Here is a 64,149-nt window from a genome sequence, read left to right as displayed (position 1 = left end):
CGTCAACTAACGTTACCATTACTAAACCGAACACCGTGCGTAACGTCTGTAACTTCTTAATTAAAACCCATTAATCGATTTATAATTTGTAATGCATTACCAATGTAACAAGAAATATCATATTATATAACGAAACACTTCAGGCAAAAACAAGTAAGTCTTAGAAATCATGTTTAATCCTACAAAATTTCATGTAATGGTGTATTGTAAATTATATAATAGAATCAATTAATGTTACACTATAAATTATATTATTACATGTATTCCATTTAGCAACAAGTTCTAATTAATTTGGGTGACTTTTTACATAACCATGCTATTTATATTTACTGATGTGTTTTATTTACATGTCTAGTTGTCTGCAGAGTGGTCGGTTAAAAGGATATACTATAGACTTACAGACGAAATCATTTCATCTCAAGCCTTAATTAAGAATACGTAATCGGGTGAATCACGATAGATTTCGCGACATTTTTGTTAAATGGAGTTAAGTTAAACGATGTTTGTATGTATGCATGTACATACTATTGGTTAAGCGACACGTTGAATATTCATAATGTTAGTTTGGCACACGCTAGTGCGGAAAGGTTGAAACAGAAATAATTATACAAACAGATATAAAAAGATGTGGTATTAGTGCCAATGAGACAACTCTCCATCCATGTCAAAGATGAGATACAAGGGGTTGGGAGGGAGCATAACACAACTCGAGAAAATAAAGACAACTGCATGGTCGTAAGATAATACCCATTTTTCTTGACATGATTCTATTAATGGTTATAATATTGATATTTTATCAATGTGATTTCACCTTTGCTTTAATTGTAGTCATTGGAAACTCTATTTCTGTCAGGCGCGTAGCTGCCTTTACGCAAAAAATCATTTGCTTGCACATGTTTTTCACAAAAAAAAAAAAAAAAAAAAAAAATCCTGAAATTGAATTTCGGATAGTCTTTAGTCTTTCCGGATTATCGTGTCTGGCGGTGTCTGTACTTGCAACTACAATCACGACACAAAGTTTAACCCCGGTAGAAATCAAAATAAAAATGAAGAAGCTAGATTTTTATTTTAGCAAGAAGGCAGCGGATAACAGAGAAATGGATATTGACACCGAGAGAGTTCTGAGATCATTTGCCTTGGCAAAAAATAGATATATGGACTTTGGATATTAACTAGTCTATACTTTAGTTTAAGTCTTACATGCAGTATTAACATTTAATTATACAGGCTCAATAAAATCACCTTTAAAACATCTTAGATTTATTTCCCTTACTTATAAGTCAAGACTTAAAAGTAGCCGTTCGATTTCGTATTCCCATGGTCATTTCGTCCAAAAGACTATTGATTCACCTAGGGTATCTGTGTTACAAATGACCTTCTACCGTTGTCGTAGAAACCTCTCATTTGATTTTAAAATGACCCTCGTGAGAAACACCACGGGTGTCTTGCAAGAAGCAGGACCTGCTTACCTTCGGAGCACCGGAGGTCGCCACATTTTTTCGGGGTCCGTGTTTTTCATCTGTAGTTAGTTTTCAATGTTGAAAGTTTTTGCTTGTCATTTTGTGTCTTATCTGTTCCCGGGTTTCCAAATTACGAAACCCACTAGGATGTTACTATCGTTTCTTGAAATATGGTATAGTAAGAAACAGATAGGGTATTTATCATTTTCATCATAAAATGGTCCAAAAAAATTTTCGCCTCGCTCCGCTCGGCGATATATGCTTGCACTTTATTTCAACTCAGCTACGCCCCTGTCTGTATTTTTTTATATTTGGATATATATTAAAGCAAATGATAATGTAGACTCTTGGCATTTAAAATATTAAGACGACATGTATGATAATTATTTCTCATTTGCTTCTTTGCTGTATAATGTTAGTTAGTTCATAGACATTTTTACAGTGTAATTAAAAAGGTGCCAAGACCTCAATAAAATAGGTAATTAAGCGATAATTATCCTAGAGCTCTTCACTTCAAAGAAATTATATCTCTACATGTATGTTCTTGCATAAGATTTGCCGTGAATTGTGTATTTTACATCATACGGCCACTCATAACATCTTTGTAGTGTATTGAATATATCAAAGTATATGTAACATATGTCCAAATGTCAACGAAGTGGACAGTCTGTTGTCCGTGTTGTGTAACATATAATAAATGTACAAGGAGGGCACCATGTCGTACATGCTATAAATGTTTGTTGTCTTATTACGGGTGTATTCAGTTAACAATTAAGGTTGTAACAACTTGTCCATAAATTTATTATCAAGTTATCAACATATATAGGAATCATTTATTTAATATTCCAACTCTGAATTTTTATTTATTTTCTAATTACATGTACTATTGTTTAGCTGTTGTTTTTTTTTTCTCTAAAATATAGTAGAATTACCTAACAAACAATGAATACAACTCATTCAGACAAATTTTACCTTTCGCTTAAAGTTTTGTTGGTTTTCAATGTACCTAACATTGTGTTCAAATTTTTATAATTGTTGGCCTTTGTCGATAACAACTGAGAATGTTAAGCATTTAGAAATGTGACTTTTATATTAAATATACGCATTTTGGTATGGTGAGTGCATTTTTTTTAATTTTTTTTTTGCTTAATCGATATGCTTCTAATAAAAAATATGGACATTTTGAAATATGTTTTATGTCGGGACAAACAGCAGACTATAATGAAAGGGTTTTTCTCATTGTTGAAGGCACAACAATTTCCTATAATTGTTTTCATCCACTTCTTTGAGCTATGATTGATTTTTGACTCATTTGCAGTCATACCACATATTTTATTTCTCATAAAGAATTATTTATCTTTATAAGATCATAAGCACATGCTTTTTACTTGTACGTTGTATCTCTCAAGTTCACTCTTATAATATATTTTTCGATCATTTTACATTTACCTTAAACCTTATCTTATCTCTCAAAAGTTTCTCTCTTACGTGACTCTGGTAAATATTCTGTCTCAACTTGTTTTTAATATACCTAAATATTGTAATGCAGAAGTAAGGCAGCAACCATTTGATTTTCTGGGGGGGGGGCTATGGTTTTTTTTGGAAAAAAAAGTTTGTTTCCAGGTTTTGGTGAAAAAAATAATTTGTTTTGGACCCTGAGAAAAAAAAAATGTTTGTTTCACCCTCAGCTGCCACTATATGTAATGCTAAAATTGAAAGAAAAAAATTGTTTTCGGTTTGTCGCTAAAAAAATAGATTGTTCTTCGCCGAAGGCGAAAAAAAAAGTTTGCACAGAAAAAAAAACCATAGCCCCCCCCCAGAAAATCAAATGGTTGCTGCCTAAGAACATTTGTTCTATTTGGATATATTCTGACATTTGAATGCAGTATGGATTTCATTCACCACTGAACACCTGGTCATGTAAAAATACACCCCTAGTTACAAATATGTACATGTAACTCATTATATCATATATTAATCGTAATAAATGCAACTTCATTGTAATGAAAAAAAGATATAAAAGTCATTGGTGTATTGTTTCATGTTCTTGTGTCATTTTCTTAATGTCAATCATAAAAAAGATATGTCAGAAAATATCTCCGTTTCCACATGTATTCCGACTGAGGTCAAGTAATTCTCTAAGGTCAAATTCGGTCATTTATTATTTTATCACCGGACCGTGCAGTTGCCGTTTTCCTTGTCATTCCATCTATAACTGTACTGCCCCGAAGCAAACACCTTGAAATACTTGTGTCTTCATCATTTTCTGCCATAATAATCTTGAATAGCATACAAACATGTACTACGAAGTTTGGATAGTATTATTAAGTTTCATTCATGTGATTCTTGGATATCCAGATGGCGCACCTGAACGTGCATGTTTTTACATGACACCAAGACATACACATCCACATACAGGCCAGCCGTGTTTAAAACAAATGGGTCCAGCCCCATATAGAATTACTGTGTCTAATACAACTTTTACTGCTGGAAATCCCATACATGGTAAGTTTTTTTAATTTAGTATCACCTCATTGAAAAGCTTTTAATAATTTTGGTCTAGGCTTATTGTTAAAGTGTGAATATTCCGTTAAATTTTCGTATACTAGTATCATAAAGGTTTCAAAAGCATGATACTATCTATTGAGTACTATAGTCTCTAAATTTCAAAAGCAATAGAGACTTTTTACATAATTTAGTTTTCCCGCTTGAATTGTTTTACATTCTCATTTCGGGCCTTTTATAGCTGACTATGCGGAATAGGCTGTGCTCATTGTTGAAAGCCACATGGTGACCTAGTGTTGATAATATCTGTGTGATTTGTCTTCTTGTGGAGAGTTGGCTCAATGGCAATCATACCGCATCTTTTTTATATTTGCTTATACCTATTGATAGTAGGTGGCTTAAAAACAGTTGTACGATTTATGATACTAGTATTTATTTCTTATTTCTATTCAAGTTCAATGACCAATTAAACAAAAATAAAATTATTTAGTAGACCTTTGGTGATTTAGAGCTTCATCTTAAATATAGACATCTCTATATCTTTTGATATTGACCATGATAATATTATTTAACACTTGGTGTATTTTGTTGAGGGTAATTTTGTGTAGTTGGGTTGCTTTCGTAGGCATTCACGTGTACCTAACATTTCCTAATATACATTTTAACAGAATAGAAACAAAAGTTCATATACAAATGAAGAGTAATGACAATTTTTTAAACAGGATAAAATAATTCTTAAGTAAAGATGTACCTTAAATATAGCTACAGTGGAAGATTCAATTTAAGTTTCCCTCATTAGAAATGACTACTTGCAGTTTCAGTATATTAAAAACGTCGAAACCTTAATTACATAGTGTTTAGACAATGAACGGTCAAATTCGGTCTTCTTTCTATTGTTGAAACTATTTTTTATATAGAAATTGCAGAAAGATTAAACTTGATGAACCAAAAGTTTGAGATAGGAAATCAAGTGACTCGCCACCTTTCAATAACTAATTCTTGCATTTTTATAAAGCAGTATAAAGGGGTGTTACAGTGTATTAGTATTATATATTTTGTATAAAACACAAAAAAAAAACAATACTGTGTGATTATTCAACATGTGATTTTCTAAAGTGGTTCTATCCAAACAACAATGTATCACAATTTATAATTAATTGTTAAATAATATCTATGTAATCTTAAGTTATTTTTCGTGTTAGACGTTGACATAAAACCTTCATAAATCTTTCTGATTTGTTTTATCATTTCTATTATTTACTGGTCATAAAAGCAAAATCTAGCGTGACAATACTGATAGTATAATCGTACAAAACTATGGCAAAAAATGAGGCATGCTTTTGTTATACATATTTTGTTATAAGTGTCCGTGACGCTCGTCATAAGTCACTGTGATTTTTTATTCACTCTTGTCTTTTCCATTATTTGTCCAATAATTACTTATGACAGTCATTTTCCTGGTGCAGATATATTCCATATCAAACATAACCACAAGTTATAGTTCATTTCAATCAACGTCATTAAACTAATTGAATATCACAATCACTGTCCTATTTTCGTCGTTTGTGACATCATCGAATACAACTTACCGGAAGTGGTATTACTAGTAGAGTTTAAACTGATTCTCCTTTCAAAATTTCAGTGGGGTTCGTTCTGCTCAATCTTGTTTTTTTTGTTTGGTTTTTTTTTTTTTTTTTTGTAGGTTTTTTTGTAGTTTTTACAGTCTTCCTATCTTTTCGCCTTGTTTTCGTATTGGCAGCGGTATAGTCTGTTTTTCTTCAGCTTATGGTTCCTAATTATTCCTTTATTAAGATACCCTACATTTTCTTTCTTTATGTTCTACAGTGTGTTTTAAAGTACATAGTCTCGTAAACTATTATGGCTGTGGAATTGGAGTGCTCGCATTTCATTTAACATTATCGAGGATAGAGTCGTAGACAGAAAACTGTATCGTAAAATTTTACTTGTATTGTGTTGTGTTGTGTTGTGTTGTGTTGTGTTGTGTTGTGTTGTATTGTGTTGTGTTGTGTTGTGTTGTGTTGTATTGTGTTGTGTTGTGCTGTGTTGTGTTGTGTTATGTTGTTAAATGAGATGGGTCTAATATTGGGGGTTGAGTCTTATAATGCATCGTGTTGTAAAATGGGCTTGTGTTTAGATTTGTTTCATATATATATCATAAAACCAATTTCATAAAAGGCCTTGGGTCGTAAAAATCTTGATTTGTCGGATTATGTTGGCTGATGTTGGCTGATGTTAGCATACATGTATGTCTTGTTTCAAATATCATGACCTGTTTGATAGAGCACGATTATGTTCACAGATATATGCATGGGTGAATTTGCCAAAATACTCTAGTATTCACTGTAGTTTGTTTGTTAATATTCCTTACTTTTATTATGGTATATTGATTTTGCATCCGTCACAGTCCGTTTTCTTGTTCTGCGAGTTGCAACATGCGTCATTGACCTTTTACCTGTTTCGATAATCGCAATAGAAAATTTGTTGATCGTTAAATCGTCTTAAATCTCAACTAACCAATGAAACGTTCACTCTGCATATATTATTGTATGTGTCTCATTGTTATAAGATTTTGTTATGCGATGTGTTGTGATAAGGGCATGGGATATGGCTGTGTATTTTGTATGCATATTTTGTTTTTATTGTTTTGTAAACAAATCAAGACGTTTCTCTTTAGATTTGATTTGTTTTATAATTTTTCATTTCGGGGCCTTTAAAAGCTTACTATGCAGTTTGTTTTTGCACATTGTTGAAGGCTGGTGACCTGTTTATTTCTTTATTTGGTCTCTTGTAGAGAGTTATCTTAATGGCAATCATACCACATCCTCATTACCTATAAAATAGGTAACAATCCTGATTAACTAGTACATGTAGTATACCAATTCTGGTCTCACTATTGTGAGTCCATCTATGTTTGCAGCCTTGTAAGCTTGTACCTTTATTTGTGATATTTGAACTGCCATCGGTGTTATATATGTTTAGACCAGTTGTGTCGGTCTGATACTGTTGATCATAATTTCTTACACTGTCTAATTGAGTCGCTTGGCTAACATGGTAGAAATACAGGATGTTGCAGCACACGATATATATAGCTAGCGCATACAACGGTTAACACGTACTATATCTATAGCTAGCTAGCGCATACAACGGTTAACACGTACTATATCTATATTGTTTTCTTCATAAAGGAACTTGAAATAAGAAAGACATTTCCGAAAATATCAAGTTCTCCTTATCAATATTCAAACAAATTGAAAAGGGGGGGGGGGGCGAGATATACTAGTAATTTGATTATTATTACAAAAATATAGGTGTAGACAGATTCTACGTAATATATCCAGTATATTTGAATATTTTCCCCTAAAAACTTGTTTTTCTTATGATTATGACACACATTATGTTAATAGTCCAAACCTTTCATGTACAAACAAGCATTTATTGCAATTTTATTTCACTTGGAGCACATAAATATTTCTTATCTTACTTTACGTTTTTCTTATTAGATACAATTAGATAAACATGAGACACAAATACAAAATTCTGGACAGCAACTGGACTTTACAAAAAGCAGGTTATCAACGCTCTTAATCAAACAAAAAATCGAAAACAGTTATTGCTTAAGACTTGGTGCTGTTGGTGATACCCCAGACTTACATGTAAAATAAAGGTACCAAATGGTAGAGTCATAGACAAATTACGACTCTTCTCATGTATGTGTCGGATATTGCAAGAGGAATACGCAGGAGTAACATGCTAACTGCATTTAGTCTGACGTAAATTTGTCTGAAAACGATTGTCGACACCCGATGTAGCCGTTGCACCCTATTTATAATGTACTTTACCAAGAGTTACATATTACCTGATTTTTTCGGACGTTAGATTGTCTTTTATCGATTGTGGATAACCGTTCCTAACAAGTATAGTAGCCCTCGCATATCGTATTCATAATGTACTTAACTGATCATACATGTACGACTTTAAAGTCAGTTTAATGTATTGTTGAGACCTTTACATAAATAAGGTATTAATTCGATACATGACATATTAAGAACAACTATGGGTTATTGTCTACATAAGATCCATTAAAGCATCAGTCCAAAATTGCTTGTTTGTGAGTATTTTCGTCAATAATGCAAAAATCACTTTATAAATAGGTCAACATCTTTCATCTGAAATATACACTCCGATGATAAAAATAAGCAAACAAAGCAAAATTATATGAGTATTTTGAAAATGATTCTTATTAGATTGATCCATAAAGGAGTAAGCATTATTTACTCTTCAATTTTCCTTCATTATCCACAGGCCTTTTTTACCTCTTGGTATATTTTGGTCAAGTAAGAATTGGTATAAAGATACCATCGAAATGAAAGAGTATGCAATATTTGCCACTGGACTTAAAATTCTACCAATATCAATTTTAAGTATCACAGTTATTACATGTATGTATGCAATTGAGTTAACTCAATAAAAACAAAGAGTCTCGTTGGGTGAAATAAAACAAATATGCGTTCTCCTAAAATATTGTAATATGTTTTCTTGGTCGATGAACTTCTCATGTTTACATTAACTGTGTATAAAATAGCGATACTTTTTTTCAAAGGTTATGAATGTTTTTTCAAGCAGAAACAATACAGTGTTTTTCGTTTCAGTTAACAATTTTAGCCTATGACATTAAGTACATTTTTTATACATATAAGATTAATGCATGCCTTCATTGCTGCCACCTTAATGTTAACCATTCAATTCAACATCCGTAGGTTGTTTGTAGCCTGTACAAATGACCGTCACAAGTCAAAAGGCATTCTAGGTAATTTAAGGAATAAAAAGATAAACAATGCACTCTTTTTAGTCTTGTGGTAGCTACATGTATATGCTATTTTGTTTAGATAAGAAGTTAACATATTAGTCTAGTATGTCCTTATAAATTTGGTTCATTTATATATTTCTTAGTTTAGTGGGACGTCCATTTTCGCTGAACTATAAAACATTTTTGATTCGGGTTCCGGAATGTTCTTGCTGTGTTGATGGGCGTTGGTGGGCTTGGGCTGTTTTCTGGTCGTAGGCCGTGTTGTTGTCTCTTTGACACATTCCCCAATTCCATTCTAAGTTTTATCGAATAAATAATAATAAAATAATATCGATACACGAAGCTCAAACCAATAATTACCAATTGGACATCACCCACCAGACGGTCCAAAATGACGTGCATGTAAGAAAAAGAAAATAATTTCAGGATTCATATATCACTCAATTCTAATTGGAGATATTTTATATAAAGAATGTGAACTATTCCCGGTTACGGGTAAGTACAGGTTGTCCCATTTTTATATATAAAAAAACAGGTGTTCATTGTTGTAGCAAAGTCACTGTACAGTCAATGAACACTTATGACAGAAATAATCATTTTAAAGAAAAACTGTGTCGACATAACACATAAAGTAAATTGTAAAAAAAAACACTTTTTGAATTCTACTGTTGACCTGTTTGTAGATTTACATACCGGCACTAGGATACATTAATGTGTAAGTTATGAATTTAAATCTACCTTTTTTATAAGTTGGTTCAGATGAGGATATTCATCTAAAATCATTTTCTAGTGATACTAATTTGTTTATCTTTGAAGAATTTTTTTTTTTAATAAAAATTACACTGTTCGTATCAATACATAAAATAAAAATTTATATTTAATAGCATGTTTGATAAAAATATACCGTTATATTTTCCTAAACTCAGAGTACAAACATTGACATATGGTACTGCTGATTTTGTAGAAATAGTGAACTTTTGAAAATGTGAGTTCTTGTGAATTCTATAGGACAAGAACAAGGTGTTTTCCTTTGATTGTTATGGGCTCCAACTTATGGCTGCTAGATAAAGTCTTCTCCTTGTCCAATTCTTTAATACTCTTAGCAATTGTATAGCAGCAGCGACTAACGGCTTATAAAGGTTCGACTCATAACTTCGATCTGTTTTCGTAGTCTGCGAATACCACAATCATGTCCTCGTTATGAGGTGAATTGCAACAGTATAACGTTTTTATAATTTCTTATTCGCATAAGATATGGTTAAGAAGAATAAAAAAAAATTCACTAAGACCTTTTAGTTAAAAAAGAAATGAACCAAAACTTGTCCACATAAAAACATGTTTCCTGTTTTAAATATATTTGGTAATTGGAAGAGCTAACCTAAAATGTCTTTAATTATACAACACGGAGAATTAAACAAAATAGTAAAATACCTGACATAGTCTAGTTAGTATATGAAACACATTTATACACATAAGGAAATTTCTGGTACACTATTATATATATATTTTTTATCAGTTTTTCGTACCTGTCATCACAATAGCACATGACATTTGTTGATTAATCTACTTATATTATACAGTAATAATAAGTTGTCAGATCACATGATTAATATTTCTATTTGTGTCTTCTTCCTTCAGTGACCATTTCATTACAGGCATAAATCACATGATGAACATACAATCTTAAATGATCGTTTTATTGTTCGGACAAAGCATATAATGTGTATTACCTTTGGTGGGCAATTGTCCGGACAAAGTATATAATGTGTATTATCTTTGGTGGGCAATTGTCCGGACAAAGTATGTAATGTGTATTTCCTTTGGTGGTCATAAAGATGACCAAACCATGAAATACTAGATTCTAGAAGTCCATGTGTCATCCTTCTTTTTTTTTGGGGGGGGGAGGAGGGGGGAGGTACTGAAAATTGTCTGCTTTGCACAATCAACATTACTATAATCATTATTATTTTAGTCCTTTGATATTTGAAGATATGAAGCGACGATTTTTTTTTCATTATCAAATCAGGATACTTTGACAAAGAACGAGAAAGCATTTCAACGATAGATAAAATAGTAAAGTGGTTTTAACTAAAAATGGTCTTTTGGTTATTTGTTTCGCTATTGTGCTCATCTTTTCAAACATGTTTGCTGGCATTCTGGAATATCATGTTAACGAATATAACAATACTCAGATTCCTTATCAATCATTAACATATAATTATGTTCTATGAACTTGCAGTTCTTATTATAACCTTTAAAATCGCTATGGACCATAAACAGACGACCAGTGTTGTTGAATATGCATACAATTGCAATATGTCTGGGGCAGTTTTTCTGGGGAAAATCTATTTATTGTTCTAAGCGAAAAACAGCTGGTCGTTCATTTCTAAAAGCTCTGAATATGAATAGTCCCGAAAGAGAGTTGTATCTCAGAGTGCAATATATTTGTGTATTTTCGGTAAACATTTACCATCAAGTTTTTTATTTGCTTATATATTTCAGTTGTTGAAAAATTGTTATGTTTATTTATATAATGTCTCCAGATTTTGCCCAAGGTCTTACTTAAATATCAACTTTTTTATTTAGGTCTTTCCACTTTTCGCGGAAAGACCTTTTGTTTTTCTTCTGATTATTTTTTTTTTTCTTCTGCCGTCTGAGATGCTTTTTTGTTTTACAACATATCGAATGGATTTTTTTACCAATGATATTGTACAGTAATTGGGGTTTCAAAACTCACCCTGTGTGACCGAACACTAGTCTTATTCTTATAGGAGTTATTTCCCCGCGTCCCCTTTTTCTTGTTATCGCTATATCTCTAAAACTGTAAAAGATTTTAGCAAACTGTTTTCACCAAATTGTTCGTCATACTCGAGAATGATTTGGTTTATTTTGACTTGAGTGATCGGAAGACATCTTATATGGTAGTTATTTCCCTTTGAAAATTTAAGATAGGCGATGTGTTGGATAAATTCATACGTTTTAAGTCGTAGAGGCCTACAGTCTTTTGATATGAAGTCCTTGGTCCATTTGAAGGAAATTGAGGTCAGGTCAAAGGTCAAGGTCATGTTTTAAATTTTGAATTTTGCTTGTTATCGTTATTCCACAGAAACTGTGACAGTAAATGATATGATGTGTTTACCAAATAACTGTTTACAATTAGGCGCAACTTCAACCTATTTCAGTCAAAGTGTTTTGGTTAACCCTTATAGGAGTTTTCTCCCCTTATGTATTTCAAATCAGTATTATTCCACAACTATACAAGTGATTGACCCGGTCTTCCGTTTTAAGTTCACTGACCTATGACCTTGAAATTGAGATCAAGGTCGAGGGTCAAGGTCATGTTATTTTGAATTTTGCTTGTTATCGTTATAGAAAAGAAACTGTTACAGTTAATGATATGATTTGTTTGCCAACTTACTGTTTACAAAAAGGCGCAACTTCAACCTATTTCAGTCTAATTGTTTTGGTTAACCCTTATAGGAGTTTTCTCCCCTTATGTATTTGAAATCGGTATTACTTCACAACCATACAAATAATTGACCTGGGGTCTTTTGATTTGAGATCACTGTCCTATGGCCTTGAAATTGAGGTCAAGGTCAATGGTCAATTTGGATTTTGACCTTTGCTAAAAATGATTTTCTGTTCATAATAAAACAATTAAGTCTTCTGCATATACCTATTAATCTTATGTTTTTATATCAATTTGAAGAACCAAATTACATTAACAAGGAATGACATCGTTTTTTAAATTTCATTCTTATTATCGAAATGGAAAGAGCTTCAATTGTTCTCTGAAGAATTGGTTTTTAATTTATTATCTTTATTTATACATTGTTAGTAAACAAACAGTAATGCTTTTATTGCTCATTAATTTGTTTTTAAGATACAATAAAATATTGTTTCTTTCATACTTGATCATGCATGAAGCATAACAGCTAAAACGTGTTACATTTACGTAGTATCCTAGCAGACGTTTTCATTTATTCACCTAGAGTGAGAACATATAATTGTAACTTTTTGTTTTATGATTAAAGACTTTACGGATTCTTGAACATGTCATATTTGTTACATTCTGCAACAAATTTCAAGTAGAAAAAAATGTTATTTGTGTTTTTAAGAGATAAAATGCTTACTATTGTGAATATCAGTTTGACAAACTATGTTGTTCCTGTGCTGGGTACAACTATAGCCAAAATGGTTGAAACTGAATTCAATAACGAGTTGAAAGGTGAAAATATCATCTCCTAAAACCATACACATTTAAATTTGGTACCTCTTTAAGAAAATAAATCATAAACTCTATATTTATCTATAGTATTAATCTTCAATTGTAACCCATTTATTAATTGCATTTTAAATCCAAGATAAACGTTAATCAAGGAAGGTTAATGTTTCTGAAGGTTACTATAAAACATTATCTTAAGGGATATGACAAAACAAAAATAAACATTCATATTTTTTCCAAATGGTTAAAAAAATATAATTGTGCATTAAGATTGATTGAAGGCAATCTCCATAGTTTCGACAGTTACTGCAGTTTCAGGTAGAGTTGACCTTACTTGGACTGCCAATGAGACAACTGTCAACAAACGACAAAATGACACATACGTTACAATTATATGTATTCGTACGGTCTCAATCAATGAGAAAAACCAATGCAACATACCGAAAACACGCAAATATATGAGAGAACCCAGAAAAACAAATGTAAAATAATTCAAACGATGTCCTCGATGTCCATTGTTTGGGTTTAAAGGTTCTGATGCAAATTCAGATGACCCCTTTGGACGCAACAAATGTATGAGGTGTTATTTAAATGTTCTATGGTATGTAGTAAGCATTTTCATAGTATTACGTTTTCTCTTTCAGTAACAATAACTGGTGCTCCTTTTAAAGGATTTTTCATAATAGCAGCTGAAGAAGGTTCAAAAGACTGGCCAAGCGGTACATTTAGTTCACAAGACCCCCATAAAGGTAGAACAGTGTGGTGTTCTGTTCGAAATGATGCAGCCACACATTCAAACGACAGATGGAAGGATGCCGTCACGTTACAGTGGTGGGGACCAAGCTTTTCTCCAGCAGATATGATTAGATTTGTGTAAGTTATCAATACATACAACATGTAGGATTAAAGTCAATAAAGTAAATTTGAAAAGGTTACGTTAATTGCTTCTAGATAAAAAAAAAAGTTTCAAGTTGATCAATAGATATGTAAAAGAAAGTTAAAAAAAAAGTGTTACGGGCCAACAATCACTCTTAAACGCAGCGGGAAAATGCGGTGTTGAGCTTTAGTCGGGTGACCCCTAAATAATAATGTTTACTAGTTTAGCGAAATGAATGCCACACTAAACTCCGAAACATATAAATGAACCAAAATTTAAAAAAAAAACACACGAGAATTACAAAGACTAGAGGTTTCTGTCAATTGACAGGCTCAAAAATGTGGCGGGAGTAAACATGTTTGTGAGATTTTATTTAACACTCACCCTATTTCTCTGGACAATACGTATGGAGTAAACAAATTCACAACAATACGCACTATGAAACTCTCAAGAAGTCTGAGTCCAATGTTATAATACTCAAATATAGTAGTTAACAGAAGTACCTAAGGCAGCAACCATTTGATTTTCTGGGGGGGGCTATGGTTTTTTTTGGAAAAAAAAGTTTGTTTCCAGGTTTTGGTGAAAAAAATAATTTGTTTTGGACCCTGAGTAAAAAAAATTGTTTGTTTCACCCTCAGCTGCCACTATATGTAATGCTAAAATTGAAAGAAAAAAATTGTCTTCGGTTTGTTGCTAAAAAAATAGATTGCTCTTCGCCGAAGGCGAAAAAAAAAGTTTGCACAGAAAAAAAAACCATAGCCCCCCCCAGAAAATCAAATGGTTGCTGCCTAAGCAAAATGACAATGATTAACATAAATTATCAAAGGAATACTAGCAGTTACTGATATGTCAGCCCCAGACCTCAATTTACATTACTTTGTGAAAAATTCAAAATCATTAATTACCGAACTCAACCATGAGCTCAAGCTATCGTATGAGATTCCAAACTTTAAAGCATAACGTACAAAGGACCAAAGGAATGCTCAAAAGCATTGAACGGAGGAGTAGACCACACCAACGTCCGAAGCTCAAAAAATAGATACTAGTAGTATACAACTAAAAACAACATATAATTTTTTTTATGTCATATTTTTATAATTGTACTATTATAATAATTAAATATAAAATGTATACATTGCAGAGCTACAGTTGTTACAAACAGAACAACATACTGGACAGACATATTAGGACCAGTGATGACCCAAGGTCAAGCTGCAGGTAACAATACAAAATATGGGACAGTATTATACTCTCCTATCAAACATTTCATTTTAGATAAAGAAATAGTAGGAGCTTTGATTCTTAGGCAGCAACCATTTGATTTTCTGGGGGGGGCTATGGTTTTTTTTTCTGGACAAATTTTTTTTTTCGCCTGCGGCGAAAAACAATCTATTTTTTCCCCGACAATTCGAAAACAATTTTTTTCTTTCAATTTTAGCATTACATATAGTGGCAGCTGAGGGTGAAACAAACAATTTTTTTTTCTCAGAATCAAAAACAAATTATTTTTTTCTCGAAAAACTGGAAACAAACTTTTTTTTCCAAAAAAAACCATAGCCCCCCCCCCCCCCCCCAGAAAATCAAATGGTTGCTGCCTTATCACTAAATTAGCTGACAAAACAATGAAATATATACTAACTTACAACTGCATTTGTTCGCGAGTTTACTGCTTAAAATACTTATAATTCGAATGTTCAAGAGTCAGCTATGACTTATAATTCGATTGTTCGATAGTCAATAATGAATTATAATTCGATTGTTCGAGGGTTGGCAGTATAATTACTTACAATATGATTGTTCGAGAGGTATCTTTATTATTTAAAATTCAATTGTTCGAGAGTCGATTGGTATTAATTATAATTCGATTGTTCGAGAGTCAATTGTATGACTTGTGAATAACTTCTGTTGTTCGAGATTCCACTGTAGTGCCTTAGTTACATATTTATTACACAAATTAATATGCAAAATAACACACTAGTAGTTAAACTCCCTGCGAAAACCAGTTACAATGAATTACTTCATATTTTAAGGTTTAGTGAGAAACCTATATATTATATAACCAGTACTAATTGTTCATTTCTTTTAGATTCCATTTTAAAACCATATCAATTCTTAACTTAATATGTTCATGCTTTAGAGCATATAGTTTTAGCTTTAACTTGCTGTTAGAAGATCTAGAAATTTGAGAATCAGTGAAAATATTAAAGATTTGAATGTGAAATGCGCAAATGATTAAGTAGAGTTAATCATCTCGATTGCTTTTTATGCTTATGTTTTATGCGATAATTTTAATAATCTTCTAAAACAAAGTTGGATCCAGATAGACACGTAGGATTGGATAATTATTTGAATGCTCATTTACCGTCAGTTTCTTATTGGTTTAAAAAAATGCTATTTGTTGGCTTATAACCCACGAACATTTTTTTTTTTAAACTGAAATAGCTATGTGTTTTTGCAATTTATTAATTTTACATTTAAATCTTCATTGAGAAATAAGACATAATTCCAAAATACTTAAAAGAAAATATTTGTTTTCTCCTTGGGTAAAAGCTTTTATATTATCTTATTCGTTACACAATCTGAATTCAACGTTTTAAACAGCGCATGCGTGTATTCAAGAGATGTCGCTTCCTCTAACCGCTGTAACAACAATTGTTATTTCAGAATCAGAACAAGGTATATATGCATGATACTCATTTTGTCAAAGCAATGGCAAAGTCTTTGTCAAGGGTTAAAACATTCTAACATATCCAAAGGATTTTATTTTACTTCTCTTGGTTATTAATTTTAAATCCTTTCTATGCAAAATATTCATTTATGTATTTCTTTCTGTATTTTCTTTTTACACTTATAGAACATTATTTTTCTAAACTAGATAAGCCACTGTATGCATATTAACCACTTAAGATATGAAGACAAAAACACTCTTTTCATTATGATGAAAAGATGTTATATTGATGAAAACTTTGCTGTTGTTTTCTGAGCGGAACTGTTGCTTGGGCATGTAAAACAGGTATATTTTGGTCTGGTACGAATTGACAGTAACACTTTGACTTATCGTCCACAAGAATGTCCGAACTGCATTTTTGTGAGAAAGGCGAAACGTTTTTATATGTTTTAGTAATCGTTAGACGTATTGTAATCCAATAAAATGTTTTATTTATTTTTATGATTCGAGAAAAATTCAGAAAAGCAACCAAATTATTTTATCAAGACCGTGTTCAATGCGTTATCTTTTCATTTTATTTTATTGAGATAGATGTGCACGGTATGTCAGATCTGAATTACTATCTAAATAGAAGAAGGATGGATAATAAAACATAAAAATAAATAAAGTTAAGATCCTTATTGTTAAGTCATCATTCTTTTTTTTACCATTTCATACATATTCAAACATTGTCTGCTCTATGGTCGGGTTGTTGTCCCTTTGACACATTCCCCATTTCTTTTCCCAATTTTATGTAAAAGTGGTTGCTAAATGTTTTGTCAAGCACCAATTCATTTTTATACCTAAATTCAGCCTATCGAAATCATGTTAAAGGATTTAAAATTCACTTCCCCTCTTTTATTTCTTTCAGACTATGGTAAATATTAGTATTCTTTCTATTATACCCCAAAAAGGCTTTTGTATACATCTTCATAGTCCAATTAGCTTAAGAATGAATACTTATATGGAGCAGACCACTTTAATTGCAGGCTGACATTCATATGTGAATAGTTACTGTACATAAAATTTGCGTATATATTTATCAGATATAAGGGAAAACCTCGACAATGTATATATATACATATATATCAATTTAAAATGGTTCATGTAAGGAACTATATATACAGAGTACAATGTATGTATACATATATCCTCAGGTATACATAGAAATATTACTACACATAACGAGTGGTTTATGGAAGCTGGGCTTATAGTTGTAAAGTTTATCTAGAACTCTATACGGGTTTTTTTAATAAGAAATAATTTCCAAAGAAACGAATAAAGAACAAACCAGTAGTACAGGGAAACAATCATTGTATTAAAAACCGACCATTTTACAGCATTATTTGATTTAAAATACCTTTATTCGGTATTTATTTACTTTTTGTAGGAAGTTCGCTCGTCATAGATATTGAAATTTTCAATTTTATGCAAGTGATAGTCATTGCGAAAGAATTTTTTTCTCATCTTCCGAATGTTTTTTACTCGATCAGCTTGGTGTACATATACAAAAAATGGGATTCATAACTTTTAAAATGTTAAACTGCTCAATCTTTTAGGATTGATACGCTTATGCGTATGCGTTTTTCAAGGATTTGATGTGTGTGCATGTGCAAGTGCATGTAAAGCTGCTTTGTCGCTGGTATACTGCTGATTTAGATATTTCTATTTGCTTGCCCATGGTCACTCATATACATATTTTCTGACAATCTCATATAACCTTGAATTACGTTTGTCTATTGTTTGCAGTCCCCCATTCAGTTATATTAATTCAAATAATAGAACATTTTTAACATTATATCAACACTAAAAACTATCTATAAAAGTTATGAAATGTCTACAACATGTATATGTTTTAATAGATTTTTCTACAGCCAAGACAAGAGCTAGTGCATTAAGGATGTTTGCTCCTCTGTTAAAAAAATGACAAATGGCATTTTAAAGAAATGTTATAAAATTATGAGTGAAAATAAGTGGTTAAAAGTCAACAATTTTCTTGGCACAACATAAATAAACTAGAGAATTCTGATTATCTGACAAAAAAAAAACAACAAAAACAACAAAGTAAAGGAGATCCTTAAGGGATTGATGTACAGTCAAGAATTGAATAAATGTATTGATCATTATCACTGTACTAGCATACATATTTTTTTAAGGGGCCAGCTGAAGGACGCCTCCGGGTGCGGGAGTTTCTCGCTACATTAAAGACCCATTGGTGGCCTTCGGCTTTTGTCTGCTCTATGGTCGGGTTGTTGTGGCTTTGACAAATTCCCCATTTCCTTTCTCAATTTTATAAATATGATAAAAATCCTATTGCCATGATATTTTCGAATTTCATTTCAATTCTGACGGGCTTAGATTTAAAATGTCAAAATGATCGATACCTATTCAAATGCACTTCTTTCATAAGGAACATTAGGTATTGCTAATAAATATACTAACCTGTCAATTCACCATTAACTACGAAATAGTGAGGCAAAACAAAATAAAAACAGTGCTACATAAATATTTGCGTAAAATACTTAACAAGTATGCTACCGAAATAAAAGCGTTTCTCCGGACTCTGTCAAAAGCTTTTTCAGTCTAACTATAATAAACATATCTTATATTCTAGAGGGAGCAGTCGTAGAAGGAGCGGGAGGTTTATTCGCAGGAACAGGAAGAGATGCATGGGGATACCCAACAACTGCATCATGGATGAGCAACAACAACAACAGAGGAGGAGGTGGAGTGGGAGGCATGGGAGGAGCAGGAGGAGGAAGAGGTTTTTCACCCAATGTTGGAGGATTTAACAATAATAGAGGGTTTAACAGTTTTGCCCGTGGAGCAGGAGGAGAGGGTCCCACTAAACCAACACCGACAGAGGGCGGGTCAATATGGAATGAACAACCACGTCGGGGGAATTCGTTTCAAGGTCGTGGTGGAGGTAATGCAGGTAGAGGCTCTACGAATAATGCATTCCTTCAAATGGTGAAATCCTTATTTGGAATGAAGAAATGATTGAAACGTTTGTGATACAAATAAACACAATTTAATTATAAATCGAAAAATATTTGTCCACATATTTCCGAACAGGATATTCGGAAATAATTTTACATGAGCCTAGGTTAGCTGCGGTTTACTGAAAGGCGTCTTTTTCTCATTAAAGATGCTACATGAAGTCCCTCTATCATTTTAAATGTTATGTTTCTCCACGTTAGGAGGTCATCTGATATAGCAGCTTTTATTATAATTTGACAAGTGAATGGTCATGAATATTCGCGATTATTTTTTCCTATTAAAACTATATAAAATTGTGTTTGTTTTATTTCTTATATATACAACACATGAAACGCCGTTGCTTGTAGGATATAAGAAATATATAATAAGAATATAAGCACCATCCATCTAAGAGAATTCTACAGTTGCATAATTTTCCGCACATGGAAAGTGCGTTCGAGTACAATCTTAATTGCCTAGGATAGACAGGGGCATGCCAAAGTTCGATGGTTCTTCCAAGAAATTCTGTGTTCCTCCAATAATAAAATCTGGCTACCATTAAGTAGTCAATAATGCTGAAAGCGACGTTAAACACGAACACATAAATTAATACCTCAATATTTTTGGAAGAAATTTAAAAAAAAAAAAGTATCAACAATGTCAAAATGTTTATTTTGTGGTTTTTGTCATCAGAAGATTAAAACTCATACAGTACATATATACATGCAGTCGGCTATATAAGGCCCAGACTAATAATTCAATTACATAAATGTGTCTTATTCATCACTTTCTTCTTTCAAATCAGTGTTGGTCTTATTATATCTTCCTGTAGAACTATGTGTTACGACAGCCATAAGGATCGTACAGAAAAACAGCAGCACCCCACAGACTAAAGTCTGATGTAGAAACATACGATAAAAGCGATTGCCGTTCCTGTTAAATTGATAAAGAAGTTTCCCCATCCCATTCCACTTGGGTATAAAGGAGATACAAACATGCCCAGAAATATGCCCAAAATCCACAACGCCTGCTTACTGTGTCGAGCGAATATCTCTAACAGTACTGTAGTCACCAGTAATCCGAAGGATTCGAGTACGACTAAAATACGTACTGGTATATATCTACCGGTTATTAATCCTGCCAGCCTAGATAGTGTATAACTAATGGCAAAAGCAGTGTTAAGAATTGAACCATCATCTCCCGAAAAGTTCAGTTTATCTATGGAGTAACTTCTGAGAAACGTTTTAATGATTATCTCTCCACCAATAGTATTGAAGAAATAAAAGAATAACAGTCCCATTATTTGTACACTGTACAGACGATTTCCACCGGTACATTTCTTTGGATCAATAAATTTAGTTAATTCTTGGATTTTAATTTTTCCTTTTACTGTCTTGATGGACACATGTGTTATCTGTCTGTAACAAAATTGATAGAAAACAAAAATAGTAGCTACTGATGCAACAATTATTGCAACGACAAGGTAGCCGGTTTTAATTCTCGAGACTTTCAAATACTGACTACTAGTAACTGTTTCATTGTCATGTTGATCTGTGTAATTTAGATCCTGTCCAATAGACGATGTTTCATTTGTAATATCAGGTGACAAGACTGCTAAAAAGGGATTGAGTATCAATGGCACTATAATTGCTCCGACCCCATATCCAAAATGTAGAACATGTAACGGTCCTGTTGCCTTTTCTTTCCACAGCCCAATTAAAATGGTTTGACCAGCTATAAAAAATAATGAAGCAATTTTATAAAGTTATACTCGGTAATGATAAGAAAATTGTTTTCAAATATCGAAACAAGTAATAACAACTAATCGAAAACGTTGTAAAATCGTCTTCTCAGAATTAACATATTTAAGCCTCAAGTAATACTAAATATATCGTCACATAATTCGCTGATCGAGCACATCATTCACCTATCGGGATCATTATTCACCTATCGAGCACATCATTCACCTATCGGTCGCATAATTCGCATATCGGGCATGTAAGTTACCTATCTGTCACACAATTTGCTTAACAGAACATCATTCACCTATTGGTCACATCCTTCATCTATCGATCACATAATTCGCCTGTATGAATCACAATTCACCTATCGGTCACATAATTCGTCTATCGGGCACATCATTCACATATCCAGTACATAATTCGCCGATCGGGCATGATATTTACCTATCGGTCACATAATTCGCCCCTTGGGCATATCTTTTAATCGGTCACATACTTTGCCTATTTGTCAAATCATTTACCTAACAAGCACATAATTCGACGATCGATCACATCATTCACATATTGGTCACATCATTCACCTGTAGGACACATCAATCACCTATAGGGCACATCGCACAACTATCGGGCATAAAGTCACCTATCGAACACATTATTTACCTACATGTATCAGTCTGGATCACCTCATTTAATCCCCGGATGTTTGTTGGGTTCTTGTTGCTTATCTTTTAATTAGTTGAACTTGTAGAATAGCGTGTGTGTTTGTCTTTTTTCTTTTTCTGTCTTTGTTCGACATATCATTGTTTAGTTTTCCATATTAGTTTCCAACCTTTTATTAATTTAAATACTTAAAATCGTTTATTTATATTTAATTTTTTGAAACTTTTTGATACTAGGGATGTTAATTCTTAAACACTGTTACTTTACTTATCTACTCACCTATATTTTGTAAACCTGCGCACATTCCCCTGATACAAAATAATGCCCACAGTACCCCAAATAAGGGTGTATACGGAGTAAGTAGTGTAGCTAATGCAGACACAGATAAGCATAGAGCCACCATTAGATCACAGTATCTTCCAAATCTATCTACCAACGGCCCACCTAAAACAGCTAATATAATATAGCCCACACTAGACCCAACCATCGCACGTGCCATTACTTCATAGTTTGAATTAGTCAGGATTATCAGATCTTTTAGAGTTGTACCAGTTAGCTCTTGCTCTAGACCCTAAATGATTACAAATAAATATTCATTGCAATTATTCTTATCTTTCATTATCAAAGTTGCTGTCATCTTTTCTGTCATCAAATCTAAAAGAAAAAAAACGCACAAAAACTTCATTAAATGGCACGAATTTAGCTTTTTTACGTGTTTTTAGATTTAGATTCTTGATAATATTTGAAATTTTGATTTACTCTCAATCTCTTATAGGTCTTAAGGCAATATGCCAAATGATTTTGTATACATATGATACATGGTAAAGATAAACGCGAGTACAGATTTATTTTCAAATAAAGTCTACCTTCAGCATGCATTACCAAGTACTTATTGAAGTCAATACCAGTGCAATCAGATAAAACAGTTACTGCAAAATTAGAATTTGAACATTGTTGTAAATTCAGTGATAAAAATTGTAGTGATTCTATTCATTGATAAAGATTTTCAGTGATAATCTGTTCTATAATAAAAAGGCCTTTATCATGAATCACATCCTCGACATATACTGAATACTTTTACCTTAGATTTTCTCAGACTGACGAACTCCAGAACAAACTAACTAGATATTATGATCCTTACAATTCAGACACATCGGAGACAAGGGAAATCAAATATAGAATTTAGCTCATAACTCAATGTAGGGGATGCCATATCTGCTACAGGGAAATTGAAGTCTTTTTTAAGACTTTAAGAATTATACCAAGGTGTGTCAGAAGAAAAACAATAACTTCACTCTTCCGCCAGCGCTCTTACGAGCTATGTTCTTGTTGTGTGTGTCTATGGAAAAGATTCCCGCATCGCGTCTGAAGTTCATTTGTTAGTTAATTAAAGAAAAATCACAGAAAGGCGCTTCTGAACAGTATATTGTCTATAAAGATAACACAAATTCGTAAATGTATGGCTATTACAAAATAAATCGTTTCTGTAGCAACATTCTTCCTTTTACATATGGGATTGACCGTGCAGTTATATCATTAATTTAAATATGGGAATAAGGGTCACGAACATTGATAGAAACTTTGTACTCACATAGCTTTTGTGTTTCCTATGCAGAGGTAAGACTTTACCTGACAGGCATTGCCGTGTACGAGTTTGACCGAATCAAGACGTTATTTACGCTCCAGATGGCATTGTTTCAAAACACCAAGGGGGATGTTTGATACAGAAAGGTGCCGACAATATATTCACCAACACGGAGACAAACGATAGTTAGGAACGTTTCATTCCATGGCACGAGCAGAATTTCAAGTTTCTCGCTGCATTGAAGACCTACATGTATTGATGATCTTCGGCTGTTGTCTGCTCTATGGTCGGGTTGTTGTCTCTTTGGCACATTCCCCATTTCCATTCTTAATTTTATTTTTAATCCACAATTGATTCCAGAATGCGTCAGATGAAAGTGAAGAGGGGTCAAGATAACACTTTTCAATTGACTGAGAGTGCATCATCGTTGGCTTCAGTTTCATTATACCAAAGGTAAGATAGGTCCTGTTCGTGTTCCGAATTTGACCGGGATGACGAAAAATGGAAAAATCCCAACATTTTGCATTGGACAAATGCCATCAGATTACTTACATGATTAACTTTGTACCTGCAAAGGTAAATTTTTGTGCTCAAAAGCTGTGTTTGTTTTGATCAAACTCTGTCCTGCGCCGAACTTGTTCGTGTCAAAAAAGGGGAGGATGTTGTAAAGCTAAAATTTGTACAAAATCCGCATATGAGGACGAAAAGATTGATTCATAGCCCTATTTAATGAAGACTAGAGCTATTGTATGTCACTTTTAAAAGACAAGTTATATAAGGGTCGTGACTGATTTTGAATTACAACATAATCAAATTGGTATTACATTGTATGATTTTTCATCGCTTTTGTAAAAAAATGATGAGTCTACTCTTTTTTACCAGGATAATCCCATTAAGACAGTTTACTGCACTAAAGTGACTCTGTTTTACACTCAACCAAACGTTAAATTAATGCAAGTCACACTTATGATTTGTTTCAAACCTCGCATTCGCCTCGGTTGACTATGGTATGTTTTTTATTATAACTGATCTGTCCATACTTTGCAAATACACAACCTGTACATTGTATTTATCTATTATAACTAGATACTAATTTTCACAAAATACACAATCATTTAGATGCAAAATAAAAAACACTGTTTCAGTGCTTGAATTTTTTTTTTTTTCAAAGATAAAAAATATATTGAAATAATTTGATAAACAGATGTTTTATAGTTTAGAAAATAGTTATGTAATATACTGTCGCAGTAAATAAAAAGTATAAGTAGTATGAAAGTTTATGGATGTGAAAAGGTCAAGGCCACCTCTTCTTTTGCTACATATATGTCATAAATGGAAAAAACAGAAGGTTTCAGATCAACACCGTTTTGTGATAGCAGCTCTTCATATAAGTAGTCCAATATGTCGTTTTAACATCGTTTATAGAATATGTTTATGATTGAACCGTTGTTATGCATTCTATTAAAAAAATATCAGAAAAATTCTCCTTTTCGCCCTTGTGGTTGAAATATTGATATTTTTAGGTCTGACCTTTGACCACAAGTGTGACCATTCTGGATTTTTACGACCAAACCGTGTTCTTATTGTACTTATTGAACTCTGGTTGCAGTACTGTTACAGACAAAGTCCAAATTGTTGTACTTTCTCATGACATAATGTACATGTAGTCTATATATAATAGTTGGTTTATCAATGTCTATGCACATTTTTGTACACACGGTAACTTCGTCAAACATAGTTTACATGATTATGGTAAATGTTGGGAGAACATAAGAACCGTTTTATTCTGTAAAACATGTAAAACTGATGTTGGTTGTCATTTGTCTTAAATGAGATGTATAACAAGAGTTGCATCCCTTGCATCATGGATATAAATATTTCAGAACTCCAACTGAATTTGTAGTAGCAATGAATTTATCGAACTGCAAAATTAAAGGAAAAAACCGGCAAAACCCTCTTTTTTATGTGTGTAAATAGTACTGTTGATCATAATCATTATATTTTTATTTTTGACTTAATAAAACGTCACGACAGATATTTCAAATACGGTAACCTACCAGTGCAAACATTGAACATATCAGAAATAAAGTTTTGACGGTCTTTTCTCTTTTGGTATAGTCTTCTGACTCCAAATTGTCTTTTGTATGCCTCATCGCCATGTCATTCATCTAGATATAGATAAAAGCATTAGATAAGTTGAGTGCTAGTATTAAACAATCATACATTTTTTATTGAACCTTCAACGTAATTATTATGATAATTTTCAAGCAACATTGATCCTTACGACAATACGCATCCAAAGTAAAATGTGTATTGTCAAATTACTTATTGAACAACATTTGCATTGAGTTGATACATGCGATCCAAGTTTTCCGGTCTTCAAACATTAATTCAATATACTGTTGTTCGATACTCTTGTTTTTGATTTTTGCCAGATATTTGAAAGCGTCTGGTTTTATCCAAGTGTTGCTATTAACAAAATTTCCGCACTTACTCCTACTTTTCTTTTCATAAAGTTATTACTTCACACAGTTTTAAATGCAATATTTGAGAATCCTATAAAAACCTTGTTATTTTTCATAAATTTTGAAAGAAAAAGGATGCTAATGTCAATAGTATGAAAAGTCTATAATAGTTATTTCCCGCCAAATTTTTAAATGTCTTATATTTAACCCTTACGTTTTTCTGCTTTTTTAGTGTCTTTATTTATATTCTATATATATATTTATAAAAGTCTTTTAAAAAGATTGTAATTATGAAACAGAGCAGCGAACGTCTTTAAAAGTAAAATACTGAGGATTTAGTTTGAAATCGAAGATTATCCACAGAGTAGAAAAGGATACACTATTAAGGGACTGTCAATTGGCGGCAAAAAAATTAATTCACTGTCATCTCCTTTTCTACTTGTTACTTATGTCTTCTTTAATTTTTCGTAGAGTGTTTTCTAGAGGTAACCAGTAATTAAAACCCATTATTTTTTTTTCGTTTATTATTTTATTATCATCATATTAGCAATTGTAGAAATATCAAGCAGCCGATTTCCAAACTAGGAAATACGAAATCTAGAAAATAAACCTGAATCACATTTTTTCTGTAAAATTAATGTTTTCAAATGTTGAAATATTCGAAAAATAAGGTTTTTTTTTCTAAAAGTTTATAGATTTGCACAAGGCTTATTCGGAAAACATTGTTTGATCTGTCTGTTTTTAATGCTCTCTAATTTTGATATGACATTTAAAATATTCTTATTTGCGAGTAACTAATGAGTCGTATGAAGCCGAATCACGTTTATGGTGAACAACATAATAAGCCTGGTGTATTCGATAAATGTTTATTAACTAATAACTTTAAGCTAGACCAATACCTATTCCAGCTAACAAATACTGTATCTCTGTACATTATAAGTTATCTTTCAAATTGTACCAATCATTACACATCTATCGTATTTCGTTTCACGATGATTAAACTTTAGTTAATCAGGTACTATTTTCAGTAATGTATTATGTTGTCTGCTGACACATTATCAAAAATGTTTCCGAATTCCTCCTCGTCTATATTTTGCAACCTTTCTGCACTCTTTTAACTTTCTCATCTGTCATTTTGATGTTGTTGTCATTAACTGTTAACGAAGTTAAATGAAGTTGCGATTCTGATTTGCTGAATACATAAGAAGCCATTTTTTAAGTACTAACTGTTCAAACCAGTGTATTAGTGCCTTAATTAGTTAAAAACAAAGGTTTAAAAATAGTACTGTTTGTAAGACCCAGTGTATCAGTATCTTATTAAACAAACACCTTAAAGGAATTGATATATTACTGCTTTTGAGGCGAAGTTTGCACATCTTTACAAATGTAGATGCATTCAAAATAAAACAAAATATGCGTCTTTATGTACATGATTTATCCCCCTTTCTCTAGGAAATGACAAATGCACGCATAACTAAGAAATGATTTGGCCGATTTGTTCATGTGTTGTAACAAATTAAAACTTAAAAAGAAAGAATCAAATCGATGACATTAATGCGTTCATACCGCCACAGAGTTTAAACTAGTCTATAACATACCCCCACAGAGTTTAGACTAGTCTATAACATCTACCCCACAGAGTTTAGACTAGTCTGTAACATAACCCCCACAGAGTTTAGACTAGTCTATAACATCACCCCATAGAGTTTAGACTAGTCTATAACATCACCCCCACAGAGTTTAGACTAGTCTATAACATCCCCCCATAGAGTGTAGACTAGTCTATAACATCACCCCCACAGAGTGTAGACTAGTCTATAACATCACCACCACAGAGTTTAGACTAGTCTATAACATCACCCCCACAGAGTTTAGACTAGTCTATAACATCACCCCCACAGAGTGTAGACTAGTCTATAACATCACCCCCACAGAGTTTAGACTAGTCTATAACATCACCCCCACAGAGTTTAGACTAGTCTATAACATCACCCCCACAGAGTTTAGACTAGTCTATAACATCACCCCATAGAGTTTAGAGTAGTCTATAACATCACCCCCAGAGTTTAGACTAGTCTATAACATCACCCATAGAGTTTAGACTATTCTATAACATCACCCCCACAGAGTTTAGACTAGTCTATAACATCACCCCCACAGAGTTTAGACTAGTCTATAACATCACCCCCACAGAGTTTAGACTAGTCTATAACATCACCCCCATAGAGTTTAGACTAGTCTATAAGATCTTAATTGTTACAACTTTGTTTCTTTTAACGAAAAACTGCTTTATGATGCAAGTTATTATTTTTCAATAAAATTAACGGTACCAATTTTCTTGCACCAGATGCGCATTTCGACAATACATGTCTCTTCAGTGATGCTCGTGGCCAAAATATTTGAAATCCAAAGCTTATATAAAAGATGAAGAGCTATAATCCAAAAGGTCCAAAAAGTATAGCCAAATCCGTGGAAGGAATCAGAGCTTTGCATGAAGGATTAAAATTTTCATTAACAAATACTTACCGTAGTGATATTTTTCCTTTAAAATTTTTAAGATGTTAAATTTTAATCACTTATAAAATTAACCTGACCGATATCACAAATAATCATTGATCATATTTTGGTATCTATCTTAGTAAGTATTCTACATCGTTCTTGAAGTACATGTATGTATAGGTCATATAAAAGTTATACGATATGGTTTATCAATTGACGCTCGAACATTCTTATGGAAGAACAGATTGTAAACTTTTATTACTGAAACCCTTGTTTCTATACTAAAAGAGAAAAAGAAATATGAAATACACTAAATCAGCTGAAAATACAGATATTAAAAGAAAACTATTAAACTTTTCGGCATCAAGTTTCCCGCTCTGACGATAGTCTATAGGTATGTAAAGTGACATCAACAGAAAATTTAAGAATAAACACTGTTATATCATTTTTTTCGTAACAACGACTAAAGGTGGGATACTGATGACCAATCAAACAGCATAGATACAAAGGTAGAATACAGATTTTTAGTCAATTTGCCAACTTTGAAAACACATCAAATATGTTGATTTAGTACGCCAGAGGTCCGTTTCGTCCACAACAGACTCGCCAGGGGCGACCAAACCAAAACAGTCAGAAGACAAAACCAAAAGTTCCGAAGGGTTGCAGAAAAAACAGCAAAGGCAATCTAAAAAATATTGATAAACAGACGGTAAATAGTATGGACGTTAACAATCCGAATCGCATGCTTATCACTTCAAAATAAAACACATGCCTTAATGGCACTATTAGAATTGCATAGAGGGCACGATATAAACTACACACACGGAACTATTAGACATGCCTGGACGTCATAATAGAAACTGCACACATGGCACCATTATAACTGGCTGGAAGACACTATCGGATCTGTATACATATCACCATCGAAACAGCAAATACGGCACTAATAAAACTGACTGAACGGCACTATCGAAACTGTATACATATCACCATCGAAACAGCAAAAACGGCAATAATAAAACTGGCCGAACGGCACTATCGGAACTGTATACATATCACCATCGAAACAGCAAATACGGCACTAGTAGAACTGGCTGGACGGTACTATCGGAACTGTATACATATCACCATCGAAACAGCAAAAACGGCACTAATAGAACTGGCTGGACGGCACTATCGGAACTGTATACATATCACCATCGAAACAGCAAAAACGGCACTAATAGAACTGGCTGGACGGCACTATCGATACTCTATACATATCACCATTGAAACAGCAAATACGGTACTAATAAAACTGGCCGAACGGCACTATCGGAACCGTATACATATCCCCATCGAAACAGCAAATACGGCACTAGTAGAACTGGCTGGACGGTACTATCGGAACTGTATACATATCACCATCGAAACAGCAAAAACGGCACTAATAGAACTGGCTGGACGGCACTATCGGAACTGTATACATATCACCATCGAAACAGCAAAAACGGCACTAATAGAACTGGCTGGACGGCACTATCGATACTCTATACATATCACCATTGAAACAGCAAATACGGTACTAATAAAACTGGCCGAACGGCACTATCGGAACCGTATACATATCCCCATCGAAACAGCAAATACGGCACTAGTAGAACTGGCTGGACGGTACTATCGGAACTGTATACATATCACCATCGTAACAGCAAATACGGCAGAAATAGAACTGGCTGGATGGCACTATCGGAACTGCATACATATCACCATTGAAACAGCAAATACGGCACAAATAGAACTGGTTGAACGGCACTATCGGAACTGCATACATATCACCATTGAAACAGCAAATACGTTACTCATAAAGCTGGCCGAACGGCACTATCGAAACCGTATACATATCCCCATCGAAACAGCAAATACGGCACTAGTAGAACTGGCTGGACGGCACTATCGGAACCGTATACATATCACCATCGAAACAGCAAATACGGCACTAGTAGAACTGGCTGGACGGCACTATCGGAACTGTATACATATCACCATTGAAACAGCAAATACGGCACAAATAGAACTGGTTGAACGGCACTATCGGAACTGCATACATATCACCATCGAAACATCAAATACGGCAATAATAGAACTGGTTGAACCATCGAAACAGCAAATACGGTACTAATAGAACTGGCTGGACGGCACTATCGGAACCGTATACATATCACCATCGTAACAGCAAATACGGTACTAATAAAACTGGCTGGACGGCACTATCCGAACTGTATACATATCACCATCGTAACAGCAAATACGGTACTAATAAAACTGGCTGAACGGCACTATCGATACTCTATACATATCACCATCGGAACAGCAAATACGGCACTAATAAAACTGGCCGAACGGCACTATCCGAACCGTATACATATCACCATCGTAACAGCAAATACGGTACTAATAGAACTGGCTGGACGGTACTATCGGAACTGTATACATATCACCATCGGAACAGCAAATACGGCACTAATAGAACTGGTTGAACGGCACTATCCGAACCGTATACATATCACCATCGTAACAGCAAATACGGCACTAATAAAACTGGCTGGACGGCACTATCGGAACTGGATACATATCACCATCGTAACAGCAAATACGGCACTAATAAAACTGGCTGAACGGTACTATCGGAACTGTATACATATCACCATCGTAACAGCAAATACGGTACTAATAAAACTGGCTGGACGGCACTATCCGAACTGTATACATATCACCATCGTAACAGCAAATACGGTACTAATAAAACTGGCTGGACGGCACTATCGGAACTGTACACACTGCACTATTAGAACTACAAACATCGCACTATCGTAACTGCACAGTCAGTACTACATTTGTACATGCAAGGTACTATCGGAACAAAACACAACACACTATATAGCTTCGGAACAAAATACAACACACTATATAGCTATCAGAACTGTCGGAACTGTACACATTGCACTATCGGAACTGTGAACACCACACTGTCGGAACTGTACACAATGCACTATCGGACATGTGTACACCACACTGTCGGAACTGTACACATTGCACTATTGGAACTGCATACACATGACAGTCGGTACTGCATGTAATGAAAGGTAATGTCAGTATCGCATGCACGGAGTTCTGCAATTTAAATTTTTTACTAGTACCACTGGGTCGATACCTCTGCTGGTGGACTATCAGTCCCCGAGGGTATTATCAGCTCAGTAGTCAGTACTTCGGTACTGACATGATTTCACAAACTTTACTAAAATTGTCCGTTTATAAATTTTGAAATTATAAAGAATCTAAGGTTTCAAATCCCTCAGGCAAAGTTGGCTTTAGATAAATTTGGCTATTTATTTTAGGTAATTTTGACATATAGCTCTCCAACTGTTTCGGTACTTATACATCTTCGGATTTCAAATTTTGGCTTTGAGCGTTCCTGGTGAAGGTAAATTTCAGAAAAGCGATTCGGACGCAAGAAAGTTTAAATGTGTTGTTTTCAATATGTTATATGTGATTTTAGATATAATACATTGACATCGGATATCTTTTTATTTGATATTCACATAAGTAAAGGTTCTAACTTTGACAACTTTGACAATTATTGTATCACTAAGACATATTACATACGTCTAACAAGAGAAGATAACAGACAATATGCAACCCAGTGTAAACAGTATAAGTGTGAATTGTTCTCTGTGTTGAAGTTACATGGATTTAACTTTTGTAGTCATGAGGGATTTCTCATTCATGTTTATCTCTTGTACTGTACCAAATTCGTCTTCACTGTTATTCGCTCACGATATTAAGTTTATAAATAGGTCTACCAAACGTGCGTAGCCTCTGCTTTAAATTCAACTCAATTATGCCGCGCACAATGTAGAAAACTAAAAACTGATGAACAAAAATCCCTGTAATAACTGGGGGAAGGATCCAAGGTGCTTCTGACGGATACGTAGATCCTGCTCCACATATAGCACATGTTCATGTTAGTAAAAACCCAATATTAGGTCTGAATCGGATCATATGTGAAACGAATATTCCATAATGGTCAACACACTTGTAAAAGCGTCCGCAAAATTTACAAAGAGATGATTTCAACTGCACTACTTGGAACTCTTGATTTTATATTTATCTTGTGAGCAGCAACCCTCTATCAGCTAATTAAATAATTATAGGAAAAACAAGCACAGGCACTCGTCTCAGAAAAATATATACCTTTGCCTTTATATAACACAAGGTACTTAACTTGCATTTTAGAAAAATGTCAGATGTAGACGAAATTCCGTTATTTGCCGCTTTCTAGTCTGCCAACCCCATTAAAACTTGTTATATCGTAAATCTAAATTGATTAATCTTTACAATGGTGTATAACATGCCTACATTTGTTGTCGGAATCATCCGAGGCAATCATACCAAAACATGTCAATCGTAATAATTTTGCCAACCGCTGCACTATTTTTGCCGCTGAGGAACGATCACATTTCAATCAATCATAACCTTCTTATTACTGTTAGTAGACTTATCAACTAAGACTTTTTATAGAAAATAGTTTATCAGTAATATTAATGACAGGTTTGTAAAAAAAAATAGGTATATAATACTCCTTATACAGGCGCTGCTATAATGATGCTACAAAGAAATGGAAAGTTAACAATTTGGAAGCTGAAATCATCTCTTTAGTCGAAAACTTTTTATTCTACCGACTATCATGGTAAAGTATTAGGTGCAAGTCAAGAGATGAGGCAGACATAACTGTATCTGTTGTACTCTTACCTTCAGGTTCGATAGGGTAGGTGCGTTCTAAATAGTCACACAAAGTTTGAAAATAATTAGTGAGAGAACATCATCTATATAGCGGACAGTAATTTAAACGATACTGCAATATGGATATAGGAATTAAAAAAGAAAAAGATTGACTCAGTTGATTCCAATCGGAATGCAGATTGTAAGTTGAAAGACATGTCGCCAAAACGTAACAACTATATTGTCAATCAAAAAATCAAATGATTCTTTTACAATAAAGGATCTATCCCTTTCTCAGATCAAATACTGCTGAGGCAATCTTTGCATGCAGTTGAAAACGTGAGACCACGAATTGGTCGAACGATATGATTTGTCTGTGTACAGACTCAAAAGCAATCAATATTTTAAACTTTTACACAAAAACGTCAAGCTACAAAGATATTTTTTTGTCATGCATCCGATTTCACCTAGATAGATGCACACGCCCGATGAAGCTAATTTGTTTAGCGAAATATTGCGTGAATAATATATAAAATATAACAACTAATTTTATAACACTCATTAGTGTGTTAAAGTTACATTCTTAGACACTTATATAATTTAATTTAGTAACTGCATCAGTTTATTTACAAACTGATCCACACCTAGATAGATTGAATGTTGATTGTTGCTATTTTTAGACACTATATATATATATATATATGATCTATGTACGACCTCAAATCTGTGTCCGTTTCTCAAATCTATGCCCCATCGTGACGTCAATCGCTAATCTATGTCCGTAAAAAAGATTCGGCCTCAAATCTGTGTCCGATTTTCAATCGTGACGTCAGAGCTGAAGTATAGTATGCGTTTAAGAATATCCGGCTAAATTATTTAGGTGGTATTGATAATATTGTTTCAAGTACGGTCTTATATGCTTTTTGTTTTATTAAGTCATTTTTCCATGTGTTTGGTTAAAATCTTTGCATGCGTGGGTTATTATTGTATGACGTCTTTAAGAATGAAACTACACATATTTATTTTACTAAAAAAGACAGCAAAGAATGAATATTTGTTTGCAACTTCGACGTACTTCGTTTTGTCTTATGAATTTGTTCATATCGCTGTTTCATTGACATTTATACCACTTTATCTATGTTTTTCCTTGAATACTAGTATCAAAAAATCATTCTAAATTGATAAAAGTAAAACGTTCTTTATATTTGAAATATTTGTGAATCCCAATAAAACATATATCAATTGTTTGGTCTTAGCTGATATCTATTTAGTTCAAATGTAAAACTTGTAATAATGTCTTTAATAACGAAAATATTTCCCCGAGAAGAATCATTCTTTATGTTTTGGCACATTCCTTCTCTCCAGAAACCAGATGTAAACACTGCAGTCCCTTAGTTCATGGCTGGATTTGAATTATAAATATTCCCCAATAGTAGTAGTAAGTAAAGATATCCGATAATTGTCAGAAAACATTTCAAGAGGATAAATCTGTAGTTGACGTTTTTGAAAATATTCCATCAGTCCACTATTCATAACAGATTTTCCTCAAGTTTAAAAAACAAAACATAAAGCAATTTTAAACCATGTGTATTAATAGATAAAATGTTAACCTTGCTTTTGTCATATAATCCACCTGTTCAATGTTTGTTCGGTGTGAGTTAATACTCCGTGTTAAAGGCCGTACTTACACCTGTAATTGTTAACTATTCATTGTTTACTTGATGACGTTTTGTTATATGTTTTACGTCAATGAAAGGACATAGATTTGAGCCAAAAATGGCCATAGATTTGATTAAATAAAGGACATAGATGCGAGACAATACAGAACATAGATTTGGAACGTCTATGACGCAATATTAAAAAGGACATATGTTTGCGGAAAGGACATATATTTGCGGAAAGGACATAGATTTGAGGCCGGACATAGATTTGAGGCTTACATATATATATATATATATATATATATATATATATATATATATATATATATATATATATATATATAAGGAAGATGCTGGCATAGACAGGACACAACGCCCCTGTAATCACTCCGTATAGAGTTCATGAAATTTCGTTAAGGGTTATTTCCCCTCATTTTTATATTTTATTTGGATTTATGGGATTGAAAGGTCAGTTAACTGCAGTAGCTGTTTCCTCTCTTGTAAAGTTGCTATATGTACTATTAGTAATTGAATCGCAACATTGTTTGCTAATTGTCAATCAAACATGCAAACAGTATTGAGTAAAATCAAATATTAATCTGTTCAGATTCCTAATATACTATGATAACGGTTTCATTTCATTCTACAAACTTTTATCTTGCAAAAACAGCAGTCTTGAAAAGATGACTCGTTGATTCAGTAATATACAAGGTATAAAATTGTAATATGTAAAAAAATTGTTTATGGTGATGCTTATTTATTGTATTTGCGGCAGACGTTAAACAACCACCAATCAATCAGTCATTTACGGAGTCATTGAAGAAAAAGGTTTGTTTTGTGTTCATAGCAGCTGAGTGTTATGTAAACGTGTTGTTATGTTAGACCTCAAGAAATGATGATCATATATATAAGATAAAAGTAAAAATAGGAAACCGCACATACTTGTAAAAACACTTTGATTAACCGTGAGTGAAAATTTATTTTCTTTATTAAACATATTTATGTTTGTTCTTTCATTTAGCTTGATAAATGAACAATTATATACAGTTTATATCATTAAGCATTAAATAGATGCATTATTCTTATGCAATCATGATAAACTAGTACAAGTCAGTAAAGTTTATAATACTTATTAAATCAGCGATTAGGAGCTTGAGATTTCCCTTTGTTTTTTCTTGCTTATCGATAGTAAATAAAAGCAACAGTAGTATATCGCTGTTCGAAAGTCATAAATCGATTGGAAGAAAAGAAATCCTGGTAACAAATTAAAAGTGAGGAAAACACATCAACTATAAGGTGAAAACAACGAAACAACAGAAACACGGAAGTGCAACAAAAAACCAAAACGACAATGCAACACACACAGAAACAAACTAAAAGATAACAACTGCCATTTTTAATGCTTATATTAAAAAGGGAGAGTTGGTACCCACCAAAACATTAAGATGGTACCAGCAGTCAAACATCAGATAGAAAATATACTTAAATATAATCTAACGGCAATAAGGTGAATTATAGATAACCCATCTCTTTCTCCATCTGATTCGATTTCTGTATAAGGCTCGGTTGTGGAGATTGCAAATCCGACGTTAAATCTTGGGACCTTACCTGTAGACATTGTTCACTAATGATATGACACACTTTAAATATTTGTCTTTGTTAAATTTCATAATATTGTCCAGTGAAATATTGCTATTCGTTCTCGGTCCAAATAGAATTAAAATTTATTCTATCAGAAAATTTACGTCTGTAAACGTTATGTTTGATTGCTATGTTCAGCGAAACTATAAACTTCAGTAAGAATTCTAAACGACTGTCCTACAAGTGAGAGGTTGAACAGGGTTTAATTCACATTTTTTTTCATAAGAAAATGCCAGCACTTAGTCAAGAATGTGACAGTTGTTTTCCATCTGTTTGAGCTTTTGACCTTGTCATTTAATAGAGGACTGTCTGTTCTGAATTTTTCTTTTAGTCTGTATATTTGCTATGCTAATAATGAGACAGACAGGGCGGCCTAAAATGTGGTTAAATTTATTTTATATAGGTCATCAAAGAACTATAAAGTTACATAACATGTCAGGATAAGTAGTTTACAACAAGGTTAATGGCTATTATATATCACTATGTTTGGAAAGTAAAATACCTGCAAATAATGAAAATTTATTCTTAAGTTGTTAATGAATAAACATATTTTAGGTGAGGTTCTTTTGAATTATCCCTTAGCTGTTTTGCAAAACTTTTTGCAGTTTTTAGTCCTAATGCTCTCAAACTCAGTACATTATTTGGTCTTTTAACTAAGTAGAATTCGAGCGCCACTGATGAGTATTTTGTGGACGAAAGGCGCGTGTGGCACACATTTTAAATTTCAATCCTGGTATCTATGAATATTTTTTTAATTGTAGATTGGTTCTATTATTGAATCGTGAAAAAAGTAAAATCACAAAAATACTGAAATCCGAGGAAAATTTTAGACAGAAAGTCCCTAATTAAATGGCAAAATCAAAAGCTCAAACTCATCAAACGAATGGTTAACAACTGTCACATTCCTCACTTGGTATAGGCATTTTCATATAGAGAAAATTGTGGATTGAACCTGGTTTTATAACTATTTATATCTCATTTGTATGACAGTCGCATCAAATTCCAACATATTGACAACGATGCGGGAACCAACATGATAGGTGATAATGTCAAAATTAGGGACACAGCAGTCAACATTGTGTGATCACCCCAAACACAATAAAAACAAACAAGTATTTATCAAAGAGGCAAATAAGCATATATCAAATTTAACAACCTCATTCATTACTTTTTTTTAAGGAATGACTGTAATATTTTTTCTGTCTATAAAGAAGTAACATAAAAAAAATTGGTGCACACTGAATAACGCGCGTAGCGGGTAATTTAACAATGTGCACCACATTTTAAAATTCAATACGCCAGAAACGCGCCGTCCACACAAGACTTACCAGTGACGCCCAGATATAAAAGTTCGAAAGGCAAAACAAGTACAAAGTTGTATAACATTGAGGATCAAAAGTTCAAAAAGGTTGTGCCAAATACGGCTTGGGTTTTCTGCTTGGGATAAGAACATCCTTATTATTTAGATCAATTTATGGTATTGCAAACAGTAAATTTTATCAAATGAATATAAAAGATGTACATGATAAAACTGAAGTATTAACTAATTACAGAAAACAAAAAACCCTGATCCATACATAAACCAACACAAACAATAGATGCATCCGACTTAGTCAAACATGAAATGAATTTAACTCCTTATAGACCATTATCATTCTAATAAAATATTCTTGTCCCAGGACAAGCCATTAGAGCTTTTCCTTTTAAGCGCCAAAATTTGCATGCCAATGGTAGGATTTGAATCTTGAATATTAATAAAATGACGAAGGCTAATTTCTACCGTACTTTCATTTCGGCAAAATTACTACCTTCTTTTTCAACAATAATGTTTTTTTTTCACATTTTGTACTTATTTCAATATATATGCAACTGATTGGACCACTCAAATAGTAAACATTTTAAATAAAACAGTAGACAGAATACGTAGGAAGAAATACCTTATATAATGACTAAAGACCACGACCAAAAAGAACTAATTGTGGTCTGGGGCCTTCTAACAAAAAATAAATTCACACAAATACTGAACTCCGAGGAAAATTCAAAACGGAAAGTCCCTACTTTTTAAAAAATTAATGGCAAAATCAAACGACAAAAACACATCAAACGAATGGACGAAATGGACGACACCTGTCATATTCCAGACTTGCTACAGGCATTTATAAATGTAATAAAATAGTAGATTGAACCTGTTCTAAAGCGCTAAACCTCTCACCTGTATGACACTCTACCGGAATTAGTAAGATCGCTTTAAGGTAGACGTATGAATCGTTCTTAAATCATGCACTTTTTTAAAACATTAAGGACTGTCAATCATTCTATGATAGGTCTGGGGTTGCTTCTTGTTACACTCTTGAATCTAAAGACTCTCTTTAGACGTTCGTAAGATATAAGAATGCTTCTTGTTACCGGTCCCAGGGGTTAGTTGCCGAATATCTGCGGTATTAATCGCAGATATTTGATAATTTATATTTGCGATTAATACATTTAATTGTATTTTCTAGAGACACTCATCGTTGGGTACAGACGGAATATTGACCATCATATTCGTTTTGATTTTGAGTCTTATTTATGTAAATATTCCATTCCCTGTTAGTCGGATCTGAAGACAACTGATGACGATCCTGTTTTCTTCTTTCATCAATGATATTTGAACATCAGTAAATTAACGATGCCTCTATTTGAGACAGACACATTATTAAACTATGCAGCTTCTTAAGTATGATTCGCAATGTGAACTAGACGCGCTATATATATACTAGTGAAATAACAATGCGTACCAAACGTACAACTTCGGCAAAGCTAGATAACTAAATTATCGATATAAAGCAATATAGAACGCATGCACGATTGAAACAATTATAATATATGATACTGTTTCAAATAATAATTCCTTATATGAAAACATGACAAGACAAAATTGTATGATACATAAACCATGCAGAATATGATCATTCAATACATTCCAAATCAACTGACTAATGAAAACTTTATTTTGTGACATTGTGTTTTCCAAAACACAAGTTGAGTGATCCGTTTTTAGTTGGAACGAAATTACAACTTCAGTGGTTGTTATGTAGGATACCTCGGTGCAATGTGACACTTGTCTTAAACCATGATGCTTTTACAGAAGGTATTAATAACTAGAACATGTTAAAGTGACAGATAAATGTAAACATATGTCTTATCATAATTAAAACATATGTTTTATTACTCCACGTTCATTTTACATGTAGGAATACAAAATTACAGTAAAAGATGCCATATATAAAGAGATATTTTCTTTTCGAGACTAATTTAGTAGAAATAGCTTCTAACCTTAAAAAAACAAACAAGAGATATAAAGTGTACTTAATTCTAAGATTTTGTCTCTCTTTATATTACCTTAGCCGTATTTGGCACAACCTTTTGGAATTTTGGATCCTCAATGCTCTTCAACTTTGTACTTGTTTGGCTTTATAAATATTTTGATATGAGCGTCACTGATGAGTCTAATGTAGACGAAATGCGCGTCTGGCGTACTAAATTATAATCCTGGTACCTTTGATAGCTATTTATAAGCATTCCGGATTTGGTTTTTGGTGTCCATTTTGTGTGTTAATTTTTATTTTTTATTTAAGAAATGATGGTTATATTTTTTTCGGTCTATAATAAATGACCTCGACAATGTGTTGCACACTAGATGACACTCGTACTTCTAATCTAATTATGTCTATGACTTGATAACACACCACTTTTAGCCAATCAGAAGACGAGTAACATCAAAAGTTATATAATTAAACGATAAATATTCTTGAAATATAGATGTATGCTGATGGTGCTTCGAGAAATCAGGTTAAGTTATGTTTAATTTGACTCGGTCATTGCATTGATGTCCTATAACATATCAATCTGTAAGGTACCGTATCACCGCTATTCAAGAAAAATGTGTCACAATCGTACGTTCTGGTGGGGTTGTTTATTCATTAGTTTTCTATGTTGTGTCATGTGTACTATTGTTTGTCTGTTTGTCTTTTCATTTTTAGCCATGGCGTTGTCAGTTTATTTTCGATATATGAGTTTAACTGTCCCTCTGGTATCTTTTGTCTTTTATATTGTATTCCTGTGCCAAGTCAGGAATACAAAAAGGGTTTAAAAACTTTCAAGTCGTTATAGTTACGTTGAGTGATATAGTCGAGCTGTTGGTTTTATCAGATTTTATGAGCCTTTCTCCTTTTATCTTACCAAGGTCGTTAAATCTTATTTTTATAACAAAATTAATTTAGTTGATGTATATTTGTATACAGACAATTTTTATCACTCTTCTCGATAGATAAGTTTAAAATCCATTTGTGTCTCTTCTTTGATATTTCCTCTAACAATTCGCAGATATAACCAACCGAAGAATACATATGTAGCGTTAGACTCAAATAGGGTCTTCAAATGTGGATCGTCAGATTTTGTTTTTTCGGTGAGTGATATTCATATGGTTCGGTAGCTAATATAATATACATATTTGTGATTTTTTTTTCTAAACAGAATATTTCAAAATCCTTTAGGTGTAATACCACCAAATCATGGTACGTCACATCCGGTTGCATACGAAAGTAGGCCTAAAAAAATATTCCCTTGAATTTGACAGTTGTAGAAAATTAACCCTGCATTTCAATGCACTTAAATTTTTCTGAGTCGTAAATATGTATGTTGGGTGTCTGAAAGCATCATTCTTTTTTTATTTGATGGTCTTATAAAATATTTTGGAACGTTAAGGTTACATAGTTACCAAAGAAGGTAACCAGTAAATAACAGTGTAAAAATTGGGTTGTCTACCCTCGGCGGTGGTTACTTTCTTATATGCAATGAAATGTGGTGTGAAATTTTCACTGTATCACTGGAAAGGATTGAACTTTACACATGCAAAGTATTTCTTTGGTAAAAGGTAAATACTGTACGATTTTTTTAAAAGTGCCAATTTAACAAAGACTAATAGGGAAAAATCAATGGTGGTATTACACCTATTTAGGGAAACTAAATGTGCACTCGTGACCCTATTGTACTTTCATTTTTAAAAGTTATTAATAAACCAGTTCATACATTGTAAACATGGACTATTCGGAATGGATTTAGACACAGAAAGTACGTTTGAGGTAAAATTGCATTGAAATGGGGGTTTACGAGTGTTTTCTTAGTCAATGGGTGGACAGACGAAGCTGTATTTAGATTATTGTGTTAAATTTTAAATTACCCTTACAGTTTTTGTTTTGTTTATACAACATGTGAATTTTTTATTTCAGTGTTAACCATGTTCTGAAGAGCATTCTGTTGAAAAATCTTATATGTGAATTGGTCTGCAGATGACACTTCATCATTAAAGTATGTATCAACTATCATCATGTTTTTTTTTTTTTTTTGGCCGCAAAAGTTTACAATTTGCCATTGTGCCGTCTACATTTTGCACAGACAATAACTCATCTAAACACTTATTTGTCCTGGATTTATACACATCAGAATCCAGTCTCACATACTTAAACTTTATAATTCTTACCAATTATTGTTTGTACCAGCAGTCCAAGGGACATAACCCTTTTTAAAAACATTTTGAGGTATTTTTTATTACTCTTTCTCCCCATTTTCTAATGTAAAATACAAGAAAGTGGACTTTTTGTGTAAATCTATTAGAAATATACTGTTATGAGTAAATAAAAAGACTTTGATACCAGTAGCAATAAATGATTGACTGAAAGGGAACCGTTATTACTCACACTAGGGGAACAGACCAAAAACTCAAGTTACACATAAGGGCTTATAGAAACTTCCGTGTAGACTGTTAACATTTATAGAGACAGTTCTTTCAGCTAAAACACTTTAATTATTGATTTAACATTACATTTATTTCATTTTTGTGGGAAAATAATCACATTTGTTTTATTTTTTAGACAAAAGATATCAAGTTTTGATGAAAAAGGAAGGAAGGAGGAAAAATGGACCAAAACAGACCAAAACAGACCTTCAAATGAACTCTAAAAGGTGCAATAAAATTGTTTATCATCTTAAAGTTGTCTTTTGTATTCTATTTAATTGTTTGAATGCATATATCATGAGTTTATGATCAGATATTAGTCAACACTGCATTTTATAATGATACACTGAAATTAGGATTTTTCGAAGAAATTGGACTGAAATTGCCGTAGGATATGGCCTTACATTATAGTGATTTTCTCTGAAACTATAGTTCTGACTGAGACAAAACTTGACAGTTATGCTTGAAATAACTTGCAATTGGAGGGGGAAAAATTGCATTAAGTTTATTTGACATTTAGGTGTTCTTTAGGTGTAATACCACCAAATCATGGTACGTCACATCCGGTTGCATACGAAAGTAGGCCTAAAAAAATATTCCCTTGAATTTGACAGTTGTAGAAAATTAACCCTGCATTTCAATGCACTTAAATTTTTCTGAGTCGTAAATATGTATGTTGGGTGTCTGAAAGCATCATTCTTTTTTTATTTGATGGTCTTATAAAATATTTTGGAACGTTAAGGTTACATAGTTACCAAAGAAGGTAACCAGTAAATAACAGTGTAAAAATTGGGTTGTCTACCCTCGGCGGTGGTTACTTTCTTATATGCAATGAAATGTGGTGTGAAATTTTCACTGTATCACTGGAAAGGATTGAACTTTACACATGCAAAGTATTTCTTTGATTGAAATAAAGGTAAATACTGTACGATTTTTTTAAAAGTGCCAATTTAACAAAGACTAATAGGGAAAAATCAATGGTGGTATTACACCTTTACATAGCTTATAATTTGCATATAAATATTTCCCATTCAAATATACATTTAAATAGTTACGTGAAAGATGTTTTTATATTTGAATTTAGTAACAAGTAGCCGTCGCGTGGTTTGTAGTATGCATTTCATGATTATTTAATTATTTCCTCTGAACTAAAGACAACGTTCCATATACACTAATGGCTATTTCTAAATGTTTACAATGTTGACACTATAAAAAAATATGTCAAGTATGTATGCTTGGTATATCGGCCTGCTTTGTTGGAAAAATTTACATAAAACAAAAGTAACCATGTAGTGTAATGATAAGAATCATTCTGCTTAAGAAATGACTTTTGTTTAGCTTCAGATATTAGTGTTTAATGTGCCGGGTTTTTGTTCTTGAGAGATCTTATGGATACCATGGATTGACATTCAAACCCCTATGTAAAAATGGGCGAACCATGATTAGCAGAATTTCATTTACAGTGTACACAAACCTCTAGCCTTGGCCTAACACTTGTATAACATGATCCTGTAAAAAAATTCATTGCATCGGCAGAAAAAAGAAGAATTATAACTTGATTTGTTGTCATCCTTTATCAAACCAAGGATTTTGCAGACAACAATTGTCTTTTGCTGCTATAGCTTTAAGCAGTAAATAAACAGCTGTGAATAATTGTAGCTTCTGGTAGCTTTACGCGACGATCCAGGTGCTAGGACGTCTTCTTGTATCAACAGACTATTGTAAACATTAATTTATCACATGCGTGCTTATAAATAATATGAGACAAAAATAACTAGAGACGACATAAATATGTCCAATGTCAAGTTCTTGTAATTGACGGTAATGTATGATATAAACTTAAGCAAATATTTGAAGTATACCATATAACAGTTTATATAAATCATGCAATGCTATTGTTTAGTTTCGACTTCAATGATGCTGAAAAATATCTGCAACCGATACAGTTCTTAAGGATGATGGCTCCTTTGTCTCAAAATATCAGCTTTTTAAAACGCTATTTAAAATTGATAGTTTACAAGTGTATATATAATAGAATTCAAAAGGCAGAAAAAATATATATTAGGCCCATGGCCTTATTTGTGAGATTTAACCATTTAAAAATTGCGACAAACATTCTTTAATTTTTAGATTGTTTAGACATTAAGCATTTACTCCTCTCTTCTATAAAAAAAAATATTAAAAATATATGAAAAGTAACAAGAATGTAATAACAAATTTTGAAATTGCCTTTCAAACTGTATGTCATTAAATTATACTTATAGAAATACTTGTATGAAATAAAAGTATGAGTTATAGCAGGCAAACGTTTCATTGACACTTCATTGATAAAACTAGAGAATTCCGATTATTTGACAAAAAAGTCAAGAGCAACTACTATCCTTTCATTATTTTCCTCTCCGTCCTTAGTCTCTTGTTGATCGTTATCATGCATGTAGGTATTCATGTCATTTCCTTGTTCTATATGCAGAACATTTTGGTTGTGGTTTTCACACACGACGTAACACGAAGGCCATTTGTTTAATTTAAAACAGACATGTAATAAATTGCAGATTTTTATCATAATATATGTCGCATGTCTTGTATCTCATTATGTTTTTGACTCTAGATTATCCATTACAAAATAAGAGACAAAGCACTGCCCTTGATACAGATTTCAGCTTGCTAGTTAAAGATGTCGGGAAAAAATAAACCCATACATCAGTTTTATATGAAGAATGGATATTTATAAATTGATCATTAATTATTTTGCTTGTGTTTTATTCCTGATTGACTTATACTTTCCCAGCTCTTGTTGATTACTTTGCATGATCATAATGTGGTCCACTTGATTTCATAGATCAGGTGTTCATATGTGAAATTCAATAAAAAACACGTTAAATATTTTTGCAAATAGTCTGAAATAATTTATTTTACTCAGCAAAAAATAAAATTCTGCTGACATCATATAGAACAAAACATATCTCTGAAAGAGACATAAACTGCTTATACCGACGTCTAAACATCATAGGAGAAACAACCACTCGAGATATCTCGGCTTTATCTCCATTCGCATCAAAGACATGAACAGTGGTATTTCATGCAGACGATAACAGTTTTTTGTAGGATTTAGACTTTATGGCGATATATAGTTATGAAAGATACCAGGATTATAATTTAATACGCCAGACGCACGTTTCGTCTACATAAGAGGGACGAAAGATACCAAAGGGACAGTCAAACTCATAAATCTAAACAAACTGACAACGCCATGGCTAAAAATGAAAAAGACAAACAAACAACAGCACACACGACACAACATAGAAAACTAAAGAATAAACAACAAAACCCCACCAAAAAACTAAAAAAAAAAACATAAGACTCATCAGTAACGCTCAGATAAAAAAAGAGTTATCAACCCTAAAGTTTTGTCAACAGGAAATTTATTGAAATGACCATATAATTGATATTCATGTTAACACCGAAGTGCTGAATACTGGTCTGGTGATATCCTCGTGGACGAAACGTCCACCAGCAGTGGCATCGACCCAGTGATGCAAAAAGTTATCAAAGATACCAGGAGGCGCGTTTCGTCATCAGTGACGCTCAGATAAAAAAGTTATAAACCCTAACAAGTACAAAGTTGAAGAGCATTGAAGGTCCGAAATTCCCCAAAATTGTGCCCAATACGGCTTAGGTTATCTATTCCTGGGATAAGAAAACCCTTAGTTTTTCGAAAAAAAATAAAGTTTTGTCAACAGGAAATTAATTAAAATGACCAAATAATTGATATTCATGTTAGCACCGAAGTGCTGATTACCCTCGATGACAACACCTCCACCAACAGTTACATCGACCCAGTGATGTAAATAGTTATTAAAAGTACCAGGAATATAATTTAATAGGCCAGACGCGCGTTTCGTCTACAAAAGACTCATCAGTGACGCTCAGTTCAAACTTGAAGAGCATTGAGGGCCCGCAATTCCAAAATACGGCTAAGGTAATCTATTCCTGGGATATGTGTTTTTTAAAGATACGAACTTTGTTAACTCATTAGTCATTTGAATAAACTTATTTTGAACGTTTATCAATAAAGCATAGTCTTTATCTACAGTGATTTTTGATCTTTGAATACGTTTAAATTTTATCACTACTGATTTTATATCTTTCAGTGAGTTAAGGCTTTTAGGTGTTAACTTTAGATATTCGAATACGACATAGTCTTTATCAGTTCTGACTTAAGATCTATGAATACTTATATTTTTAATCGATATGGACGTTCACTACTAAGCTCATATTTACTTGAAACTGTCATGTAACACTAAACAGCTCTTAAAATGCTGAACACTAGATTATTAAGTCATTTTCTGTCTGTTGGTTAATTTTGAAACTTTACCTTCAGATCTGTTCAGACAAACAAACCGTCTGAACAGTATTGAATTTAACTCAGTGGATAAGTCTGGAATGGCCTGCTAAATCCTTTTCAATTGTTGTCAAGATAAATATTTTACAGTTTGTTTTGTTAGTGTAATATTTGACCACTTTCTCCGGTTAGAAAGAGGGTTAATTGACTCACATATATGTTTAACATAAACTAATATATTATTTACCTGTCCCACATTACTTTGTTGTCTGTCAAATACGTTGTCATTTAATGTTATTATAATTTTTCTCTATATTGAAATCTTGAACAGTTTGTTATTCCGTGCCTTTCAAAAGAGGACAGTATCATATCGCTGGTCAAAAATCATAAATTAATTGTAAGTAAAACAAATCCGAATTATTAACTTAAAGCGAGATAAACATATCAACTATGAGAGGAAAACCAAGGAACAGACATACTGAAGTGCAACAAAATATAACACCCATGCATCATACATAGAAACGAACTTTTTAAAAAACAGCTGCCATAATCCTGACTTGGTAAATGAAATTTTAATATCATATAGTGGGTTAAACCTGGCTTTATGGTTAGACTTGAATGATGTGTTGGTTTTGTCTGATATTGACTGATGTTCCTGTTAACATCCTGGTACTTTGTTCATTGGTGAATAGCTATGGCATAGTCAGTTATTCTACAACTCCGTCATTTAATAGGTATGAATAAGAGATTAAATCAACTTTAAACTAGACATCAGTGAATTAAAGGAGCAACTGAAAAGTACCGTATATTTGGTATATTTTGCATCAGCTTTTTCGAGATTTGATGACAGGATGGGCAAATTTCACAGTGCATTATTTTTGTCATTTGTAAATTTACACCAAAAACATCACTATAATGTATTAAGATTCACACAACATGAGAATTATCTATTAGCTTTTTAAGCATTGATTTAGCATTAGCTAGAAACTAGAAAAAAAACGACATTCGGTAGGCGAAGATTGACTTTATACGGCTCCAGTTATAACGACAATGTTTAGAACCGTAAAGTATGACAGAGTGTGAAACTGGCAAACGTAAATTCGTAGAATCTCTAACCAAATGATAATCTTAAAAAATGGATTAGGAGGACAATTGAAGATTTGATATCTAACGTACAACACAGAAACCTTTAGAAAAAGCAACAAGTCAATTGGTATGCTAAGATAACCAGTTCATGTTCTTTGAATGTCATTAATCTTGCTTTTCGTTGTGTCGAGTTCATAATTTTAATAAAGGAGAAAATCATTATGGAACAAAAGTAACATATTCGTGATGATAATGACAAAGATTAGCCAGATTTATGAAAGCGTCCATAAAATGCGAATTAGATGACGTTTACCATTAATGAACCTACGTTTATAAAATCCTTCTCACAACAAAAACAAAATGAGGTCGATTGGTTGACAGAGTTATTGATTTATTAAGTTCAACGTCTAGTAGCAGCGGGTTGTCAACTATCTGTCTAAAAAACAAACAAAGAGACGGATAATAACAGTAATAACTAATAAGTCGAACCCAATCTGACAGTTAATGCATGGCAAAGAAATGAAAAACGATCAAAACAAAACGCTTTATAGAAAACTGGATTACAACTGTTATATTCCTGACTTGGTACAGTTATTTTCTTTTGTATAAAATGGTGGATTAAACCTACTTTTAGAGCTATCTAAACCGCTCACTTGTATGACAGTCGCAAACAATTCCATTATATTGACAAAAAAACCCAGACATAATAGGTAAAATGTCAAAAATAGTAGTACAGCAGTATCCGGGAATTGCATAATTCATCGTGATATCGAAATCAAGTTATTAGATAATTTATATCGTATGATATAAAAATAAAAGCTTGTATCATTACTAAAACAAGTTGCTGGTTGGTAAATTTATGGATAGTGATTGTTCTATATTTTCCCACTCCATTAAGCAGGCACTAATAGTATATATTACTCTACTATATAAAAAGGTATATATTCCACTATATGTAGCCCGTAACTGTGGTACATTGTATTTATGTTCACTAAACAAAGCAGGCGGTTGTAGTCTGTATCTCTACTACATAAAGCAGATAATTGTATTAGATATATCCGCTACTTATAGTAGGAGGATGTAATATGTATGTCCACTACATAAAGCAAGCGATTACAGTAGATATGTCCACTTTATAAAGCAGGTGATTTTAGCCATAGTACATATGTCCACTATAAAGATATCAGGAGGTTGTAGCAGGTATGTCAACTACATTAAACAGGAGGTTGTAGAAGGTATGTCCACTTCATAAAGCAGTCAGTTGTAGTATTTATATCCACAACATAAAGCAGGCGGTTGTGGTATGTATGTGCACTAACTAACGGTGGCAGTTGTAGTAGGTATATCCACTAAAAAAAGCTGGCGGTTGTAGTTTGTATGTCCACTTCATAAAGCAGCGGCTAGTAGTAGGGTAGTCTACAACATAAAGCGAGTTATTGTAGTAGGTATGTTCACTTAATATAGCAGGCGGTTGTGGCATGTTTAACCATTACATAACTCAAGCCATTGTAGTTCGTATATCCACTACATCAAGCAGGTGACTGAAGAAAATTATAACCTGTAAATTGACAAAAACAAACTGCACAGTTACATATGTTTTGATTCATTGATATATTGATCGATTGATTATTCGATTGATTTTGGAAGTGATTATCAGCCAGTTCACTGCGGGGTTAGATACATGTATAAACACACTTTCCCTTGTATATGACAGGGTTGTAAAATCATTTTATAAGAAAAAAGATATAAAGTTGTTCAATAGAGCTTGGACAATCAGATACATGTATAACCGAGCAAAAACAATTACCCACAAAACGACACAACGTATAGATATAAGAAAACTCACAGTTACTGATAGCTAGTTAAATGTTAACATCAACTAATATATATATATAATGTCTTCCCATAATAATATACTAAACAGGATACATCAAACGGATTTACTGAAAAGACGTCATACACATGACATCTTTCAATGCAACATATCAAAGTGTAGGACCATACGTATATGTGTTCGTAGTTTTTTATCAACAAATAGAACGTTCTGTCTTGATATTTCAAAGTTCTAATAGATGTTATGCTTAATTGTAACTATAATCATAAATATAATGAGACAACGCATATCACCGATGCAGCATAAAGGTGTTTACCTTGAGATTGATTCAGTCGTCATCCTCTGTTGTAATGTTCGGGCTAATCATTCCGCCGGCAGGAAATGGTGATGGCTCGCAGCAAGATGGATCCACACAATATTGTCGAGTTTTTACACAATCACATATCTTCTTATAGTAACTGCACAACGGATCATATGCTCCATCTACAAGTCTGTTTATCACTTGTCTGACTGTTGAAAATAAAACAATCCAATTGCTATCACTAGTAACTAATACTTTAAATTTCTAAAATTGTGAGATTATCAAAATCAAGAATCTATTTGACCTTGCTGATAGATGCAATTGTCAATGCAAAAGAATAAACATGCTTTCAAGACATTTGCTACATAAGCATTCAATTAAAATATGCAGTCATACTTATAATTCGTCAAAACTAAGTGTATTTTAAGAATTAATGATTTATATGCCTTCAAATCATATCTCCAGTTTTACCATTAGTATTAGCATAAAGCTTTCTTTTCATTCAAGCATATTTACTCTGCTAATTTCTCTGTCGACTAACTATGACATAAAGGTAATTCATTTGAATAATGTATTTCGGATTTTCGTAGTGCGTTTAGTGTTAATATACCAATATGAACCTAAATGTATAAAAATAATTTAATTTGAGGCCAGGTTATGTATAACAAAAATGTTTGCTTTACATTTTTGCAGAACAAACAATCAACTCAACCACGTCTGAACGTAGAAAGGTGTACCCTATTATCTCTTTTCGATAAGATTGCTGCCAAATCTTTTAATTGTTTTCAAAAAATTGTTATCGTTGCGAATGATAAAAATTAGTCCTGAAAAAAGAAAAACACAAAGATACTCCTAAAATAATTCAAAACAGGAAGTCCCTAATTAAATGGCAAAACAAAAGCTGAAACGCAAAATTTCAAGCTTTGATCTTTCTAGCTCACATGGCCCGAAGGGCCAAGTGAGCTTATGCCATCACTTGGCGTCCGTCGTCGTCCGTCGTCTGTCGTCGTCTGTCGTCGTTTGTCGTCGTAAACTATTTCAAGAATCTTCTCCTCTGAAACTACTAAGCCAAATACTTCCAAACTTTAACTGAATGTTCCTTAGGGTATCTAGTTTATAAATTGTATCCGAAGTTTTGATCTATCAACAAACATGGTCGCCATTGCTGAAAATAGAACATAGGGGTCAAATGCAGTTTTTGGCTTATAACTCAAAAACCGAAGCATTTAGAGCAAATCTGACATGATAAAATTGATTATCAGGTCAAGATCTATCTGCCCTGAAATTTTCAGATGAATCGGACAACCCGTTGTTGGGTTGCTGCCCCTGAATTGGAAATTTTAAGGAAATTTTGCTGTTTTTGGTTATTATCATGAATATTATTATAGGTAGAGATAAACTGTAAACAGCAAAAATGTTCAGCAAAGTAAGACCTAAAAATAAGTCACCATGACTGAAATGGTCAGTTGACCCCTTTAGGAGTTATTGCCCTTTATAGTCAATTTTTAACCATTTTTCATAAATCTTAGTTATCTTTTACAAAAATCTTCTCCTCTGAAACTACTGGGCCAAATTGAACTAAACTTGCCCACAACCATCATTGGGGTATCTAGTTTGAAAATTGTGTCCGGTGACCTGGCCACCAACCAAAATGGCCGCCATGGCTAAAAATAGAACATAGGGGTAAAATGCAGTTTTTGGCTTATAACTCAAAAACCAAAGCATTAAGATCAAATCTGACTGTGGTTGAATTGTTTATCAGGTCAAAATCTATCTGCCCTGAAATATTCAGATGGATCGGACGACACGTTGCTAGGTTGCTGGCCCTGAATTGGTAATTTTAAGGAAATTTTGCAGTTTTTGGCTCACCTTTCCTAAAAGGAAAGGTGAGCTTTTCTCATCACTTGGCGTCCGTCGTCGTCGTCTGTCGTCGTTAACAATTTTTCAAACATCTTCTCCTCTGAAACTACTGAATGGATTTGGATGAAACTTAGCATGATTGTTCCTTAGATTATCCTGCACAAAGTTTGTGCTTCGATTTTTGATCCGTCAAAAAACATGGCCGCCGTTACTTAAAATAGAACATAGGGGTCAAATGCAGTTTTTGGCTTATATCTCAAAAACTAAAGCATTTAAAGCAAATCTGACATGGATAAAATTGATTATCAGGTCAAGATCTATCTGCCCTGAAATTTTCAGATGAATCGGACAACCCGTTGTTGGGTTGCTGCCCCTGAATTGGAAATTTTAAGGAAACTTTGCTGTTTTTGGTTATTATCATGAATATTATTATAGGTAGAGATAAACTGTAAACAGCAAAAATGTTCAGCAAAGTAAGACCTAAAAATAAGTCAACATGACTGAAATGGTCAGTTGACCCCTTTAGGAGTTATTGCCCTTTATAGTCAATTTTTAACCATTTTTCATAAATCTTTGTTATCTTTTACAAAAATCTTCTCCTCTGAAACTACTGGGCCAAATTGAACTAAACTTGCCCACAACCATCATTGGGGTATCTAGTTTGAAAATTGTGTCCGGTGACTTGGCCAACCAACCAAAATGGCCGTCATGGCTAAAAATAGAACATAGGGGTAAAATGCAGTTTTTGGCTTATAACTCAAAAACCAAAGCATTTAGAGCAAATCTGACGGGGTTAAATTGTTTATCAGGTCAAGATCTATCTGCCCTGAAATTTTCAGATGAATTAGACAACCCATTGTTGGGTTGCTGCCCCTGAATTGGTAATTTTAACGAAATTTTGCTGTTTTGGTTATTATCTTGAATATTATTATAGATAGAGATAAACTGTAAACAGCAATAATGTTCAGCAAAGTTAGATTTACAAATAAGTCAACATGTTCGAAATGGTCAGTTGACCCCTTTAGGAGTTATTGCCCTTTATAGTCAATTTGTAACCATTTTTCGTAAATCTTAGTAATCTTTTACAAAAATCTTCTCCTCTGAAACTACTGGGCCAAATTAATCCAAACTTGGCCACAATTATCTTTTGGGTATTTAGTTTAAAAAATGTGTCCGGTGACCCGGCCATCCAAACAAGATGGCTGCCACGGCTAAAAGTAGAACATAGGGGTAAAATGTCAAAAACCAAAGCATTAAGATCAAATCTGACTGTGGTTGAATTGTTTATCAGGTCAAAATCTATCTGCCCTGAAATATTCAGATGGATCGGACGACACGTTGCTAGGTTGCTGGCCCTGAATTGGTAATTTTAAGGAAATTTTGCAGCTTTTAGCTCACCTTTCCTAAAAGGAAATGTGAGCTTTTCTCATCACTTGGCGTCCGTCGTCGTCGTCTGTCGTCGTTAACAATTTTTCAAACATCTTCTCCTCTGAAACTACTGAATGGATTTGGATGAAACTTAGCATGATTGTTCCTTAGATTATCCTGCCCAAAGTTTGTGCTTCGATTTTTGATCCGTCAAAAAACATGGCCACCGTTACTTAAAATAGAACATAGGGGTCAAATGCAGTTTTTGGCTTATATCTCAAAAACTAAAGCATTTAAAGCAAATCTGATACGGGGTAAAAATGTTCATTAGGTCAAGATCTATCAGCCCTGAAATTTTCAGATGAATCAAAGAACCCATTGTTGGGTTGCTGCCACTTAATTGGTAATTTTAAGGAAATTTTGCAGTTTTTGGTCATTATCTTAAATATTATTATAGATAAAGATAAACTGTAAACAGCAAAAATGATCAGCAAAGTAAGATCTACAAATAAGTTAAATATGACCAAAATTGTCAATTGACCCCTTAAGGGGTTATTGTCCTTTAATGACAATTTTTCACAATTTGTTCATCATATTTGCTAACTTTAAAAAATCTTATCCTCTAAAACTACTCAACCAAATTCAACCAAACTTCATTTGAATGATCAGTAGGGTGTATAAAATGAAGTTTGTGTTTTATTTTCTATTTCGTCAAAAAACATGGCCGAAGGCATTGTTTACAAGGTGAGCGATTCAGGCTCTTGAGAGCATCTTGTTTGTTTGGCTGAATTTATTTTTATGCATAAGAAAGATCCAGACAAATTTGCAAACCGTATTGGACTATTTTGTGAACATTTGTCTTTAGTTCAAAACTTTACAAATATCTCTAGGCTTCATACTATTATTGGGAAGAACGAGTGCATAATATGCAAACCTGCGTCCTAAATTATTTACCTATATCAAGCTTTTAAAGGTCACAGAAACAGACGTTAATAATTCAAATATAAAAACTTGACCATTGTTAAGTCCTCTAAAACGATTTCCATTCTGAATGTTTAATATCAGTTGAAAATTACGTGTATTAGTATAAATTTGAATAATTTGTTATACGGTTATGATGTCGCGGTCGTAATTATTTCCCTTTTTCTTAGTCTTGTGTAGACGAAACACGCATCTGTAGAAGTAACGCGCGTCTGGGTATTAAACTATAATCCTGGTACTTTTGATAACTATGTCTGCCTCTGTGAAAAGAAAAGCATGAACTGAACACACGTATATGGGTTGTTTATATTGATGCTATAGGTACTATCCATCCTTTCCATACATCTTGTTGAATTATGCAAATACCTTTGCTATTCAATAATACAATAATATTTGTTAATAGGTTTCACAAATTGTGACTTATCTTAAAAATGAAATACAAACGGAAGTATTGTCAAAATGCATGCACTATTTACATACTTACATTGAACTTGTATTCGGTTTAAAGCATACTCCTGAGAAATATTACAATAAATTCCAAGGATGAATAAAATTAAAATTTGTCTTGGTGACATCGTGATTCCAAAGTGAATGCCCTTGTAACAATTAATTGTCTTTTGCTGCTGAAACAAACTGCAGCAAAACTACAACTCTTGATAGTCTAGCTTTTGCTTTGTATGAGCATCCACGTCCTGTGACCTTTTCTTCTATACCATGCATGTCGTAAATCTGGTAGTTGGGTGGTTTTCATAAAACAGAAGTAGACTCATTAATATGTTAAGTGTCAAGTTAGAAAAATTGTAGGTTAATTAGGTGCATGTATATAGCTATCATAAGTAAAGATTATATAACAAGATTTAGATTCAAATGTACTGTCTGAAAATAAATGCAATTCATGTTTATGACTCCTCTTAAACTGATAGTTACTAATATCTGCATTTGTATATGACGTTTGGTCTGTACAAAAAGAGGTTATATGACTTTCAAAACAGAGACGTCTAACACTTTAGATATATTAAATAGGATTCCAGTGTAAATTGTGTTCCTCTTTATTTAGCTATTATCAGATATTTGTAGGAATACGTAGTATCTTAATTCTACATGTCTAATTTACTTATATATATATATATATATATATATATATATATATATATATATATATATATATATATATATATATATATATATATATATATATATATATTTAAAAAAAAACTTAACAGTTCAAATCTTATGAACAGAACTTTCGAAAATACATGAAATGCATAGCCTTTGACTATAACGGCAGTTCAAAAGTCGATATAACAGTGTTGATATGATGTTCAACACAATTTTTATTGTATTATAAGATAGTATATAGAAACTATGTTGCCTACTCCTGCGAGATAAGTTGCGAAATATTTGGCTTTTAATTTTTCTTTACTGTTCTTCAGAAAACTCTTAAATCATTTGAGTATTTATGCATCCCTGGAGTGCAAATTTGTATGTTTCAGTATTCCTCGTGAAGCAGGATCAAAAGAGGTTTATAGAGGGTATTTAAACAATGTCCTCTTTACCCCTTGGGAACTAGCTGTGTACCCTTCTATTCGACCTTTTCTTGTTTTCATATGACAAAACTTCCCTCCAAATAGTTGTTAAAACAAGACTTAAACAACACTATACTATTCAATTAACCTAATGGTATAATGATCATGTGCTTTTCTGATTTATCACTATATAAAGCTGAACGAGATACTTAAGAAACCACATACACAGGTTCCTCTGTATCATTAAAAGCAGAACGAGATACTTAAGAAACCACATACACAGGTTCCTCTGTATCATTAAAAGCTGAACGAGATACTTACGAAACCACATACACAGGTTCCTCTGCATCATTAAAAGCTGAACGAGATACTTACCACATACACAGGTTCCTCTGCATCATTAAAAGCTGAACGAGATACTTACCACATACACAGGTTCCTCTGCATCATTAAAAGCTGAACGAAATACTTACCACATACACAGGTTCCTCTGTATCATTAAAAGCTGAACGAGATACTTACCACATACACAGGTTCCTCTGTATCATTAAAAGCTGAACGAGATACTTAAGAAACCACATACACAGGTTCCTCTGTATCATTAAAAGCTAAACGAGATACTTAAGAAACCACATACACAGTTTCCTCTGTATCATTAAAAGCTGAACGAGATACTTAAGAAACCACATACACAGGTTCCTACAGTTGGGTGCAGACCAAGCATTACATGTAAACGGGCCTAAAAAGTTGACGCGGCGTTTACTCGCGTGCACTTCATGTAAACGCCGCGTTAACTCTGCGTTAACTACGAAATTTTAGTAGACATAAATAGTAAACGGGCGTTTACTTTCGCGTTTACCTCCGCGTTAACGCGAAAACCGCGTGTCTTCTAATTTTGTAAAGAGTAAACGGGCGTTTACTTTCTCGTTTCGTCGCGTTAACGCGAAAAAGTCGTATCTTTTATTTTTGTAAAAAAAAGTAAACGCCCGTTTACTGTTTGTAGTAAACGCGCGTTAACGTAGATTGTACTCGTATCCTTGATACACTGACCTAATATATCACATGATAAGGTACATCAAAATATCCATCTGTCCATTTTCGATCAACATATTGACGATTGCATTTAATGAAATGACACTTCTTTAATTAATTTATTGAAATTTTTTTTTTTAAATATGCCAGTTTAATTGTGAGTCGATATTTGTACATGTAAATTTTGAACAGAAAAATAGAAAATCCGCTGTTGAAAGTTTTTGGAACTGACTTTTTTTGCAATTAATAAATGTTTATATTTCTAATAAAAAGTATTTTTGATTGTTAAGGTTCAAAACACATATACGTAAAATATTAAGTCATTTCAACAACGTAAATAAATGTACAAATGCATCCGACAATTATTTTATAATATACACAATTAGTAAACGCGAAAAGTAAACGCGCGTTTACTCTCAAGTGCAGGTAAAAATACAATTAAGAAATCTGTAGTAATCGCCCGTTTACTTTTACGTGCACGTAAAATTAAACTAGTGAAATCTGAAGTAAACGGCCGTTTACTACTGACTAAACGGACACAGAGTAAACGCGCGTTTACTCGAGTAGACACGATAAATTTCCATTTTAACCGCGTTAACGTAAATGAAGTAAACGGGCGTTTACTAGTAAACGCGAAATTTAAAGTCAACTAACGAAATATGTGCACGCCGCGTTAACTTGCGTTTACTTTATGTAATGCTTGGTCTGCACCCAACTGTATGTATCATTAAAAGCTGAACGAGATACTTAAGAAACCACATACACAGGTTCCTCTGTATCATTAAAAGCTGAACGAGATACATAAGAAACCACATACACAGGTTCCTCTGTATCATTACTATACATTATCCTCGGATTGGACAAATTGCTCATGTAAGTACCAGAATCTATGAGAAATGAGTCGCTTTTGATCTTAAAATAAAAATTATTCGTCACCTTAGCAGCAACATACTTTTATTATTCATGTTTACGTTTTAGGTATATATTCCGAATCAATCAATATCCAAGAAATGAAGCTGCTACTCAGGTTTTGTCAAACGGTATAGGTGTCAAGGTGAAGCAGATATGTGTCAGGATTGTGTAAAAGAATGTTTCGGCTTTTTCTCCAAAAAGTTCGTCAGAAAGAATCAAGACCATTTAGATCATATTCAGTATCTTTTTCCGAAAAAAATACAAGATGGTCATGAGCTTGATATAGATTCTAAGTATTGAAGTTGTGTATATTATTTCATACTAGCTTTTCCGTTATTTTGTTATGGCATTATGTTTCCTTTTGGTCTTTTAGTCATAACGTCGTTTTCAATGTAAACAAAGAGACTTATAAATATATGTAGGACTATGAAGTGCGATGGGGACGCTAAAGTACGATGGGCACGCTAAAGTGTGATGGTCTACGCTAATGTGCGATGCTTCCATACGCTAAAGTCCGATGGTCTGCGAAAATATAGACGTTAGAAACGTAGTTCGGTAATGACGTTAACAGTCGTTTATACAAACTAAAAATAAACATGACGGAATATGGATAAGGAATATTTGATTTACAATTTTTACATTTAATGTCCATGACCGTTCATTTTCGGCTGAATCACAATGTTTATTTTTTCGAGTGCTGGAAGATACCATAAAATACAAAACAGTGTTCAGATAGATATAGGAAGATGTGGTATAAGTGTCAATGAGACAACTCTCCATCAAAATAACAATTTAAAAAAGTAAACCATTATAGGTCAATGTATGGCCTTCAACACAGAGCCTTGGCACACACCGAACAACAAGCTATAAAGGGCCCCACAATTACTAGTGTAAAACCATTCAAACGGAAAAACCAACGGTCTAATCTATATAAAATAAAAAAAAAATACTTATTTTGCTTCTATTTGAAGCGAACTGATACGTTCGAATCATTGTTTATGTGGTAGTTCACTTCAAGTTGTGATCCCCTTTAAATGCCGTCGATTTAATGAAAAGTAAGATTGGTTAAACAGAGATACATGTTTTCATGCTTGAACTATAAATTGTCTGCTAAAACATAAGTTCGTACTGCACATCGTGAGAAAATAAAACATGTATTTGTACTCACTACCCAAATGGAGAAAGCTCCACGAACATTGCATTTCTCTCGCATTTAGATTAAAGTTTATACAAATAAATGTTGCATATTCCGACAATGAACAAGTTTTGCAATTTTAATTTTTAATGACAAATGTAAGGGAGGTTGTAACATAAGTGTGAACAGCAATCTTCACCAATTATCCAAATATTCAATACGCTCGGAATTATTAAAAATTCATTTTACATTAAATATAATATTCATAACATAAATCACCTTTATAGCTATTATTACTTGGTCGAGCTTGTTTATTTAGAAACAATCACTTCAGCTTACCGGTAACTTTTAAAGCATATCACATATGTTATACCTTAGCATAATATCTTTTGCAAAAAGACTTTTTAAAAAGTAAAAACACAAAAATACTGAACTCCGAGGAAAATTCAAAAAGGAAAATCAAAAATCAAAAGGCAAAATCAAAAGTCCAAGCACATCAAACGAATGGATAACAACTGTCATATTCCTGACTTGATACAGGTATTTTCTAATGTAGAAAATGGTGGATTGAACCTGGTTTTATAGCTAGCTAAACCTCTCACTTATATGACTGTCGCATCAAATTCCATTACATTGTCAACGATGCATGAACAAAACAAACATACTCAAAGAGTAAAAATGTCAAAAATAGGGGTACAACAGTCAATATTGTGTTATCATCTTAATATCACTACATAAACAACAAATGTAACAAAGTAGCACAAAAAGGCATACATCAAATTCAACATTCTCATTTTGCTTTTCCTATACGGCTGAATTTATCTATGTAAAGTCTACCCATAAATGAAAGAAGGTTTTCATTACTGGTGTAAAATTGCGCGTTTGAAATTCGCACAGGTAGAAATAAAAATAATTTTGTCGTATGACGGCATACATAAATGCAGACTCACGTAAAGTAGATATAACAAAAAACAGACTTACAGTAAAAATAATAAATAAAATAATGGTGTGGTTCAAAGTATGACGGGATACATAAGTACAGTTTCACGTCAAATACGGCTGAATTTATCTATGTAAAGTCTACCCATAAATGATAGAAGGTTTTCATTACTGGTGTAAAATTGCGCGTTTGAAATTCGCACAGGTAGACATAAAAATAATTTTGTCGTATGACGGCATACATAAATGCAGACTCACGTAAAGTAGATATAACAAAAACCAGATTTAACAGTAAAAGTAATAATAATAAATAAAACAATGGTGTGGTTCAAAGTATGACGGGATACATAAGTACAGTTTCACGTCAAATGTATATCATAAAAAACAGACTAAACAGAAAAAGTAGTCTTATTGAATAAAATAGTTTTGTCATTCATAGTATGTCAAGATCCTTAAGTAAAAGTAATATCAATAAATGAAATAATTTTGCCGTTCAAAGTATGTGGTTTTACATAACCACAGAGTCACTTCAAATGAATATCTAAAAAAGACATATAAAAGAATACTATAATACGTAATTAAGATGATAACAAACGTCAGTACGCAAAATCTATACTTCAAGACCATCTTGTATTATTTGTGAAGTTGATACGGAATATTGATCAACAAGTTCTGGGTATCTTCCGATGAACTTTTTTAGAAAAAGGACGAGACGTTCTTTGACATATCCCTGGTTCATCAATTTTCTGCTCAGACACTGGTGACGTTTTACAAAGTCTGAATAGGAGCTGCAAGCTCTTGAATACCTAATAAGTTGGGAAATGTATATTCCATATGCAGGTGAAGTTGGTATATTACTACTAAGGTGGGGGAAATTGATAATTTCAAAATTAAAATCGTCTCGTTTGTCATAGATTCTGGTACTGAGATGACTGTGTATGTCAAATTCGAGGTATAAGTCTAAAAATGAGGCAGAGGAAGCCGTGTCTGTGGTCTCTTTAATTTCTAGTTCTGGTGGGTATATTAATGGAATCCAATCAGAAAAGTTCGGATTGTTAATGTGATTGTTAAACCATCGCACTTCAGCGTGATACACCATCGTACTTTAACGAACAAACAACCATCGTACTTTAGCGTGACACACCGTCGTAATTTAGCGTAGACCACCGCACTTTAACGTGACCATCGCACTTTAGAGTACCATCGCGCTTTATACTCAAAGTTTAAAGACATACGACATCACAGAAAGAAAAAAAAAATCTGTGCAAATGCAGAAAAATAAAAAAAAATAGACAAAATGTTCACGAATTTGAGTTCATTAGTGCATTGGAATTTATTTATTTTTATGCCCCACGATAGTAGAGGGGCATTATGTTTACTGGTCTGTGGCTCTGTTCGTTCGTCCGTCCGTTCGTCTTTGCGTCTGTACAGGTTAAAGTTTTTGGTCAAGGTAGTTTTTGCTGAAGCTGAAGTCCAATCAACTTGAAACTTAGTACACTTGTTGCTTATGATATTATCTTTCTAATTTAAAGTCAAATTAGACTTTTGACACCAATTTCACGGTCCACTGAACATAGAAAATGAAAGTGGGAGTTTCAGGTTAAAGTTTTTGGTCAAGGTAGTTTTTGATAAAATTGAAGTCTAATCAACTTGAAACTTAGTACATATGTTCTCTATAGTTTAATCTTTCTTATTTTAAAGCCAAATTAGATTATTACCAAATTTCACGGTCCATGGAACATGGAAAAGGATAGTGCGAGTGGGGCATCCGTGAACTTTGGAAACATTCTTGTTTAATCATTTTTTGATTGTTCGTCCCCTTATGATGTTTTCGTTTCCGTCCCTTTCTCCTGGTTTCTCATACATGGTTCAGTGATTACTTGCAAAATAGTGTAGACGTTTTTTAAAGAAAATTTCTCTCTGAATATGTCGTCCTGAATATGCATGAAATATTTGCCACTGGACGTTAAGCAAACAACAATCCATCTCTGAATATGAAGTATTTAATCTATATTTAGAATTTGCTAGTCAGACCGTTTTAACTTGACATCGACTTCTTTTCATGGATCAATGCACATGGTAAAGTTTTGTGGTCAAGCTCATATATCCGATATAATACGTAATAGGTATAATGTGTTTTGTGTATGGAATGATTTCAAGATGTACATGTCCAACTTGCAAGTTTCACTTGACCGTTGCTCATTTTCATGATCATTGACAACATATTCGGTACATTTGTAGGACCTGTTTTTCAACAAACTATCGGCATTTCCGGAAAAACCAATTATACCCCTCTTCTTACCTACTTAATCCTTATTCTTATTAGGTTGGCTCAATACTGTAACTTATTATGAAGAAAGGAATGAGGTAGCAATCTCTTTTGCTTAACTTTCCCATATTAAGATGATGCTCTCTCCATTGTTAATTCAAAATTTGGTGATTATGTTGAACGCATCTATCCCTTTGAACTAGATATAAAGGATACAACATATACAGTTAAGTCTTCCTTATGTCTAGACATATATCTAGACAATAACAATGATGGTCGGTTGTAAACAAAACTTGTTCATGGATGTCGTTACTTCTATTCCATTCCTTTTTCATAATTGTGACCTACCGAATTAGACTTTTGACCGGTTTTGTTATAACATGAGCAAACGACGGATAGCACATGTGGACCAGGATTTGCTTACCCTTCCGGAGCACCTGAGATCACTCCAAGTTTTAGATGGGCTTTGTGTTGTTAAGCCTTTAGTTTTCTATGCTTTGTTTTGTGTAATCTTGTTTATCTGTTTTCTTTTTCTTTTGTAACTAGGCCGTTGTCAGTATATTTTCGATCTAATGAGTTTAAATGTCCCTGTGGTATCTTTCCCTTAAACCCTCTTTATAAACGTTTCTAATAAAATGTAAACATCGTTTATCAGTACAATTGATTGGGTTAAGATTGTAAAGAACGTGTCATTACAATGACATCTAGTGGTTAAATCAATTCATAAAATATAACAAAAAAAGAAAAAATGCACCATTCCAATAGAATATCAAATAAATATATTTCATTATGACTATAACAGTTGCTAGTTCATTTACCTATATTTATAGCGAATGTATTGTATGTGTTCACTACATAAACAAGCGTTTGTAGTGTATGTGTAAACCACATTAAGCATGAAATTGACAAATTAATGTTCAGTACATATAGAAGATGGATAAAGCAGGTATTGAAGTATGCGTTTCCGCTACGTATATAAAGCTGGTGATTAGTGTATTATGTAGTATGTCCACTCCTTTAAGCAGATTTTCTGGAGAAAAGGATAACCTGTCAATAGAAAATAAAATGAACAAAACAAACCTTTCTTCACATACTTACTAACTCATTGAATGATTGATAGATTTATTGTCACGTATTTAACTGAGGATTTTCACAAATTTGTTAGTGCAAAACACTATCCACAAAATGTGACAGTGATGCTACAGCATAATGTAAGAACAGCTGGACAGTGCTTGAATCATCATACAAAAAATATCGATCTAATATTCGTGTATGTCTGTTTGTCTTTTTCCTTTTTCGGCATGGTGTTCTCAGTTTATAAGTTAGAAGTTTAGGTGGCACCAGATTTAATCAACCATTATCTACATAAGAAAATGCCTATACCAATTCAGGTATTAAATAAAGTCAACAGTAGTATACCGCTGTTCAAAACTCGTAAATATATGGACACAAAACAAAATCGGGGTTACAAACCAAAACTGAGGGAAACGCATTAAATATAAGAGAACAACGACACAACATTAAAATGCAACACACACAGAAACGGACTAAGCATTTGAAAAAATCCGATGAGAATAACAAATATAACATCAAAACCAAATACATGAATTTGGGATAGAAAAGTACCGTGACACGTCTTTATAGTAATGTGAACTCACACTAAAATACAAGAGAAAACGAACGACACAACGGAAACACAACGTAAAAATGTTACATACACAGAAACGAACTATGATATAACAATGGTCATTTTCCTGACTTGGTACAGGACATTTTTAAAGAAAAAAATGCTGGGTTGAACCTGGTTTTGTGGCATGCCAAATCTCGCACTTTAATGGCAATGTTAAATATAACATTAAAATGACAACATAATATTACAGGACTACAATACAAATAAATAGGAGAACGTATTATGCAAAGAAACACACGTATAATAGATAACAAAAGGCATCAGGTTTAAAATTCAATACGCCCAAAACGTCCAGATATAAAAGTTCGAAAGTCAAAAAAAGTACAAAATTGTACAGCACTGAGGATCAAAAGTTGAAGAAGGTTGTGTCAATATTAGACAGTTGTTTTACATTCGTTTGATTTGTTTCAGCTTGTGGTTTTAAAATTTCATAACGGACTTTCCGTTTTAAATTTTCCTCGGAGATATATATATTTTTGTTACTTTACTTTTATTCATGCATA

At 33.0% G+C, this 64,149-nt stretch overlaps 1 protein-coding gene and 4 long non-coding RNA genes across 7 annotated transcripts in view; 2 read left to right on the top strand and 3 right to left on the bottom strand.

Annotated features, from left to right (window-relative positions):
• Positions 1-3,632: 3,632 nt before the first annotated feature.
• Positions 3,633-19,898, top strand: LOC143057677 (putative defense protein Hdd11-like). Of its 2 annotated transcripts, XM_076231032.1 has the most exons (5): positions 3,633-3,965; positions 13,663-13,891; positions 15,037-15,113; positions 16,560-16,571; positions 19,217-19,898. In XM_076231032.1, exons 1-5 carry the CDS (start codon positions 3,758-3,760, stop codon positions 19,600-19,602), a joined length of 912 nt encoding a protein of 303 aa, XP_076087147.1. In that variant the 5' UTR covers positions 3,633-3,757; the 3' UTR covers positions 19,603-19,898. The 2 variants fall into 2 exon arrangements, with proteins under 2 accessions (XP_076087147.1, XP_076087148.1); XM_076231033.1 differs by lacking the exon at positions 16,560-16,571 and having other exon boundaries at positions 3,637-3,965.
• A 599-nt stretch (positions 19,899-20,497) lies between these two features.
• On the bottom strand, positions 20,498-28,662 carry LOC143057678 (uncharacterized). Its single transcript, XR_012972787.1, has 4 exons — positions 28,560-28,662; positions 25,626-25,736; positions 22,263-22,554; positions 20,498-21,315 (listed from the first exon to the last, which is right to left on the bottom strand). It is a non-coding gene; the product is annotated as an uncharacterized LOC143057678 (long non-coding RNA).
• A 12,854-nt stretch (positions 28,663-41,516) lies between these two features.
• Positions 41,517-42,626, top strand: LOC143056760 (uncharacterized). 2 transcript variants are annotated; one of them, XR_012972497.1, is made up of 3 exons: positions 41,517-41,718; positions 41,866-41,944; positions 42,508-42,626. It is a non-coding gene; the product is annotated as an uncharacterized LOC143056760 (long non-coding RNA). The 2 variants fall into 2 exon arrangements; XR_012972496.1 differs by having other exon boundaries at positions 41,517-41,944.
• Positions 42,627-48,640: 6,014 nt separating this feature from the next.
• Positions 48,641-54,869, bottom strand: LOC143056484 (uncharacterized). The gene is made up of 3 exons (XR_012972370.1): positions 54,628-54,869; positions 49,950-50,143; positions 48,641-49,357 (listed from the first exon to the last, which is right to left on the bottom strand). It is a non-coding gene; the product is annotated as an uncharacterized LOC143056484 (long non-coding RNA).
• A 7,843-nt stretch (positions 54,870-62,712) lies between these two features.
• LOC143056490 (uncharacterized) overlaps positions 62,713-64,149 on the bottom strand; it is a 3,093-nt gene continuing 1,656 nt past the window's right edge. The window contains exon 3 of the long non-coding RNA XR_012972373.1: positions 62,713-63,003. This is a non-coding gene — a long non-coding RNA (uncharacterized LOC143056490). The remainder of the gene's footprint in view (positions 63,004-64,149) is intronic.

Source organism: Mytilus galloprovincialis, chromosome 13, assembly GCF_965363235.1.
Source record: "Mytilus galloprovincialis chromosome 13, xbMytGall1.hap1.1, whole genome shotgun sequence".
Taxonomy (NCBI): domain Eukaryota; kingdom Metazoa; phylum Mollusca; class Bivalvia; order Mytilida; family Mytilidae; genus Mytilus; species Mytilus galloprovincialis.
Note: the sequence above shows the minus strand (reverse complement) of the source record. Positions and strands in the feature narration are given on the sequence as shown.

What these genes read in the sequence shown, in the direction of transcription:
- LOC143057677 (XM_076231032.1), top strand. Translation starts at nt 3,758, where the DNA reads ATGTACTACGAAGTTTGGATAGTATTATTAAGTTTCATTCATGTGATT. An exon ending in TGCTGGAAATCCCATACATG is followed by an intron (nt 3,966 to 13,662) that starts GTAAGTTTTTTT and finishes TTTCTCTTTCAG; the next exon opens with TAACAATAACTGGTGCTCCT. An exon ending in GCAGATATGATTAGATTTGT is followed by an intron (nt 13,892 to 15,036) that starts GTAAGTTATCAA and finishes TATACATTGCAG; the next exon opens with AGCTACAGTTGTTACAAACA.